At 45.0% G+C, this 66,525-nt stretch overlaps 1 protein-coding gene across 1 annotated transcript; it reads left to right on the top strand.

Moving 5' to 3' along the window:
* Positions 1-5,258: 5,258 nt before the first annotated feature.
* LOC126545878 (nose resistant to fluoxetine protein 6-like) lies at positions 5,259-52,020 on the top strand. The gene is made up of 15 exons (XM_050193906.2): positions 5,259-5,845; positions 13,920-14,131; positions 18,791-18,905; positions 20,635-20,719; positions 21,490-21,572; positions 22,785-22,967; positions 23,621-23,714; positions 32,722-32,817; positions 32,934-33,099; positions 36,525-36,607; positions 39,766-39,888; positions 40,408-40,528; positions 41,820-42,009; positions 46,461-46,603; positions 48,341-52,020. The coding sequence occupies exons 1-15, from the start codon at positions 5,593-5,595 to the stop codon at positions 48,602-48,604; spliced, it is 2,211 nt and encodes a 736-aa protein (XP_050049863.1). The 5' UTR covers positions 5,259-5,592; the 3' UTR covers positions 48,605-52,020.
* Positions 52,021-66,525: the final 14,505 nt, after the last annotated feature.

The following is a 66,525-nucleotide window of genomic DNA, read 5'->3' on the forward strand; positions in this document are numbered from 1 at the left end:
AACTGGCACACTTCCGCTCGTTATGCACGGGAAAGACAGTGGTAAGTGTGTGGACTAATGCAAACCGGTTCGCTGCTCACGTGCTCTCGCTCGTGCTATGTGACGCGACGCACGCACCAGTCGTCTTAAAGGGCTAGTTGCCGTTGGAATTTGTGGCGTATGGGTGTCAGTGTGGAATAATCATTAGATCATCGGGCTGTTGCGTTGGGAGGCCGAGGTTTGATTCCACTATCGGACACTTCAATTTTCTTCTTAAATGCGAAGCAGTTCTTTGCCTAGTCGTTGCCAAGGTCAGCGCAATGTCACGCGCAAGGACGCGCCAATTTTGTCTCCGAAATATGTCGGCCGATCCCGGAGATAGTGCAGCTCGAAAAGCCGCCGGACATGGTGCTATCATTCACCAGATATAGCGCGATTTAAGGCATCCCGATTGGTCGGTACCGGACATTATGAAAACACAGGACATACTGCGAATTAAGGTGGCCCGCGGGGGCAGGTGATGCACGCGAGCGTAGACGTAAGCTCCAACAGCAAGATGCCGTCGTAATCATTCTTTCGTTGCCATGTCATCGTCATCTTTCCGCGGTTTGTACTCTGTTGCTGCCACTGCGTTGTCATATCGTCGTCATCTCCCAGCTGTCGTCATTATTCCATCGTCATCTGCCATTGTCGACATCGTGTGCTCATCTCAAAGTCGCCGTCATACGGTCGTGGCCGTACCATCATCGTCATTTTGTCTTAGCGATTGCACTGCCGTCATATCTTTGTCGACACGCCGTCGTCGTCATAGCAATGGAATCACATTAATATTCTCATCCCATATCGGCATCACTCCAGCATCGGCATCAAACGGTCCTCGTGCAGTCATCGTCAGAACGTTGTCGTCATACCACGGTCGTCACGCCGCCTCCATCATACCATCGTCGTCATCCTATGGTCGTTATGTGGTCGTCGTCGCACCGTCGTCATCATACCGTTGTCGTCACTCTTTGCCCACAACTGCGTCGTCTATACCTTTCAGAAATATTTCGCGTGACATAGGTAATCAGGAATGGCGCCCGCCTGAACTTTTTTTTTTTTTATCAAGGAGGCCCGATACGAGGCGAGACTGGAACCTGTTAATCTATCTGCCGCAAGATATCTGCGATTAGGCAAAGAATTATTCGCATTAAAAATAAGGAGAAGGAGACAAGACATAAAGAAGTGGCCGTCGTTGGAGAAGCATGCAAAAACGAAAACGAATGTTCAGCGCTGTGTTACAAATGGCGACTAGTACGTACACGCTATCGCTATAAATTAAGGGCCTGTCGGTCACTGCGATTTCACTTTTTCGTAAGAGAGTGAACATCTTTCAAATAAAAATTATTCGGATTCCATGCACTGTGGGAATATATACTCTGTGAAGTATTCTGCAGCTAGCTTCTTATTCAGCATCGTTTCAGGTTCTGTAAAGCATTGCAAGGTCACCCAACGTCTTTGTGCCAGCAGCAGCAAGACGACGACTACGATAGTATGACGGTGATGGCATGACAAAGGATTTTTTCTACTCCAGTGAGGAACAGTTACTACCGGTTCCGCTGTGTCCTGGACCGATCGCAAAGGCGGTACAGCGGCTCAGAGCGCTAGCTGCTAGGAGGCAAGATTGAGAGAAATTGCCACGCTCTCGCTTTTATGAGCAACTTGTTGCTATGCGACGTGACACACGCAAAACCAAGTGGTAAGAATGACTACTATTCGCGCGCTTCATTCCTGAGTCTGTGGCAGAACGCAAAGTGGCGTACGCGCACGTGCTCTCACTCGTGCCGTGTCACGCGAGGCACGCTCCAATCGTCTCAAAGAGCTAGTTGCCGTGGGCATTAGAAACGCATGCGCGCGAGAGTGACCTAATGGTTAGAGCCTCGGTCTGTTGTGCTAGGGGGCAAAGTCCAAGCCCACCGGGGCAAGCATGAATTTCCTTTTTATTGAGCAGGGCCCGAAACAATGTGAGACAGGAACCTACCTATACCTACTTAGAGCTAAGTGTCTGGAATGAGCCGAATAATGTTTTGTACAAAAACAGTGGTGATAAATCAAGCTTGAGTATGCACCGCTACCAATCTTTTAGAAGGCTTTATTAGCACTATACTAAAGTTACCCACCGATTGGTTAATAGGAAAAATAATACCAATTCACAGATCTGGAGATGTTCATACACCTGACAACTACCGGCCCATATCTTTAACCTGCATATGTTGCAAAATGCTCAAGCACATAATCACTCCACACGTGTACAGCCACCTAGAAGCTTACAGTTTCTTTTTTTTTTTTCTAATCAGCATGGTTTTAGGAAGGGATTTTCCTGTGCCACACAATTATTTGAACTAACGACTGACTTGCGCTTTAACATGGACTGCAACCTTCAAACTGACTGTATCTTTATTGACTTTTCTAAAGCTGTTGACCGCGTACCCCACTGTCGCCTAATTTCTAAATTATCTGCCCTACGACTTGGCTCTTTAACATTATCCTGAATTCGTAATTTTCTTTCTTTTCGAGAACAGTTTACTGTTGTTAACAATTTCTCTTCCCTGCCTTCTTCTGTTAGCTCTGGTGTGCCACAAGGCAGCGTCCTCGGCCCCTTACTCTTTTTAATCTACATTAACGACTTACCCACCCAGATTACTTCCTGCATGCGCCTTTTTGCCGATGACTGCTTAATCTACCGTCCTATTCACACGACTGACGATCACTTGTCACTTCAAGCAGGTCTTAACCTTATCGCTAACTGGTGTAACAAATGGCTCATGACACTAAACTTTACAAAGTGCGAGGTGATGTGCTTCAGCCGAAAATATGTAAATTCTAAATTTTCGTATCATCTTAATAGCACTATGCTTTCGCGCACTTCATCATACAAGTACCTTGGTGTTTTTCTTACAGAGAATCTTTCATGGGTCCCACACATCACTTCTACATGCGCCAAAACATCACGTTCTCTTGGCTATCTACGACGCAACTTGCGAAATTCCCCTCCAAACATTGGAAAACTCCATTTCCAAACATTCATTTTGCCACAGTCAGAATTCGCCTCCTCAATTTGGTCCCCTCATCAAAATTACCTAATAAATATGTCGGGAATGATACAAAATAAAGCAGCCCGGTTCATATTACGTAACTACGGTATAAACTCAAGCATTACACAAATTAAACTAGACCTTCTGTTGCCGCCGTTGGATATCCGCCGCAACATCGCTCTTCTGTGCTTATTCCACAAATATATTTACACTAATAAACGAACGCGGTTACAACTGCAAATACCCCACTATTTTTCACGCAAAATGCATAATCAGTTCAGTTTCATGCGCATATACGGTAAAACAAATGCATTTAATTCATCTGCACTACCTTGTGCCATTCGTCTCTGGAATGACCTCCATGATAACATAGCCTCCATATCTAATCCCGACACGTTCTGCTCTGAGTTACTCACGCTTTTCCCATTTAATACCGTTCACGGGTGCCCAATCTAGTGTATTTGATCGCGCATTTTTGCAATATTGTATATTATTTTATATTATTTAGTTTCCTTTGTAGCAATTGCTACGAACGGGTGGATGTCTGATTTTTCCCTTTATTCATTATTTTCATAAACAGTATTCCTTTTTCTCTGTTAATAGTAACAAGTGTTCGTGTGCCTTCAGATATTGCTTTGTATTCCCTGTGCCTTCAATATTGTGTAACACGGTAATCTCTTTATAGCACTGTTCCTGCTTGAAATTTGTACTTTTTAGACCTTTACTGTTTAATATGCCCCCCTTACCTTATGCCCTGCCATAGGGCCTGTAAGGTTCTTTTGAATGAATGAATAAATAAATAAATAAATAAATAAATAAATAAATAAATAAATAAATAAATACTCAGGTTCATGAGGTCTACTGGCCTTCACGATAGACTTTAAGGTCCCCGCCTGCTACCGCTCTATAGTTTACGCGGTTACCTTGTTTGTACTCGTTCCTCTCTCTATCTACCCTTCCGCCCTCTTTTTATTTTTACACCCCATCCCCCCTTGCAGGGTAGCAAACTGGAACTACTTCTAGTTAACCTCCCTGCCTTTGCATGTATCGTTATCATTCTCTGTCTCTCTCTCCCTCCCCCCCTCTTTCTCTCTCTCGCCTGTGCAGTAATGAAGATAATAGAAACACAGAGGCGGTCTTTAACACCAGCCTTTTGCACGCACTGTACCATATAAATACACTTACCTACACTTATATTTTAATACATTTAAAAGGACATAACTTTATCCATGTTGTAGTATGAGTTATTATTGATAAAATTCATATCACGCGCATTCATTTGGTTGCCCCTAACTTCTATTTTTATTGCGAAGGGCCTCAGTATAGCTTCGTGACATGAGTTCGTGTTTTGTATCAAGGAGACGAGGTGACCTAACGCCTGAATGCAGCGACATCTTTTGTGATTGTCAGCCAGGCGACTTAAAAAACATTTCTGCGCATAGTCAAACCATGCATTCAGGCCCTATATACCAAGCAAACGTTGCTTAGTAATAACGCGTGACAATACTACCAACTGGCTTAACCGGTTGGTTAACCACTCCGGGTAATCACTCTTGTAGTTAACCAGTTGGTTGCTTAATTAGCCACCTTGATCGTCAAGCGATCCATTAGCCGACTGCTTGGCAGGTTAACCAGCTAATCATTTGGGGCTATATATGGTGGTTGATGAGCTGGTGCATTTGGTGCTGTCGCGTTAGTCCAAAGCGTAATACCAGTCATTCGTGGCGCGTCCGACGTGCCCTAGGCTGGAAGACTATCGTAAACGAACACACTCCTGCCTGTTTACCCACCCTCACGATTTCAATGGCTCTGCGTAATCGGGGCTGCACCCGCGCGTTTCAATCCACGCAGGCGCCCACGTTGAGAACGGAGGAAACAGATTAATTCTTACTAGGCGCTGACTGCGCCTAAAGCAGATACGCACTCCACGTGCTTCTCCTGGCGCTTTCACCGGCGGCGTACTCCGCGTGCCCGCTTGCGCGCCAAGGACTTTTGGGGGAAGGCGCGTTGCGAGATGACCCTTCACGTCGTCCGCCGTTTCCCCAGGCCACACTTGAAGTGCGGCGTCTCACTCCTCGCCCCTTTACGGTAAGCACGCGATGAGGCACGCGCGCGGTGGCCGATGGCCCTTTCCCTTTGACCGGGCAGCCGACGAAGGCTATATAGGACTGCTCCCAGACCACAAACCGCCTGTATAAGTTGACGCGACCCGATCATCGTCGACATTCAGCAGTTCCCAGGAACGAGTCACTTCGCTCTCGTTTCACTTACGCCGACAATGACGACGAAAATTTTGCACGTTTTCATGAAGCAACGCTCTTGGTGACACGCTTCTTTCGGATATGCATTTGCCGTTAAAGTTTCGCTCGCTACAAGCTTGGATCGAGAGATGAAACCTGGCCATTGAAGTGTTCCCTGCAGTCAAATTTTTTTCTTCAGTCAGGCTGCTGGAAGCGATTGATTCCGCGTGAAGTCCTCAACTCCCAAGGAATTTTCTTCGTGTTCCAGTAGAGGTGACAGAACGTAGTGGGTTGAAGCCATGAAGGTGCCGCGTGTACTAGTCCTGTGCGCCGCAGTGTGCTCCGTAGCCGTGCCTTGTGCGCGTGCCGTCACCGAAAACTCATCGCCAGGGTTAATAGACAAAGCGAAGGCATTCATTGGCAACATGTTGAACAGCAAAGACAGTGCTCTGACTCGGCGACTACTAGAGGCAGATATTTCGCCTTCCTGCACGGTGGGCCTCTTGAAGTTAATGCGTGGTATCCGAAACTTAGACCCATGGGTAATAAGAAGTAAGCATTGCCACTTTTGCATCCTCTTTTTATTGATTGATTGATTGATTGATTGATTGATTGATTGATTGATTGATTGATTGATTGATTGATTGATTGATTGATTGATTGATTGATTGATACCGACATGTCTGAAGATGTGTCTTTTTTGTTAAATGCTGGTAAGTGTGTTTGCGTTCAAGTGTAACAATATTTTGTGTCACAGCAATGGATGCGCTGTTCCTGCAATACGGCGGGGACAGCGCATTCAAAATGAGCTCAGAATGTTAGAAAAAAGGGACATCAGCAAAGCTCAGCCATTCTAATTTATACCTAACTTATCCGGTTTTTCAACTCTATTTTCCCGTTTGCTTTAGTTCATACTGAAGAAGAATTGAAAGATAACGTAAAGTGATGACCAAAAAGCTACGGAACATGTTTCCTGCAGTAAGACTTTAGGGCTACGTTCAATAACAACGAAAAAAAGTCCAGTATGCGCCCTTCTTCTGTTGTAGTGACTGCCAAGAAAATATTTGGAACATAGTGTTTCCTTGAGTCGCAAAGTAAGCGCCAAGAGGAAACTTTCAAGCCTCTATAGTATCGCTGAACGCTCGTTCAGCGACAGTTGAAGCTCGATAAAGCTCAAATAGACATAAACACGCTTTAACAAACATGTTCTGTGCCTAACGCGAACTTTCCTTGCAGTGGCGGCCACGCTGCCCATTACATTGAAGGATGTCCTACCGCGCAGATACGAAATGGCACATTGGTCATCAAAATTTGGCTATAAATTAAAAAAAGGAGGCTATCTTTTGTAAACATACACATAGCGTCATTGTTATTATTTCAATTACATTTCGTGCACGCTTTTATTTCTCTGGAAATGCGATATTCGACGCCACTCTACTCATTTAGTTAATGCATGGTCTTGTAGATACACAGCAGAGGCGGCCATCATTTAGCACTGAGAGCGCGTGTCTTTGTTTGGAGAAAAGCATCTGGTTGGACCAAAACAGGCTTAATTACAGTGCCTAAATGTGTCTTACAACAGGCGTTCACAACATGCTGGCTAAGTCTGAGTGATGGCTGTGTCTGTAATGAAAAAGATATAGGGATATCACCCGAATTTTTTTTTAGCTCAAGCAGATTTTAAAAAAAAAGCCTGTTTCAAACAGCACTGTTGGCGCCCTTCAGGTTGGTCACTAGAAGAGGTGGACATTCATAATAAGACGCAATAATTCGGGTAGATGACGAGAAAATCCCATAATTCGCTTTTTGTTTCTTTAAGACACATGGGGCAATTGTAGAAATGAAGCCGGCTAGTAATGAAGTCATATTACTGAGCACAAATTTTGAAACTAGCGCCACTTCTGAAAAACTGTCGCCCCCCCCCCCCTACTGTACTGGTAATTGATTTATATGATAAATGATTTATTTGTCACTCCTGCAAATTCAAACTGCCTATGTGAAGGCTATGTGAAATGTTCTGAACATGAGTGTTCGAATAATGAAATTTCTTAGTCGAATAGAATACGAGTAATCCAGAAAAACAACGTTTGAATATCGCATTGAATATCGAACATTATCGCATTACTAAAAAAAAAGTGATATAGAAGATTTGCATGGCCTCCGTTTGGTAAAAGAAAAGCCTTTTTTAGATTCTTTGATACATGCATGTAATGCCGCGTGGAACTCCGGTCAATTGAAGAGCTTTTAATTGACAAACAACTGAATTGAGTTATGTAGTTTGACATCACAATGAACGTAACGATCCAAAGAATCGAAACGTCCCCAGATGCATGGAGAGTGTTGTGTTCCTTGAAGGAGATCGATGAGCGTGATACCACAGGCACCGTACAAGGGATGCAAACGTAGTGAGACTGGCCAAGTAATAAATTATGTTGCCTAAATCCACCCAACAAACTTGTGAGCTGCCTACAGGCAAGACATCCCTATTGGACAGAGGTTCGCAGGCAGACGGAGACTTGAAGGAATCAACCGTGGTCGAACAAGGGGTGTGTGTCAGGCTCGAGCCAAGGTTTCGACAATCATTTAGAGCTGAGCCAATATTCGGGATTTCGAACGCGAAGCAAATTGTCCTCGCTATTCGGTTGGTATTGAAATGCGAAAATTCAAAAATTCGAAATTGTCAAATATTCGTTCATGTTCGAATATAAGAGAGACTGGTATTTATCGGTGGCTCGTGGTAAGTAGGTCGATGACAGTGAGGGCTGTCCACCATTGATTCTTCTGCAGCAAAGCCGCAGTTGTTGCCCAGAAGCAGCAGTCCCTGAGCGAACGAATGGTACAGATAACTTTTGCTCAAAAATGTCCATTCATTCAATAACAATGCCTCGCATTTAGTAGCTTACATACGAAGTGACGTTTCTATTTGGGCCAAAGCCGTTCATTATTTAACCAGTCTCACCTTATTTGCATCCCTTTAAAACAATGCGCGACACTCTTCTTCAGCGAGCACGACATTCTGTGTGCATGACGTGACGTAACCTTTCTTTGTTTCATTAGTTGTTGTCACGGTGCACCAGCTAACTGTAAGCAGTTGTTCCTCGTTGACAAGCTTTTCAGTTGACCTGAGTTGACTGGACGCCTAGTTTCGAACGGCATTACATGAACGTATGAAATAGGGCAAATAAACCACATTTTTTATCAGACGGAATCCACGCAAACTTTATATTGCACTTTGTTTAGAAATAAGGACATATTACATATTCGATTTGATATGTGAAGGTGATTTTTCGCGAAATATTCGTGTTACATTCGAATCGGAAATATCACTGTTCGAACAACCCTGGAGACCTATTTTCGACTGCGACAACGTCTGACGTCAGAGACGAAGACATGTCCCCTTATCGAAATGTAGGCTCAAGCCCGACACAGCCCTTGTTCAACCACTATTGATCATCCTTAATGACACCCTTAATAAGTGACTCGAAATTATGGAACCAACGTTAGCTACACCTTGCGTTTGCTCATGAAATGGTGCCTCTGCCAAGTAACCACGGGTTTTCTGCAGCAGAATCATTTGAAACTGTCCTACCCCCGTCGTTATTTGTCCCCCAAAACTTCATTAAGATTTGCTATCCCTTACAGTTGAACAGAAATTAATATTCGGCAATTTACAATGGTAAATTCCCGAATCTGATACGAATCGAATTGTCTTCGCTTTTCGATTCGTATTAGATTGGAGAATTTTCTACAGAAATTGTCGAATGCTCATTGCTGTTCGAGTATAGGTAACACAGTTTCGCGCGGCCAAATTCTTTTGAACTACATTCATCACACATTTTTCAATTGATGCCGCTAACATGGCCCTGGACTGAGGGTTTTTAATAAATTGGCAACCAGCAGCACTGAATAGTGGTTGTACAAGTGGTATATGCCCTAAAGAAAGAAGGAAAAAGCCTCCCTTAGACGTTATTGGGCTTATTTCAGTAAATTCGCTTGTGCGCTTTAGTGCATATCGCCAACCACTTAACGTCTTATAAAGCTGTGTGCTGCCAAAAAAATGGCATTTTCATTTCTGGTGCATTTTCCCAAGGATTATTTTTTGCCGTCGATCTGAACGCCCTCCAACGCATGATGTGTATATTTTTCGAAGCCAAAGAAGCACCCATACGTATTGCATGTAGCAACGCAAGTCTTCTTATATAGTTTTATTTTAGAGGCCTTTATTTATTGACGGTTGGCGGTGTACATGTAAACGTTTTTTACGATATCCGTTATCGCTATACTGAGACGATAACGTACGAAAGCCTCCAGCGTTGGCTAAAGCCACCGCCATAACTCTCGCGTTTTGACAAATGCATACGATTCAATTTCCCAGCTATTTTCATGAGTACTGGATAGCCAGAATCAACCTTTCAAGAGTGCGTCAGATATCGTTCATTGACTACTAGTCGCTATAACACATGCGATGATGTGGATGTAAACATATCTCAATGTCCGTTCCTGAAGCAGTGTTTTTGATAAGCACAACGACGTAGCTAGGCGTTTGTCCTCGCGTGGAAAAGCTGCCAAAACTGAGATTGTGGTCGGGAAGAATCAACAGTGGCAACAACATAAATTAGGAACACGTGCTCAACCTTTCGCTCATTCCTTGTTGCCCCTTCACCTTTCCTGTGACGTCGCTCACTCCTTCCGCGGAGCGACTACACAGTGACCATATCAGTTAGCTTACGTCAGGCTCCCAGTGCTGAACGGAGGTCGATACATTGCTCACTTCAAAAAGATTTTCAGCCAAATGTTGTGTGACACGTGTACTCCATTCTAGTGAAAGCTCCTAGGGAAATTAATTATCCAAGGCTGGCACTGCGATTTCTAAATTTATTTTATTTGTATTCCACTACTTTTTTCAAGTTTCACCTTTTTTATACCAGATAACACCAATGCTCATAACTAAATCAGCTCGGATACGTTGAGATTGTGGTGCCCCAGCGAACACCAAGACTGCTGGTGAAATCAATCTATTTTAAAGAAAAAAAAGCGTTTCTCCATAGCTTTCTCCGAATAATCCCATCTTCCTTGAGAAGCTTCTGAGTAATACTTATTTTTATTGTCACGACTCTTTCAAAAACTCATTAACACCCGAAGCTTCTGCAGAAACAGTGTAGTGTATGACGTGCTGTGAAACTGATCGCTTACCTCCGCCGTATGAGCACGTCAAGGTTTTCCTCAATCTACACCGGGGGCAGCGACCACTGACAGATTGCCAGGGCAGCGCAGTTAAGCCGTCGCCGTATTGTGCCCTTGGCGGAAAGGAAAACTCTTGTAGCACGTGCTAAAGAAACGGGAGCTTGTGCTGCGCACCCGCTAACGATGTCCTTCGGGCGAAGTGCCGATCCCTTAATGCATCGGGCGATGAAGGGCGCCGCGTGCTACGATGAAAAAAATGTGTAAAATGTGGCGGCGTACACAATAATACAAATTTTAAAATTTCAGATCCTGGCTTTGTCAAATGTGTCTAGCATCGTTCACAGAAGTGCACGACGCTTCAATGTCAGCAATATTAACGCGACGGCGTTAAGGGCCCCGTGTCACCGAAAATCCGGCGTCGGCGTCTCGCGTCGAACGTCGTTTCGGCAACAGATATTTCAAACCACGCATACCCAATCACGCAGGCCCTCCATGTAGCGCAAGGAAGTTACAGAACTAATTGAGTTTCCTAAGGCAAAATACGTCAGAAAAATCGTAAAGTACGTCTTACACACAACCTGCAGACATGTGGCGTCGGATTGTAATTTGAATATAGGAGAAAGCATAATTCTGTTACACGGAAACTCAAAACACCAACCCCTTTTCCAGCGTTTGTACTATTCATAGAGGGGCCAGGGCCAACGAGATTTGTGCGCGCCGGCGCGCGCGAATCTCGAAGGTCATGCAGTGGCGCGCCCGGTTCCTAGTAACACCTCCGGATGACGCTCACCTCCGCCGCGTCACGGCCCACCCAAGAGGCCGCGTTTCTACCAGGAAGCTCGCCTTTGTGCATAGCGTTCACCGCCAGCGTTTCCCGCTAAACATTACGGTTACGTAAGCTGCAGTTGTCGGGAAGCATGAGAAGCAGTCAAAGATGCTTGAATGCTGTCGTGTTGCACTCTTAAAGGCGAAGCTTAAGCGTCCTCCAAATTTTTTACCTGAAAGTGATGGCGAGATATAAATGTTAGAAACCTCCCCTTGTATTCATGGAATGCAACATTTATGCAATACCCACGATACCCACACTACACAGACAAAGTGCAGACATGACATCAATCCCTTCCTTTTCTTAAGCCTGTCTGTGCAAATGGACAGTTTCAAGAGGCGCCGCAGTGGCTAATGGTTTGTGAAAACGTGTCAAAAATTCAATCAGCGCACTTTAATGTTCGATGCTATAAATATGCAGGGGCAGAAATCGCCCCCCTCCCCTTCTATCCTTCGCTTTTGAGTGAACATTTCGGTATATATATAGTGTTCACCGTTGATTCATTTACGTACGTGTATGTTAATTGTTCTATTATTTTTATCCAATCTACCGTATATTCCAGTTAACGCTAGCCAAACTGTGCAACAAAAAAATAAATAAATAAAGACGCTGAGCAAGGGCGCTATAACGTAAAGCTATTCCAAACTTTTCTATTCCAATTCTGAAATCAGCCCTCCGTGATTGTTTTCGACCACCCCCACTTCGCTTGCCTGTCACGCGACGTCAGGAAAACTGCGATAGCTCCCCATCTGACATGACGTGTACACACTTATTATGCATGATTTGACCGAATAAAAGAAAAATAATTATTTCTTATTCGACGCCTTTTCAACATTAACCCTCGGCTATTGGCCAAGAGTTTTCAGGCTGCACCCACTCCATCTGCTTGTCATGCGACGTCACAAAACCGCGAAAACTCACCGCGTCAAAGCGGCGTGTACGCGTTAAAGATGCATTAATATGCCGAACAAAACTGAATATTCTTCTGAATAGCCGCAGGCTGCCCCGTTCCGAAAGGAATGAAAGATGGCTGCCGCCAATCATTCAGGCACTGGCTACTCGCACCTGCCGGAAAGCATGGGTTTATTTACACATAATAAAGCTTTCTGTGTGGCCGTGTAACATTTTCGAGCACTTTCAGCACGTTTACGACATCGTTATACCAACGCTTCTTTGTTGAGGATCCGTTGTAGTGTCATTCTTAAGCTTTCGTTGCATGCTGCTGCGATTTTCAACGAGCCACCGCAAGCTAAGTAAGGGAAAGCGGACCAATCGGAGACGCCGGCACCACCCTCTTCATCCGATTATCGATGTTCAATGCACTGGCTCGGCCTCATCGAATCCCTCTCCACTTGAGCGTGCTCCTCGCCTCTGTAGGCAATGTAGGCAATGTTATTCGTTGTTCAAGCAAACAAAAGTGACCTCCTATGATCGAGGAGAGCGTTAGATTGGTCTGTTCAGACAACCCTGTGGGTCACCGCCCGATGCTTGCGTCAGCGGTTACGCAAATTTGACGTCAGGAGATTGGAATAAAAACATATTGGAATAGGTTTACGTTATAGCGCCCCAAGTTACAACTATAATATAAAATATATGTCGGTGTTCGGTCGTCGGCCCTCTGACGACCGAACACCGTAGCAGCGTGTTTTTCAATCTCTCTGTTTCGTTGAACAGCTTGGCTAACGTCAGCTGGGACACCCTATGCCGGTTGTTTCAAAGAACACTTTCAATATATATGTATATTTTAAGTTTCCTGAGGCAGGTAGTGCAATTCTATTCCATGAGCTGGTCTACTCGAAGAGGCGGACATCACTTGCAAAAAAAAAAAAAACAATTGAAATGCATAATCAAATAATTAACAAAAATCCACTAATTGAATTTTAAACTAATTATCTTATGGAACATATTGCAATTTACAACTTCTAGCCGGGGAGTTCATAAGGTGGATCCACATGCAACGAATTCTCAGGGTGACACCAGTTTTGAGATATTTATCCCCGAACTTTGCGGAGAAATGCATTGACATTCCCATCAGTTGTGTGCCTCAATGCATAAAACAACGTTTTGTCAAGAAAGTAATTGGAATGACAGTGCATTTTTAGCGAAAGTCTACGGCGCGTATGTCGTAAATGGTGTCATCCACACGATTCTTTTCATGTGGATATGCCTTGCAGTCTCACCCGCTGAAATTGTAAATTGCAACATGGGCCATAAGGTAATTAGTTAAACACTTATTAGTGAATTTATGTTAATTAGTCAATTATGCATTCGAATTTTTTGTGCAAGTAATGTCCGCCTCTTTGAGTAGACTAGCTCATGGACTAAAATTCTGCTATCTGCCACAGGGAATATATTAAAAAATTTGAAATTGTTCGCTGAAACAACCTGTATATCATTTGCTATAAAATATGTGCTTCAATTCCATTTGCACGATCGCATGCTAACACTAATGTTAAGGACTGAGGGGAGGTCCTCAATTTCCTAGGATTACATATAAAGTGAATAAAACATTCGTTCATTCATTCATTCATTTTCCTCGAGCATGAGACTACAATAAGGACACGGCTGCTCCGATACGCAGTAGCAAGTACGTTGTATTCTGATTCTCTGCCCCAGTGTTCGACGCTTCCGGCAAGTATCCTACAGGCCTCTTTCAAGGAACTCTTGCAGACCTGGGAGCGTTCGACGAGTGCGTCGAGACTCTCGTGCACGACGAATTCGGCAACGAGAAGGTTCGGGGCCAGTACTGCAACATGTACGTTCCTATGACCAACGACACGCGGCCCGTGGACTACCTAGCATCGGCTCTGCGCATGTCACATCCGCGGGTAAGCGAAGAAAGCCACCAGAGCCCTGCCGCACTTTTTTTAAGCAGGACTTGGCTCTGCGACCGCCGTTGATTGCGAGGTGGACGCTGTTGTATGTGCGCGTGCATCACTTGCTGCTCCCTTCTCTGCTCCCTTTCCTTCAGTTTCCCCTTCACCTAGCATAGGGTAGCATGTACCGGACGCAACCACGCTGCCTTTCTTTAGAACTCTTTTTTTTTCCTCTATATCTCTTTTCCGCCCCGCACGTGACTGAGAGACGCACCATAACGGCTCGATAGAACACATGTGTTCGTTATACTAATGCTGCAGTTGGACACGGACAGTAGCTTTAAGTAGACTACTCACTGACAGACTATGTCATGCGGATCTCAAAGGAAAAGACGAAAAAATAAAGTAGAATTGAGTACGTCCACAAAAGCATGAAAGCGACTACTCTACCAGACGTAGTCTGTGCCCCTTAAGGCGCGAACGTTTCCTTTAAATTCGAATCATAATAATAAAAAAAAAACTCCAGTACGTGCATTAGACTTGACATGCTTTGTCAGAAGCCTGCATGTCCCAGTGACTGATGGCGCTTCAAGGGTTATCAAATTATGGGCACTGAAGTAGGAATAAAAAAATTTTACCGAGTATTTCATTCACAGCACAGTCGTTCACTTATTTTACTGTTACTTGTAATTTTCGCCTATTTGTGTGCTTGTAACCATGCAAATAAGCCATTCAGAGTTCATTTCTCAGTAATGCACAATTATAATGAAAACATATTATAATAGTACACGCGATGAAATTCAGTAAGCAGGCTTTTCCACCTATTTCATTTACACTCAAGTGAGAGACAAAAGAAATATAGAAGGCAGCGACGTTGACCAGAAAAGTGGCTGGTTGGCTACTCTATACTGGGGTAAGGAAATAGTAAGCCTCGGCAAGTGCTATATAGAACTCTAAAGATGTCTGCGCTAAGAGTGACGGTGTTCTTTCATTGAACAGAGATAGCACCGCTGTCCGACTTGAACGCAGCTCTCGCTGCGCATACACTTCAACAAGTGCGCAGGGTCGGGCCCATATCCTGCTCTTTGTGCACCTCGGCTTTTCGTTTTCGCTGAAGCGATAGACAGCACGAAGGTCACTTAGCTCGCTGCTGCTGCCGCGCTTCCTCACACCACCGTTTTGACAGCGAGTGTCCGCGGTCATCGAGTGTGATTTGTGCATGTTTGCCTGTGCGCGCTGACCTGTGCTTGTTAATTTATTAAGTAAGCGAGTGTTTACAAGTTTATACGGCCGACTACTATGCTTACTTCGTATGGTTGTCTACTAATTTGCTATGGCAATCAATGCTTTGCCTTTCGGGCGAAACTGCGACATTCTTATTCTAATATTTGGCATGAAAACCTACATATCAATGAACAGTTAGAAAAATAGAGAGGGATCACGCTGGCAACATCCACCGGGAGTGGCACAACGCCTGCTTCCATTTATGGAGGAAGATATAGAAAAGTATATCCGTTGATCACCATGCTCGTGCTTTAAAGTGTGGTACGAACGGCCGTACTACATGTTTTTAGTGGTTCAGCGCGTAAAACCTCAGAATAGCATGTCTGGGCCTAATCCAGAAGTTCCTAGGCTTAAGCCCAGCTCGGGCCCGAGTGAACAATTGCTTACCCGGCCCGAGCCCGGCCCACTGGCTTGGCCGGGCCCTGGCGTCCGGGTGAGCCAGGGCCCCTGCAGTGTTCTAGTATTTCCCTTATCAAGATAGCCGAACTCCATATAGTAGTACTGTTGAAACTGAGCGACAAGTTTTGTATACTTTCAGAATGCAAGGAACGTAATGTAGCTGCAATTTTGCGCCAATCCGCACACTGACACCTTAGTTCAGATTCTAGCCGATAAATAGCCGCTCTGCCATCTTGGTTACGTCAGGCGAGATTCGGGGAGGAACGCACTTGCAGATTTGATGTGAGAGTGTGAGAAGTCGTATTAGACAGACCAATTTTGGCTCCCTGTTTCTCAGTGCGCATCTAATTAACAGTGCATAGGTGCCTTTGATTTCATCTCTCCCGAAATGCTGCTACCCCTTGAATACATGAGCTTGTGCTCAATAGCGGCGCTACCATGGCCAATGAGCAGAAATGCAAAATTCTCGGAAGTCTTGAGTGACGTAAGAGAAGTGCGCTTTTTTATCTGTTTTTTTTTCTTAACAGTTGTAAATATATAAACCACTGAAAAACATGGCAAATATTCATGCACATCGTACTTATATTACTTGCTCAATTATATTAAAAAATAGCGTCTGTGCCTCAGATGAAGATGCCGAAATCGTCAAAGTGTTTACTCTATTGCACTAAAAGTAACAAATTTCAAAACAGTAGGCAAGAAGTCACTTCGTATCTGAGTGGCTGCCACAGGATGCAGAAGCACGTGACCACTGATCGATCGCATCGATTGAAGTTGTCTCGATACCCGCCGTGGTGGCTTAGTGGCTATGGCGTTGTATTCATGGGGTTGCGCATTCGATTCTCGGTGGAGGAGGCTGCGTATGGAACGCGCAAACATGCTAGCGCACCGAGAATCGGATGCACGCTAAGGGACACCCGGTGGTCTAAATTCATTCCTGCACTTGGGCGTCTGTCTTATAGCCCTTGCGTTACTTGGAGACAGCAAACTCGATCAATAAATAATAAGGCAGTCTCCGCATTCAGTTCGTGCCACATATTGACACGTGTACTTGTTTACTATTCTTCTTTGACCGCTTTTCACCGGCTAACAAATGATAAACGTTATCGCTCGGCGCATGACTTGGCTGCATGCATCGGAAGTTTCTCGAATGCTATCGATAGTACTATCCGTTGTCTGCTGTCATCGAACTTTGTATAATCTGGTTGTATGACCGACGCGAATTGTGTAGTACTTTCTGGAAGGCATGTGGGCAAGAGGGGTTACTTAGGCTCGAACCTTTGACGAGTCATGTATAAAAACCAACCCACACTTGAACCGCTGATCAGATTTTTGATGTCGCTGCCTGTGCTCGCCGCTATCGTGCTTTGAATGCCACTCGCTTTTAGGGGCCCCAGTTCGCCCAATAAAGAGTTAGTCTTGTGATACACAGTTTTACAGTGAAGCTGTCTATGGCTAGGATCTGGAAAAATAATGTGTCCGAGATGTCGACAAAAACAAATCATAATTTGGGCCGATCCTGGTGATGTGCAGAAAGGGTCCAAGCCCAATGGCACTTACCCCTGTGGGCTCGAAGACCTGTAACGTGCCCTTGAACTACGCTTGTCACACGTGGGATTCAAAGAGGTCCCAGGCAGAAGGGCAAGAAGAGATGTTGTACAGCGAAGCTGCCTATGGCTAGGATCTGGAAAAAAATGTCTCCGAGATGTTGACAAAAACAATGTGCCGGTGTGATGAACTCCGTTGCCCGAACGCTAGTCTATGGCGATGCGTGTCGAAACGTCAGTGTATATGTGTAAAGTAAAAAGAAAAATTTAGAGAATAAAGAAAATCAAAGAAAACATTAAACAAACAACAAGGTTAAGTGTTTGTGTCTTTATTCAACCAATATAGCCTAATCGCCACATAGAACTTGACATAGTTATTGAGCAATACAGCTTGGCTGGTCTTCCATCTTCACAGAGTGAAAGGGCTTTTAATTTTTTGCTACTGTATTCTTCTCCTTCACTACTACGTCACAATACATACAAGCTTTCGACCTTGTTCACCTGAGAGCCTATTACGTAGCTTTGTACGCAGATTCTCGAACTGAGACATCTGCCGTCAGCTGGCAGATAACGGTGGTATTTCCAGCAACCGACATGTTAACGGGCGAGTGTTTTCTCGATGTATAGGTATTGCCGCTATTTCACTGCATTCGCTTACTTCGTTAACTTCCATATCTCAGTCCTGGACAGAGTGCTATGAAATTAGACATGAATACTGGAACTAAACATAAACTTATAGACGGATTTTTAAATTAATTTGTTTTCCACTGTTTTATGCTACATGCCACTGGTTTCTATCTTGTTAGGAAGCTGTTTCTTTGATTATGACATTTGCACACCAGCTATTTATAATGCCTAGAGGTTCTTGCAGAAAATTCTGTTTTTTTTTTTTCTCTCTTGGTTTGGAGGCGTGAGTTTGGAAAGATGAAAAATAAAGCAGTTTCCTTTCCCTTTTTTTCTCCAATCCTTCGTGTTTACCCTGTCTTTACAACTCTAGCGAGAAGTCGACGTATGTCGGTTTGCGTATTGGAGGAAAATTCCGAGCACTGGTATTGCAACTCCTCTATCAGCAGCTGTGTTTTATCACCCCGCGCATTTCTGTCGAGGGTAGAAGTAAGTATTTATTATGCCATCGGTCAACCCTTAGTCTTTTGTCATTGTTTGCGTCGGTTTTGTATAAGTGTAGCTGCGCACCTGAATGGTTACAAAGTATTTGTTACGTTGCGCCATGAATCTGGGACAGAATCTACGAACTTTTTTGTTCCTAAGTGCTGTTTGCCATTAGCCGGCCCCCTTTGCTAATACATGTCAACATCACAGTCGGCTGGTATCTGCTGTTACGAGCGATTCCAGCTTAAAGTCTGCTTCTTTTTCCCCTTCTTGGAATACACGGGCCCTGATGTCCGGTGCGATTCAGGTCTTTCTTTCCCCTTTTATTTAGACAGTGGAATTCGCTATCGGCAGCTCACACGCATCAATGGTTGAAGGTGCCCGTCTAGGCATCTGCTTCATCAATGACTGCAACGAGGAAGATACTGAGACTGTCATCAATGCGAGTGAGTGTATGCACCCTGTTCTTTGTAAACCACTGCATGGAGCCTCGATTTTTGAGCGAGAATGTGTTTACAGGACGCCGAGCTTCCTATGCGCGACTATTGTGCCTTCTTGTTTTGCCTTTCCTCTAGTCTTACAAGCAGCTTCTCATGTGGTAGTGCCAAGGCGGCCACATTTCGATGGGGGTAATATTCAGGAACACCCATGTACCGTCCATTAGGTGCGCGTTAAAGCGATCCAGACCGATCCTATGGACTTGGAGAAAAAAAGAGAAAGACAGTCTGCGGATATCACGCGCTGCTGTAAACATCTCAGCCAAATTTTGCAGTCATGCGCGGCGCGTGGAGCTCGCACGCGGAGTGCCCAGTCACCTTCTTTCTCAAACACTGTCTTTTCAACGGAAGCCTGTTCCTCAATCTTTTCTTGACGTTTTATTTCGCAATATAGCGGATAGCCATACGCGATTGCTATTGGGCAGGAGCTGACATCAGACAAGAAAGGCGTCTGGATCAGTGCGCTTCTTCCTAGTGTTACTGTGTATATTTTCGGACGCAGTTTAATAAACAGGCTGAAATAAACGAGTTTGCTTTCGAATTTGGATAATAATTACGTACTTCCTACGCTCGGCTGCGGCCGCCGGCGTAGGAATTAAACTTTGGCCACTTTGCTTATCGGTGTCGTAGCCGCCGGGCCTCGCTAATTTCGACTAGTTTTGAGCACCTCAGCTAGTCTCAAAGCCCGCGAAACTTAGTCAATCAACCTGCATGCTTGCCAGCGCGCGCTCACTCCTGGCCAATCCTGGTTAGACGCCTTGGCAGGTTTCGCTTCGTATTGAGCTATTTATAGCGCATCAAAATGCGTTAGTTGGATGTGGCTACTGTACTTCGGTCAAGCTGGTGCAGGACGAAGCTGCTGCGCACCATGTAGCATGGCCAGACTGGAGCATATGAGCGCGAGCGAGCACTGAGGCCCTGTCGTGCACAAAGTTGCATGTCGCTGCGGTCCGCTACGTAGCGTGGAACCCTGCGGGCGCCGCGGGGTGCAGCGAGGGCTATGCTGGCTGAGCGCAGTGCGGCTCACTCAGGACGACCGCGTTTGGCGCGTTGTAGGCGCCAAATTCAAAAGTATAGAACGACAGAAAGCTGAGCTAGTTGGTAAGGATTCATTATGCAAAAAAGAGGTGAGGCGTGCAGACAGGGCACAAGAGAAGAGAAGTGGACAACACGTGTCGTGTTGTCCACTTCTCTTCTCTTGTGTCCTGTCTGCACGCCGCACCTCTTTTTTGCATAATGATTCAAAAGTAGTGGCGTCTACGTGAACATCCAAAATCAAATTCGGACGGCGCGCCACGGTGACGTTATGTAGGCGGAGCGTTGTTGGCCCGCCCCGTTCCGCCGTAACATTCGCCGTTCAAGCCATTGAAGGAGCGGAGCAGATGTTTGATTGCCAATAACTCCGCTCCTGCTGAACGCATAGAAGCGGCAAAATATTTCTGAATAAGTCTATCTTTACTTCAAATGCATTTTTCGAGTTCGATAAGAAGTGATTCAGGGCCCCTTTAAAGAACCCCAGGTGGTGAAAATTAATCCCAAGTCTCCCACTAAAGCGTGCCCCGTAATGAGATCGTGGTTTTGGCACGTACGTAAGACCCCGGAATTGAATTTAACTGCGAGAAAGTGAAAATGGTGGCATGACAACTCACCTAATTCGTTTTTTTTTTCTCCCCGTCAGTTCTCGGAGGTTTGGTCGACGTAAAGGTCAGAGATTGCATCACCAACGAGCCAAAGCCATGGACAATCACACAGATCTCAATTGTGTAAGCCTTGTTGTTTCATTCAGAACGCGATGGAATACGCTCTCCCCATGAGGATGAAGGAGGTTTTGCTTACTGCTAGACGTGCACTGCACTGTAACAATCACTGGGCAAAATCGTATGTGATAGCACGGAAGAACAGTTCTTGATCTCGCATGTCGCTGGGCGTTACTTCCCTGTTCGATGCCTCCATGGTAGCCACTGAGTAAGGGAACAGTCACTATAACCAATAGTTTCAGGCGACAGTAGTAAATGGATACAGAGAGCGATGTCCAAATGATAACGGTAACTATAACCAATCAATACAACAACGGTAGCTAGTCAGTTCAGGTACAAAAAGACAACCAGTAGTAGCAATATTAACAAATGCCGTCAGGTTACAAGAGCCAGGTAGAACACACAATGATGGACAACCAATATGGGTGGCGGCAAACAACCAGTAAAGAAAATAACAGCCAAAATCAATTAATGCATTCATAGCCAACTACTACAGGTAGTGAAAAAACGACAATATGCAACCAGTGAAGGCAATGCCAAGGTGCCTGCCTATTGTGAACTGTCCTCAGCTGCGATTTCCTGAATTCAGCCCATCGCCAGCCGAAGCAAGTTCAAGCTTTCTTACAAAGCTGCGCGGTGTTTGTGAGGCAGTGTCTGCTAACCTAAGAAAAACAACTGTTCTTCAATATGGCAGTTAGCTAATAATAGTGCAAGAAAAATTTATCCCGACGATATCAAAGAAAAGTTGCAATTATTACGTTCCTATTCTCTCTCAGGGCTTTCTTGGGCACCCTTGCAATAGTGATCGCCGCTAGTAGCACCTTTGACTACTACTTAACAAACCAACAAATCAAGAAAGGTAAGATTTTCTTTGAAGAGTTTCACGCAAAAATATCCGAATGTTATTTCTTCGTCAATGCTTTCAATAAGAGCAATTGACGCCTTTAGGGATAGATGTTGTAATGTGTATTCGTATATAGGGCACTGAAAATTGTACGCGATAACTAGACGCAGCATAATGGCACCGTAAGAATACCCAGAGCTTGCGTGGGGCTGCAACCTCTTTAGGCTCAAAGCTCCTGAAGCCTCCTAAGTACTCCCTACCTCAGTTCATCGTAAGTGATTTTCTAAATATCTCAGAGCGTGCGCATAATTACTAGGGGGATGTTGTATGCTGTGTAGTGACTATATCTGCACATTCCTGTGGTGCATTGTTATATCTGCAGGAAGTGAATCTCAAATATAGTTCAACGTGTTGTAGCTCGTTGTGGATCACACGCGTGCACAGTGCGGGACCGCGTTCCAGTTTCTTATATTTTTTTCCTTTAATATAATTTAAAATGAATGTGGGCACAATGGCTTTGTAAATTGTTCGCATTGTGCTGTACAATGTGCTTGTTCGAACTATGTGTGAACGTATTAGACTTTCCTTCTTAACTTTAAAAGTATCTTTTAAAAGGCCACCTGTGTTCGCTTTACATTGTAAGATTTAGGAAAATAATGGTTGGCATCATATCTGATGCCAGTGTCGCCTACATTGTTAAGTAATGTTAAATTTCATGTTAAAGGAAAGGTGCTATTAGTGAGAGGTCGAATAAGTTTAACCAACATCCTAACCCATATGTGCCAATATTCGACGCGTAAAGTTTCTTGAACAGCTTTTAACTTTCAAGCAAAAGCATCTGTTTCAAGCAAAGGTCTTCCAAACAGGCATTTCATTTCGTCAAAGGACAGTTTGCGGATATCAGTACAAGGAAACAGCTTCGTGGAGAGTGCTACCAATCGGCCAGTTTCGCACATCAGCCAATGTGTGTGAGGTGGCGATAACGAGATGTTAAAAATAAAAGTAGACGCTGCATCTAGGTACTGGAGTCTCATTATTACAGCTGGTTTGACACCACCATCATAAGGAAATATATATGCGGCAGCAATTTCGTGTAACTCTTCAGCAAGCTCCTTTCAGGCACATGTTTTGTTGAAAGGTCAGGACAATATGCTTACAATAATGTCGTACAAGTGTAAGCAAAATACTGTTTCTGAAAACACTGACTCTAAATATATTTTTCTTCAGGACCTTTACAGAGAGCACTGTGTGCTTTTTCATTAGAAGCCAATATACAACTGCTGTTGAACATAGAAAATTCAAAGGAATCGGAAGCCAGCTCCTACAGGTTTCTTCATGGCATACGTATCTTGGCCATATTCTCAATTGTTTTTGGTCATTCGTACAGCTTCTTCGACCACTTAGCTTTAGGTAAGTGCAAAGTAATGTCTCTGAACTCGGACTTTGTTAGAATTCTACGAATAATTTCTTTCAGGTATCTAAAATAAACTTCTGTTACATTCTTCAGAATAAATTTCACATAATTCGCATTAAATAGTTGTGTATTTAAGACGTTACGATTCCCCATTTGCTTGAGTGGAACGGAAAGTAAGCGAGCATCACCATTAGCCTTTGCGCTTATAAGTGACTCCCCATATCAAGGCAAATGTATAGTATTGAGCCTATTCTTGATTCTGTACAGCCTCAAGAAAAGTAAGCTTGAGACGTTGTAGAATATACCGAAGGTAAACAACAGAGTTCGGGCAGGATTTCATTATACATGCTGCAAAATGTGCTTCAGCAGTGCGAAATAGGGATGCTTTTTCCGTTAAATTTTGCTTTCTTCTTTTTTACTGCGCGATGAAGCTAGCGTGAAGCAAAGTACGTTTTCAGCAGGGCAGAAAATACTTATACCCGAAACTGACACCACGAGGCTGTGTAACAAGATGTTGTTCTATTAGATATTGTCGAGAAAGTTGAACAACTTCAAAACTCTAATTGTTGCGAGGTGCTTCAATAGAATGGTATAGAAAATGCTGCTGCATGTTAATGCCTGTCATCCGAACTAAACCTCCTTTTTTCAGCCAGAACAATCAACATTCTTCGTTTTGCCGACACACTGGGATTCAGTTTTGTTATAACGGGCTACTGGAGCGTGGACGTCTTCTTCTTCCTCAGGTACGAATCCCCCGCCAAACGATGCTTGCCGCAAACTTCGCGGAGATAGAGCATTAACAACGCAAAGGTTGTCGAATTCGCATTTTCGAAAGGCCAGAGCAAATTCTTTCAGAACAGTGTTTCACAACAAAGTCAGGCAGACTTATATCATGCAAAACACGCAACGCTGCTGTGAGTGGATGCACGCTCGCTCGCTCGCTCGCTCACTCACTCACTCACTCACTCACTCACTCACTGTCACATCAACAGAACACAAACACAGGGACACTATAAAATAAAACAGCGTGCTAGTAAAGATATCATGATCAAGCTATATTGTAGTGCTGCCGCAAGCCTTTGGCTTGCATGTAGTGCCGTTTCTTGCTGTGTTACTCAACACGGAAAACTCAGAGGGAGGTGATGGTGTTGCAGCAGGCGGGGTTAGCCTGGCCTACATCATCATCATCATCATCATCATCATCATCATCATCATCAGCCTGGTTACGCCCATTGCAGGGCAAAGGCCTCTCCCATACTTCTCCAACAACCCAGGTCATGTACTAATTGTGGCCATGCCGTCCCTGCAAACTTCTTAATCTCATCTGCCCACCTAACTTTCTGCCGCCCCCTGCTATGCTTCCCTTCCCTTGGGATCCAGTTCGTAACCTTTAATGACCATCGGTTATCTTCCCTCCTCATTACATGTCCTGCCCATGCCCATTTCTTTTTCTGATTTCAACTAAGATGTCATTAACTCGCGTTTGTTCCCTCACCCAATCTGCTCTTTTCTTATCCCTTAACGTTACACCTATCATTCTTCTTTCCATAGCTCGTTGCGTCGTCCTCAATTTGAGTAGAACTCTTTTCGTAAGCCTCCAGGTTTCTGCCCCATAGGTGAGTACTGGTAAGACACAGCTATTATATACTTTTCCCTTGAGGGATAATGGCAACCTGCTGTTCATGATCTGAGAATGCCTGCCAAACGCACCCCAGCCCATTCTTATTCTTCTGATTATTTCCGTCTCATGATCCGGATCCGCCGTCACTACCTGCCCTAAGTAGGTGTATTCCCTTACGACTTCCAGTGTCTCGCTGCCTATTGTGAATTGCTGTTCTCTTCCGAGACTGTTAAAATTACTTTAGTTTTCTGCAGATTAATTTTTAGACCCACTCTTCTGCTTTGCCTCTCCAGGTCAGTGAGCATGCATTGCAATTGGTCCCCTGAGTTACTAAGCAAGGCAATATCATCAGCGAATCGCAAGTTACTAAGGTATTCTCCATGAACTCTTATCCCCAATTCTTCCCACTCCAGGTCTCTGAATAACACATGTAAACACGCTGTGAATAGCATTGGAGAGATCGTCTCTCCCTGCCTGACGCCATTGTTTATTGAGATTTTGTTGCTTTCTTTATGGAGGACTACGGTGGCTGTGGAGCCGCTATAGATATCTTTCAGTATTTTTACATATGACTCGTCTACACCCTGATTCCGTAGTGCCTCCATGACTGCTGAGGTTTCGACCGAATCAAACGCTTTCTCGTAATCAATGAAAGCTATATATAAAGGTTGGTTATATTCCGCACATTTTTCTATCACTTGATTGATAGTGTGAATATGGTCTATTGTTGAGTAGCCTTTACGGAATCCTGCCTGGTCCTTTGCTTGACAGAAGTCTAAGGTGTTCCTGATTCTATTTGCGATTACCTTAGTATTAAGTTTGTAGGCAACGGACAGTAAGCTGATCGGTCTATAATTTTTCAAATCTTTGGCGTCTCCTTTCTTATGAATTAGGATTATGTTAGCGTTCTTCCAAGATTCCGGTACGCTCGAGGTCATGAGGCATTGCGTATACAGGGTGGCCAGTTTCTCTAGAACAATCTGCCCACCATCCTTCAACAAATCTGCTGTTACCTGATCCTCCCCAGCTGCCTTCCCCCTTTGCATATCTCTCAAGGCTTTCTTTACTTCTTCCAGGCTTTACCTTTGGGATCTCGAATTCCTCTAGACTATTTTCTCTTCCATTATCGTCGTGGGTGCCACTGGTACTGTATAAATCTCTATAGAACTCCTCAGCCACTTGAACTATCTCATCCATATTAGTAATGATATTGCCGGCTTTGTCTCTTAACGCATACATCTGATTCTTGCCAATTCCTAGTTTCTTCTTCACTGTTTTTAGGCTTCCTCCGTTCCTGAGAGCATGTTCAATTCTATCCATAATATACTTCCTTATGTCAGCTGTCTTACGTTTGTTGATTAACTTCGAAAGTTCTGCCAGTTCTATTCTAGCTGTAGGGTTAGAGGCTTTCATACATTGGCGCTTCTTGATCAGATCTTTCGTCTCCTGCGATAGTTTGCTGGTATCCTGCCTAATGGAGTTACCACCGACTTCCATTGCACACTCCTTAATGATGCCCACAAGATTGTTGTTCATTGCTTCAACACTAAGGTCCTCTTCCTGAGTTAAAGCCGAATACCTGTTCTGTTGCTTGATCTGGAATTCCTCTATTTTCCCTCTTACCGCTAACTCATTAATCGGCTTCTTATGTACCAGTTTCTTCCGTTCCCTCCTCAGGTCTAGGCTAATTCGAGTTCTTACCATCCTGGCCTACATAGCCGGCAATTGTTCTGCCTGAGCCTCCTGTGAGTGTCACCGTGTACGACATCAGGTGTCGAAGAACCCCGTGTCTCGCATGAAGGCAAGCATCAGTCGTTGTGCACTCTTCCTGATTGCCGCACGCCCTCCGGGGAAAACAACGTCTTCAAAGGTCCTGTGCGAAAGACCATTCTTTTGCAGGTTGTCGACCATCGCTTTCCTTTTTGTGTCGAACTGCGGGCATATCCAACTAAAATGTTCGATGTCGGCGCTCTCATCACAGAGGGCACAGAACGGGGAAGCGCATCGTCCAGTCTTGAATAACCAAGCCGGGGTGTACGCGGAGTCGGTTCGGATGCGGTATGACAGCGTTGCTTCTTCCCGAGTAAGTCTGGGTCACACAGGCTGGGTATAGAGTCTGGTGTATCACCCTAAAGTGAATGCGGATTGAATTCTTAGGGTTCTGAAAAATCTTTGGCGCTCTTGCTCTTACTTTTGGGACACGTCAGTGCCCGGCGTGCAAGAGCGTCAGCTTTTTCATTTCCTTCAATTCCTACGTGAGATGGGATCCATTGAAATTTTACGTTAAATCCCTTGTTCATTAAAACTCTGATCAGTGCCAGAGATTGCCTTGTAAACTTGTCTCGAGGTAGCCCATGGTGCAATCGTTGTAACGGTGATTTTGAGTCCATCAGCACCACGACGTCACGTGCGGAATAAGTGCGTAGTTTTCGCAAGGTCACGGTGATGGCGGCACTTTCTATTGTTGTAGACGACACTACGCGATCCAGGCGGCCAGACCAAGACACATTAAGGGAGGATGTGCAGAATGCCGCGCGCAGCTGTCTCTGTGCACACACTGACCCATCTGTGTACACTTGAAGGTGGCGTTTAAACGCTGTGCTCAAGTGGTCTAGCACAATAAATTTTGCTTCGCCAGTTGAAATGGTGTGTTTCGCCGGCAGGTGGGGTACACTGAGGCTGCACGTAACGTCCGATAAAGACCATGGCGGGTCGAGGCGAGTCCGTTTAGGCCGCTGCAATCCTATAAATCGAAAGGTGTTCAGTGCCGCATGGAAATGGGAGCGAGTTCTTGCTCTTAGCCGCCGGAGAAGCGCCGCGCCTGCGGGGGACTCGCCCAGCCTTGAAAGCTGCATCAGCAATGCCTGAGATGCCAAAATGTGGAGTGGAACAAACTCCGCTTCATTATTAAGTTTCTTGTTTGAAGCCGCCTGAGGAACTCCCATCGCCAAGCGAAGTCTATTTCCGTGCACTTCCTCCAAGCGCTCGAACTGGCTCGGTGATGGTGATATCAGCGGCAGATGAAAAGAATGCGGCTTGTTATCAGTACAGCGTTCAATTTAAGCATAGACATAGCATTGTTTCCCTAACGTACACCTGCCATGCGACGAAGTGCGTTGACTCTTTGCACTGATGCAGACACAACATTTTCAACTGCGCGTCGCCATAGTAACTTGCTGTCGATGTTGATGCCCAGGAATTGAACAGTAGTTCAATTCCTGGGCAAGTTCAAGCGTAGTTGAAGTAGTTCAAGCGAACTTTATGGCCTCTAATATTCAGCGACAGGTGAGACAACTTGCGTCTCACTCCCGGGAAAAGCATGAAGGCAGATTTTTCCGCTGATAAAGATAGGCCAAGCGTCGATAAATCACGATCGATGACTGAGATTGCGCCCTGGGTTATCCGGGCCGAACGTTTGCGCTGGTACCCCGAGATCCAAATGCAGATGTCATCTGCGTAGATGGACATTTTACCAGCCGTACAGCCTACCTTCAGTGCGTCTGGAAGGGTGGCCATGGCAACGTTAAAAGCAAGGGAGATAGGACACTTCCTTGTAGGACGCCGAGGGAAATGCGTCGTTTTTCACTCATTATATTTCCGAGCTTAACCTGAGCATGTCGCTCTCTAAGAAATTCATGGACGAATCGAAGAGTATTTCCAGAGACACCCAGGGCTTGGAGTCCGTTGATGATGCTAGTGTGAAGCACACAGACATATGCTCTGGCAACGTCCATAAATATGGCGAGTGTTGAAAGGCCGTCGACGCGAAGGTGCTCGATGTGGCTTAGTAAATCCAAGCACTGTCCTGAGCACTCAACCGTGGGCGAAATACGGTCATACACAATGGCAGTCTATTTCCTTACTCAAGATACCAAGTTAACCTCGTATATATTAGTCTTTCCATCAACTTTGACACGCATGATGTTAGCGATACTGGCCGACATGAGGCAAGGTTCGCAGGATCCTTTCCAGACTTGAGCACTGGCACCACCCATGCTGTCCTTCCATGTTTCGGGGATCTCTCCTGTTCTCCAGACGGGATTAAATATGTCCAGAAGGGCTCGCCTTCGCTCGTATGGTAGAAGTGTCAGCATTTGATTGCTGATCAAATCGGAACCTACAGCACACCGTCTTTTTATTCTGCTAAGCGCCAAATCCAACTCACGAAAGGTGAATGGTGTATCCATCGCATGGAATGATTGAGATGACAGAGGGTTCGGAATTCCTGCTGATTTGCCAGATGTGTTTACATCTGCAAAATCTTCTGCAAGGGTTCGTAAATATTTTTCTTGCTTTAAAGCAAGTGCTTCGAATGACTTGTGTGGACGAATCTTTCCGGATAGCTGAGTACTCCCCATATCCTGGTGATGGGAGTAAATGCCGACAAGCTCTCACAGAAAGCAGCCCATTGAACTCTTAACCTTTTTGTGTGACGACGGATGACAGCGTTTATCCTTCAGTTTTCGGAGAGGGATTTCTCTTCTTTCTCAACAGTTTCCGCTCTGCTTTCCTACGTGCTGCGCAGAGATTCCTTAGTTTCAAGTCAGGAGTAGGGAAATCACCGGGAAGTTTCAACACTGTAGTAACCACTCTCTCCGCAACATATGTACGAACAGCTCACCAGGGGATTCATCCAACGTTTCTCTGTATGTATCCCAGCTAGTCACAGTGCAGAATTGTCGACCAGCAGTCTGAAATCCAGTGATGATGGTGAAGATTGGGAAATGGTCGCTGCCCATCCTGTCTGCGGCCATTGTTGATGATACCAAAAGGTATGTAGAATGGAACACGAGGTCTATGGCACTCCATGAACCTGGTAGCCTGAAGGAAGTCGGTTTGCCATCGTTCGTCACACATAAGTCTGCAACATCCCTCTGGTGCGGGAATTTCCTTGCCTCGAAAATCTATAATATTTTCTCCCCAAAGAGAATGAGGTACGTTAAAGACTCCACAGATTATTCTGGGCGAGGGACAACGAATGCAAAGATTCTTTAGAAACGCCTCCATGGTACAGCAAAGGTCTTGCAGCAGGAGGTACAGCAAAGGTCTTGCACTGGTAAGGTGATGTGAGGTATTTAGCACCTGATGTATATCATTGCACTTCCGTTTGCAAGTGAAGGTATACTCGCAATGTAATGTCTGATGTAGCCTGGCATCGTCCTTCCATTTGGGAGACCAGCCTCTGAAAGGGCTAGCATTGGTATAGGCATGTCTCGAAGGAAAAGACTAAATTTGCACCGACGCTGTAGAATACCACCGCAGTTCCATTACATTATTAAGGACACTTTTGAACGGCAGAATGGGCCAGCTGGGCGAGAAATTGCCATTATGCTACTCAGGGTATGCGGAAGTAGAGCAGAGTATTACTGACTCAAGAGCCAGCACTGCTTCTTGCATATCCTTCGTTGAACTCGCAGGCATTTTCGTGACATGTTAGCGTAGTTCCGTGAACAAAGCGCGTATCACGTGTTGGAAGTTTTTCTGCTGAGTGCTTCCAACTGGTACTTGAGGTCGGTTCACTGCGGCTGCATAGGTGCGCTTTTGGGACTCTTTTGGAACATGTTCTCCAGCGGCGTTGACTAGTTGCGTTGGCTCGATAACTTCTTTTGACGGTGTGAGACGCGAGAAATTAGATGCGTAATCGGCTTCCAAACCACTTAGTTGTGGCGCGCTGGACGTCTTCTTCTTGTTCAATGGTGCGGTTGAATTCTTTGGACCCAAGACAGACATCTTATTTCTTCGCTGAGCAGGCTGTCCTTGCAGGGCATCGGCCGTCGCTAGCTGGGTGATTGCCGCGGCAGTTCGCACCCACAAAATTGCCTTACTTGCACACGTCTTAAAATCATGAGGTTGCCCACAGCGCTTCTATCTCTGCTCCCCACGACAGTACTTAGCTACATGTCCGAAGCATTGGCGCTTAAAACAGTGTGGTGGTGTCTCCACGTAGTCGACAAGCTCGTGTCTCGTAAAACCGAGGTTAATCTTCTCCGGGCGCTCAGAATTTGGAGCAAATGTGTGAACGACAGAGTCAGGGCGCCTTGACTTCCATTCAGATGACGAGGGTTGAACCCGACGGATGATTCTTCTCCCATGAAATACTCCCTGAGGTCTCAGATAGGAGAGCAGCTCTTCATACGAGTACCATTTTGGGACTCCCCTAACAATGCACGCACGAGTTTTTCATGTAACTGTGTGCAACACGAGAAGGCATGGGCATGCCACCGATACTCTTGGTCTCTAAAACGACGTTAGCTTGTCCTTTTGTCTCTACATCCAAGAGCAATGCTCGCTGCGTTGTGAAATGGCTCTTGACTGGGGCTCCACCGAGAATCGTTTCAGTCTCAGAATATAGTATAATAGGGTTTACTTGCCTTAAATCAGGTCTTTCTGATTAAAACTTCTTTCTGGGCGAGTTGGTGCATACTTGATTTGAAAATTATAACAGTGCTAACACATGCAACCACAAAGGAACACGGACGGGGCAAAAACACTGCGTCCCGTCTTTATTCCTTTGTGGTTGCATGTGTAAGCGCTGTTATAATTTTCAAATCAGCTCTTTCTGACGTGCAGTGATTACCAAAAGAATGTCCACCGTCCTGTCTTTACGATGGCGCACGATTCGGTTGCCAACGTCGCCCCTATCTACGTCTGAAAGGTTCGCCTCGTCGTGGTCCCCGATGATTGATGACTCGCCCTCAGATACCCCTGTGTATTGTCGTTTGTAGTCAGGCAGGCTTGTACAATCAAGCTGGCGTGTTTCATCCGGTGTCACCCCTTGAGAGGTCATGGCGGAGTATTCGTCGGTGCAAGCTTGGGTCCTTCTAGAACCTTGTGAGGCGACGGGTGGCGCAGCACCCCTCGGTCTCCGGTACTGAAGGTATCTTTTCGAGTCGTCCGACGTCTTGAACAGTTCCGACCAGTTAGATGACCAGAAAATAGCAATAAGTGCAGGCAGAGCTACTTACACAGGCTGCAGCAGCTTTGTAGTCTTCTTCCTCCCCTCAGAGGGAAGCAGCACGTCCCTATAATAGAGTGTTTTAGTTAAGCGTCTTTACGGTACGCTCCGCTCCGAGCTGCCCCGCTAAGCCACAGCGGAGCGGCGGGCGATTTTCACGTTTTAGTTATACGTTTAGCATAGCGGAGCGGACCTTTCCAAAGCCCCTTAAACTTCGTAATGTAGCGACACTCTCCTTCTCCGCCTTCACTCCTCCTTGTTTCTCCTTTCTTTCACGCTCCCTCCTCGACCGTGGCGCTGCCTACACTGCTCGAGCGTAGCAACGGCGCGAGCATGCGCTCCTCGCCACTCTGTAGACGCTTCTCGAGCAAAAATGGCGCTGATGCACGGCGCAAAGGCCCACGTGCTGCTATTAGGCCAATAGCGACACGGCGTCGGCCTCGGCCAGAGCGCGCGAGGAGGAGGCGGCATGCTCGAAGCGTGGCATGCACTACTTTACAAAGCTTAAGGGGCTTTAGACATTTCGTAGTTGCAGCGCCCCCTGGCCAAATTCAGGGTAATGAAAGAAAATAAATACACCTATTGATCACCCTTATACAGTAAAACGTATATATGTATGTATATAACTTATTTCTCCATGAAGTATCTAGACGTGCGCTTGTAATGCGTTACCGGTCCATTTTATCCAATAGAAAATAAAGCGCCGTCTTGGGGAACGCCACGTGATAGCCAGCGCGCTTGCTTTTTGCATCCAGTCCAATCCTTTCCGACGCCAACGCTAGCCAAAGCGCTGCGCGGCACGCTCCGCTCAGGCAGCTTCTAAGCGGGCCGTGTTCCTCGCTCCGCTAGCCCGCTTACGGCTAGGCGGACGGCGCATGCGCATTCGCGCTTCCGCTCCGCTTAGCTGCTTAGCGGAGCGTAAACACGCTCAACTAAAACACTCTAATGCCACAATGGGAAAAGTTTATTACATTACGTATCTCTGTCCACAACTCTCTTCTGAATGTAGCTATGTTTTCTTATTCGCTTTCTCCGCTTTACCCTCGCTTTTCCCCCGTCACTGCAAAGTTATATACATGGCGGCTAACTTTACCCCGCAACATCATTTCTTAATGTAACCGTTGTCTGAATATGCAACACTGGCGTTTCAGGAACCTTTTATTTTTCTTTACAGTGGATTCCTAATGGTCTACAACATCGACAAATTATCTAGGACGAACATAAACCGGTTCTACATCTGGTTAGCAGCAATAATCCGCCGACATTTAAGGTAAACACTTCCCCCTTCTTCCTCTTTTTTGTTAGTGCCCAATGAGTGAATTTTACTGTGAGCTGCGCATTAGCATAGGATGGCTGTATGGTGACTCTGACGGACCTATATTCCAGAACTACCACCCCAGTGTTTTTTGTCATCATGTGCTGCCACCTGGGACCAGTGGTTGCATCCGGTCCTAACCTAAAGCCATTGATGGAGAAAATTTATGATGAGTTCAGTAGGGAGTGGTGGCGAATTTTGCTGCAAGTTCGAAATGCCGGCGACCGTACACGACAGGTAGGAGCATTTCAGCAGCAAACGCGTGCACAATGTTGTCAATTATAAGGCGGTGTCCCAGACGAGGTCCTAGACCTCACTCGTTTACTTTTACTTTATCATAGTACTTTTTTTAAAAACAAAGAAAGAATAAAGCTAAGTCCATTTTTACGTCGTTTGTACTCACGAAAAAAATGCGGTGTTCCCCTGACTTCAAGGCATGTGCCTTAGTGCCTAGTATTGTATGAGCCTTTGGTGGAATACAGTGTAATGTTATGAAAGTTGGGGAGTTATTTCAGTATGCATGCTTATTTATGTTGTGATCTTGAGATGCGCATTTCGGACCGAATTAACACATACTACGCTGATTTAATCAATTATCTTTTGCTAATTTTCATGCGCGCATTGCGGGCACGCATTGATATCAAGCCAGCTCTTATAACCTATCATCCTCATGCGTACTGTATGAGTGCGAATTCTTATTTTTTTTTGTTTTTTTTTGTTTCTTTTGATTGCTTAGACCTTCACAGCCTCTGTATACCATTAAGCAAAAAGGAGTGGTCGGCACGACTGTAGTGCGGCTAAATCTCCTTCAACATTTTCATTTCAACAAAAAAGAAACAAAAAGGAAACAAAAAGGATAGAGCAGTAAAAATCGCACTATTCGTCCTGCCACTGCAGCATCCGCCTTCGCCTTTCCTTGGCATTTTTTTTTTTCTGCCAGTATTACACCGGAAACACCAAAGTATTCGTACGTTAAACTAAGCATAACTACAAAACAGGGTAAATATAGTCAAAGCGGTGTTGCATTTATAGGGCCAGTGACATTGTGGAGAGCGTCGATACCTTGGCTAAGCCCCGGTTACGTCTAAGGGTCCATAGTGCAGCTGCGACGTGGCTGTCCTGTCATAAGAATTCAGTATCTTTTAGAGTCATAGCGAAGCACGGCGCGCCTTTCTGTACCCAGGTGCTGAAAGAATACAGCCGAAGTTTCTCTGGTACATAGCACACAGAAAAAAAATGTATTGTTTTGCATTGTCGCGTGCCAGAGGGGCATTAGTCATAGATATCGGTAATTACGAATCACTAAATAAAACCTCCTGGTTTTGAGGTTAACAAAGAAGCTCTAGAACAAGTTAGTGACTACGCAAAGAGTGATGAAACGAAAATGGTAGGGGTAACGCTAAGAGACAAGGAATAGAGTGGCGTGGATAACAGAGCAAGCAGGGATAGCCGATATTAGTTGACATGAAGAGAACAAAAATGAAACTGGGCAAGCCATGTAGTGCGCAGGGTAGATAATCGATGAGTCATTTCAGTTAGAGAATGGGTGCCAAATGTGCTGTAAAGGTTATAAACAGGGATAAGGTGCCTCAGAAAGGCTGGCCAACGTTTCGATAGGAGGAGGTATCTTCGTCAAAGGCGGCCTCGTCATACTCGGCAGGTTAGTTTTAACGGGTCAGTAGAGTGACGTCACGTGCGGTCGTTGTCGGTGGCGGCTGGCTGTGAAGGGAGGGACTGCAAAGAAAATGAGCGCTGTCGCCTGACGTCTCCAGGCGTGGTTTTTAAGGTAAAAAAAGTGGTGCAGTCGAGGACGGCATAAAACTAGGTGGGGTGATGAAATTAGGAAATTTATAGGCGCAAGTTGGAAATCATCTAGCGCAAGACAGCGGTAATTGGAGATCGCAGAAAGAGGCATTCGTCCTGCAGTGGAGTTAAAGAAACTAGGGTGACGATGATGATGATGAAATAAAGAATTAGGTGATACGCGCGAAGTTGCGGCTGCAGCTCGTAAGAGGAAGTGAAAGAGAGAAAGAGAACAACTTGGCGTATGCCCGGTTTGCGACTCTACTCAATGGAAACCGGCTTAAAGGATGGAAAGAGAGAAAGGCAGGAGAGCTGACAACAATTGGCTTGCGTCCGGATCGGCACATGAAGTGCACAAGCAGTCACTAGGGTTATTCGACTTCAGGAACCACAGAAATGTAGGCCCCGCCTTTGAGCTAGCGACACATGTGGCCAGAAGTGGCTGCTAACAATATACAACTGGCTGAAAGGCCTCCGCAGTTCTTGAAACTTGGTGCGCATTAGCCGAGCGCCTCCACACACTGCTCGTGTTGTGGGAATTCCCTTCATTGCAGCACGTCGAGACCTATAAACGATGCCCCCCCACCCCCCCACCTCCCATCTGGCTCTCATCAGCATAATAAACATTTTCAGTCGCTTTGTAGGAATTATTGGCCACAAAATGGGTGCTATAAGGTAAAGCTATTCCAAACTTTTCTGTTCCAATTCTGAAATCAGCCCTCCACAATTGGTCAAAGCATTTTCGAGTCCCCACCCTCTGCATGTGTCTGGCACGCTGCGTCGCGAAAACCGCGAAAACACCCCATCTGAGATGATATATGCACGCTGATTATGCGTGATTAGACTGAACGAAAGAAAAGTAATTATTTCTCATTAGACGCCTTTTTCGCCATTAGCGAAAAAACGTGTCGTTTGATCAATTGCTACTTGTCAAAATTTTTCAAGAATTGCGCCCACTTTGCCTGCGTTTCACATGACGTCACAAATCCGCAAAATCTCAGCGCGTCAAAGTGACCTGTACGTGTTAAAGACGCATGAATATGCCAAACAAAAGCGAAACATTTTCTGAGCAGCCGGAGACTACCCATTCCGAGAGGAATAGAATATGGCTGCCTGTCGGTCGCTGGGGCACTGGCTGCTCGGAGCTGCCGTGGAGCATGGATTTATTTGCGCATAATCAAAGAGCTTGTGTGGCAGTATAACGTTATCGAGACCTTTCGGCGCGCAATAAGCATTCCTCTGCCGACTCTATTTTGCTGAGGATTCGTTTTCGCGGCATTTTTCACCTTCCGTTGCACACCGCCGCGATTTTTGAGCAGCCGTCGGAAGCTAAGTAAGGGGAAGCGGCCCAATCGCAATCGCCAGCACCACCCTCCTCATACGGTTATCTACATTTCCTGGGCTTGTTCGGCCCCACAGAAACTATCTCCACGTAAGCATGCTCCTCGCCTCTTCTCAGCCAATTAGATAAGAAAAACCTGTGAATTAAGCAGTGCTATTCGCTTTGAATGCAAAAGAAAGTGACATCCTATAAACGAGAAGCATGTTTAATTGGGTTTTTAAACACTGCTAGTTACGACCCAATGATTGCGTCGGCGGTTACGTAAATTTGAGGCTAGGAGATTGGAATAAAAACAGATTGGAATAGTTTTACATTATAGGGCCCAATGTGCAACATTCCTACTGTTTTTGGGCGTAAACCTTTCCCAGAAAAGCAGCACAGCTGTCAAATTAGGAACAAATTCAACATTGTGATATCAATAATTTGAATTTCGTGTATTTTATTTGCACTGCCGGTAAGTTCTCATATATATATATATATATATATATCGTAGCCGAACTGTCTTTTCATTTTCTAGGAATTTCTAGGCTTGCTATGGTTCATATCAGCAGACTTCCAACTCTTCATGGTCGGAATGCCGTTGGTGTTGATTCTTAAACGGTAAGTATCTTCCACAAAGGTTGCAATTACATTATTTTAGGAAAGAAATGAGTCTTCATAATTTATTGTGGATGTTATGTCTCGTAATTTAGCCCTTATCATGGTAGCCCTTCCGCAGCCATTGAGAGAGAAGCGTTTAGACGCGCAATGAGTGCTGAATGGATTGAGATTTCACGCCCTTAAGGCTGATGAAGGAGGAACAACCACCTTTTTTAGGAATGCAGGCATTTAGCAGGCAAAGCTTGTCAGGTTGCAAAAGGGACTCGAAGGCACCAAATCGACCGGTCAGAGCAATGCTTCATTCGGTCAAAACGTGCTGTATACGAGTAACTTAGTTCAGCAATTCAACTGAGCCCATAGATTCCCCTCACGGACTTATGCAATTCGAACACGCTTATGGCTGACTGAAGCACATCAACATTTCGTAGAGTAGGAGGCAGGCAAATTAAGAAGAAATAAAAAAATGAACAGTTACTTTCGCATAAATGCACGTATAATAAGAATGCAAAGACGCATAGCGCGCATGATATGCATAAGAGTGTAATAGGATTGCAAGAGCGGTGATTATGCAGAACAGAAGAAGCTTTTAAGGTGAACAGTATAAAGCGCTATGCATGCAACATATCCATGATGAAGAATTGTTAGGGTTTCTTAGGGCGCAAGCAAGGTTCTGACTTAGTTTGTCGCAAGCGGAATTCAGTTTTATATATTAGTTCCAATATATTCTTTGCGCGTTCACTGGCTTCTTACGTTTGCTACGTCAGGGATGCAGCAAAAATGTCTTCAGATCGTTCTCTCAGCTCGGGGTAATTTAAACATGGATAATTAGGATAGGTGAATTTCAAAAGTTTCGTTATCCCGCTAAGATTTCATTACATTTTAAAACTGGCTAAATAAAGAAAGCTTAGAGTACTTGAACTTCCTCGGGCAGAGTTGTGCGGTAATATGATGTGATAGCTTGCATGATTAAATAAGTAAATGTGTATTCCCCAAAGTTAGGATGCAACCAAGGGCAGAAAAAAGCTTTAAGACAGGAAAGAGCGTAAATATCTTCCTGTCGTAAAGTTGTTTCCCGCCCTTGGCTGCGTCTTAACTTCGGGGATTAAGATGAACTAATTAGCCCAGCAACAAGTACTGTAAAGAAGTCGTGTCGTTGTTTAGCATTCAACAGCTGCCTATGTACACGGTTATCACTGCGAGATCGCTCCACTGGCAATTTCTACTGAAAGCAACATTTCGTGTTATTAAGTTAGTACGGTTGAAGATTAAATTTACGAAAGGGGGAGAAATTCCAGGAGACAACTATATATATTGCCGCGACGCCATCTGTGCCCAACCACGTTGACGATGAAGACGACAACCTCGTGTGTGCAAGCGAGGCGCTAGAGAAGACGAAGCCTGCACTGAGCGCTTGCCCTAATTCTCTCGATTAAGTACCGCTCTCCGCTCTTGTCTCCAGTAAGCCGTGACAATACACAGCGATCAAGACATAGGTGGACTGCAGTAAACGAGCGACGAGACGAGACAAGCAAAGAACACAATAGTTCGAAATGCTAGCGCAGTGCCTTTTTCTTCTTCTTCTTCTTTGTCCGTTCTTTTTCCTTTTTTTTGTTTTGCCCGGTTCCAGTCATGTACCTGTTGCGTTCATCGTCTGTCACACTTGATGATGAACTTACCGACACAGTGTGTCCCCTTACAGTCAACTGCGGCGCTATGTCGGCTATTGCAGTCAATTTCAGCGCAGTTTTGATATGATAGAGTTGTCAATAGACGGTGTATATGTAAACTGTAAAAGTTTGTCATGTTCTCGATACTGTCTTTTTGTATCGACGCCCGCGCCAAGCGGCTCTCCACTCACTTAGCAATCGATGCTAGAACATGGTGAATGCTAGGTGTTCGCTGAAAGAGCTCACAATGACCAGCCAAGTGCAATTCGCGAAAATACCGAGACACCGCAAATTTCCGGGTAAGGCTATCGGCTGATGCCGCAGCGCAACAAACGAATGAAGAAAATTTCTTTTTTGTTTCTACATCAAACTATTTAGGTGCCCTGTCCTATAAGAACCAACGGATAAGTTAAGTACGTGGTTTGAGCATAACTCAAGAGTTCAGATATCTTTCATACATTGATTCGTTTTTTAAAATAAACCTTTGCTTACTTTAAGCAGAAGCCCAGAAGCATTTGTTAACTGCTTGCGCCCAGGTGACGCTTATGCGAGACACATATATATATATATATATATATATATATATATATATATATATATATATATATATATATATACGACTGCCAGAAACTTCTGTTAAATATAAAATTGGCAGCGCAGAAACATGACAATATATGTTTTTGGTCAGGATGATCGAGACACGAGATGTCGTCCTCTTGAACGCCTCTGTCGTGGCAGACCAAGCCACCTAGATATCTGCACTAAACACCCACCAGTAGCAAAACTGCCCATACTGTCGCAGTTTGATTGCATGTCTTTCAGCCTTGAAAGCTTATTTGGCATGTAGTCAATAAGCGCAGTGAAAAAACATACGTGTATTGCTCTAAGAAAATTTCTAGAAGACATAGGCATCCTTTGCCGCTATTAGAAAAGGCACTCTTACCCGCCGCTGTCTTAACTGCATTGCACATTGTTCATGCACATGTGTTTCCTGTGTACATTCCTTAGTTAAAGTTTGTAGAAAATGACGGGAGAGAAATAAATACATTTTCCTCTGGCACGGTCGTGCAGCCTGGAATTGGGACAGGCGCTGTATTGGTCAAACGCTCGCACGCCTGTGACTGTACTAGGCTGAATGTCTAGGCTGCTAAATGCTCGCGAGTGTGTTCGCATGCAATGCACTTTGTTCACACGCTGGCGAGTTTGTTCACGTGCAAAGCAGCAGCTGGTGCTTTATCATCTTTAACACCAACATTTATTGTTTATCACTAAATTTTATCTAACGTCACTAAAGCAGTAAGAGAAAATATTGGCGTTTAATGTAGCCCTTTGAGTGTGCTAGTAAATCAGTGAACCATATATCTTCAGAGAAAAAAAAAGAAAAATGAACAAAAACAATTCACGAAGACGTTTTTGCATTGCCGATTTTGCAAGAAAGCCCTAGGTGACTGGTCACCTTGCCTTATCCCAACGCTCTGAATTATTTTTCAGGTACTACTGGGGCAAAATCACAGCCTTCGGCATAGTGGGGGCCGTATGTTCGGTCATAGCCGCATGGCAGTTGCATGGAACTAAGTATCCACCCTTTATGATGCCCATCATCAGCGACATTAGGTGAGCGGGAGCCTCAATTTTTAATCCACCGACGTATGATACCATATTATTTTCTTAATAAAACGGACTGCTAGGCTAGTTCGTGCATGTTCATCGCTAAACCCATAACACGAAAACAAGACACGACGGGAGAGAAAAAAGAGGGCAGTTGCCTCTCTTGTCCCGTCTTGTTTTCTTGCTTGGGTTTTAGCTATGAAGCAAGATATAGTCGTATATGTTGCTACCCAGCCCACACCAAATGCTCCACAGATACCCGAGAGATGCTTCAACCGCCATTTGAATGCACCCTGTGGGTGTCTATACTGCTCTACGTTAGAAAGGAAAAGGCGGGCGCCTACTGTTGAGCTGTTTTTATCGCGAGGCCTAACTACGTCAGTCAGAAACTGCCACACTAAGCGATTCGAGGGTACTTATAAGAAAGTATTTCTACTGTGGTCAAAAAGGCATGGAGACATGTAGACGATCGTTGCTTCAGAGATCCTCGCATTCACTTGATACTTAATTTATCTTCTTTTTCAGCATAGCGAACAGCTACTACTACGACGTTTATGTGTGGCCTTTCCACCACGGAATGTGCTATTTCGCAGGCTGCATGGTTTGCTTGCTCGTCCAGAGATACCGGCACGTAAAGATTTCAAAGGTGATTGCCCACATTCCAGATAGTGTACCCCTCACGGCTCAGACAACTACAGCTGGGCAGCACAGGGCGAGAATTCTATCGCTGTAATGGCTTAAATTCAACGGATAAGCAAACATTCATACGCGCGAAACGCAGACTACTGCTCTTTCGTTCGTCCATCTTTGTACTTTTGAAGTATGTGATATTACTTCCCTAAACAAGCGAATTCATATTTTTGCCACTCCGACACCTAAGGGTGGCTTCACAGAGCTTTTCGTTCGTAAGTGCTCTCTGTCATTGGCCAATCAATTCGCTAATACGTCCAAGATCGCGATTGGCTAGCAGCTGCCTTTACAAACAGCTTAGCTTAGTATTTCCGTAAATACACAAAAAAAAAAAGCGTCTTACGCGAGAATTCTTCGGAAGAAAAATTTCCAGGCATTCACGACGCTGGACACATTAGTACAGAAGGTGCGGCCAGCCAATGGGTAATATCACTTTCGAACGAAAATCTTTTTGAATGCGGCCCTTAATTGGTTCCTGATCGTTTAATCTGAACAGCACGAAATACCAGCAACTTTTCGTCCTTCCTAAAAGCTTGGTGGGCGACTCATGCTCTTACCACCCGCCGTGGTTGTTTAGTGGCTATGGTATTAGGCTGCTGAGCACGAGGTCGCGGGATCGAATCCCGGCCACGGCGGCCGCATTTCGATGGGGGCGAAATGCGAAAACACCCGTGTACTTAGATTTAGGTGCACGTTAAAGAACCCCAGGTGGTCGAAATTTCCGGAGTCCTCCACTACGGCGTGCCTCATAATCAGAAAGTGGTTTTGGCACGTAAAACCCCATAATTTAATTTTAATGCTCTTACCGCCGCATATATTGTGCCTCCCAGCTAACGCTAGCGAAGCTGTTTAAACAGAAAATATTTAAAAAAAAACACGGTGCAAGATCTGATTATAAGACCTACGCTGCTCGCTCGTCGGAGATCTGACGACCGAGCGCCATAGAACTTATAATGGTAATTCGAACCGTGTTCTTACTGTTTTCTTTTTCTTTTATCAGCTTGACTAACGTTACGTCGGACACGTACCCTATCCCGCAGTGTTGTAGGGGCGCTTGAAACTAGTTTTTTTTTTATTCGTTGCAATAAAGGTATAGGCTCTGCAGAACGAACACTATTTTCGCGTAGGTTTGAAGCGTCTCTTTGAAATAGTCGCATCAAAGTAAATGAACAAGACAGGCAATATTCGCCATTGCGTTCCGACGTTCGAGATTTAATACAGGGCTCTTTTTTTCTGTTTTCTCACAGTTGAAACAATTTTCCATGTGGTGTCTGTGTGCAACTTGTGGGCTCACGTGCCTGTTCATCAAGTATGACTGGTGTCGAGGCCGCAACCCAACTGAGGAGTGGGTAACGCTCCTGGTGTCGATCGCCAATGGCCTCTGCTGCGCCGTATTCCTAGCCTGGCTGGTATTCGCCTGCGCTGCTGGCAGAGGAGGTGAGCCTGATCTGAAGTTCTGGCCAATGGCGCCTTCAGTTCTGATTTGTTCGCTGGGCTCGTTCGAAGTGTCAACATGCTAGCGACAACTTCGATTTGGCGGAGCAAAAGGACAATACAAAAGGCAGAAGCAACAAATTCCAGGGATAACAAATACATACACATTTTCCTTCTTCAGCACAGGCGCGCTATACAATTTCTAGGAATATAAAAATATATTCGCTATAATGCTTGTACAAAGAAAGGAAAATCGCATAGTGAACAAGGATGTTGCATAGTATAAATACAGCGGAATTAAATCCCAGTACATGTTGAAAAGAAACAAATACGTCCTAAACTAGTGAATAGTAAGAAAGTATTTGTACATTTGAAGGACACAGTGAGTTCAGAAGCGATGGCAGTATGTATTGTAACAGTAGTTAGCTCGTTTGTGAGAGATGTGCCATGTCTGATGATGACGCGTTGACTAGTTAGCAGTGTTTTTTGTTAGGCTCGACAGCTACTCAAAGAAAGGGTTCTTCTTGCGCTTTCCGAACCTATGGTGCTTCCATAAAGTATGGTTGTACAGTGAGTCAATTTTCTGCACGCCAAGTTTAGTAAACAGTGGTTCTGTATGGGCATCAAAGGGTGAGTTTGTAATAGCGCGCATGCCTTTTTTTGTGGTGCACTTGAAGTTTCTGAAGATTTGACACAGTTGCTTTTTCCTAAACGAAGAAGCAATTATTAATATGGGAAAGAAAAAGCGCATTAGGAAACAATAATTTTATATGCACCGAGAGTAATGAACGCAATCTTGTTACCACTCCGACCATACGAGCAAGCTTATTAGTAACCATGTCTACGTGTTGATTCCAAGCCATGTGCTGTTGAAAAATAAATCCTAAGCTTTTAATGGAGGGTACAACTTCAATAAGTGCATTACCACTCATAAGGTCACCGCTAACGATGTCACTCTGATTCTTTGGTTTAAACAGCACAGCTTTATTTTTGTTAGCGTTTATATGGCGTAAGTTTAGTGAACTCCCCACTCGTGCAACTAGTACAATACAGCGTTGACGTGATCAACCAGTTTGCTGATATAGGTAAAAGTGAATAACATGGTGGTGTCATCAGCATAATTTATAAACTTCGCAGTATCCACGTTAACAGTGTCATTAATGTAAATATTGAAAAGCAAAGGACCAAGGATGCTCCCTCGTGGAACTCCGCCATTAATAGCATTTAGACTGAACATTTGGTTCTGTTACGAACTGCCTGATGCGAAATTCCAGGTAAGATTTAATTAGTGATAAAGATACAGCCCTGAAGCCATAAATATCTAGCTTCCTTTATTGCGATAGCAATTATATGGAAACTCCAGCGGCATTTCTGCCATCGGCGCCGGCGTCGCTGTGAGGTTCCGCATAAAGTCCAAGGGTGATAAAATCGTGGCCGCGCGCCGTTTATGCTGTGTGTGCGAGTGAAATCTTGCGAGGATGAGCCGACGATGGCGGCTGAATCTCGCGCACGCAACGGAGGAAAGCGGGGAGGAAGTGCGCCGTCTTTCGTCGCGCGCTAGGCTCCAGGGGGAGGGGTGGGGAGGTGGGGGCGTGTTTTACAGCGGGCGGGGGGATGCGAGCGGCAGCGCGAAGGTCAGTTCGCTCTCTGCTGCTGCCGCGCTTACTCACTTCAGCGTTTTGACAGCGAGTTCCCGCGGTCATCGAGTGAGATGCGTTCATGTTTGCTTGCGCGCGCGTGACGCTATGCTTGGTAATTTAGTCAGTATGCCTATGATTACAACTTTATACGGCCAATAAAACTGCTCTCCTTATTTGTATAGCTGTCCACTAATTTGCTATCGCAATCTAAGCTTCGCCTTTCGGGCGAAACTGCGGCTTTCTTTAGTAACGTTACATGATTAATGCGGTCGAATGCCCTGGAAGAATCTACAAACACACCAAGAGGCAGCATCTTGCCTTCGCTTTCCTGTAAAATGTGTTCTTTTTGCATTAGGGGTGTGGTCTCAGTTGAGCTGCTGTTTCTAAAATGAAACTGAGAAGCCGTGGCTATACTATGTTTCCCGCAGAACGACTGCCACCCTATCATGAATTAATTTTTCTGGGGTCTTCAAAAAGACGGGCCGGACAGAAATAGGCCTGTAGTTTGATAACTTGGTTTCGTCACCACCTTTAAAGACTACGCTGACTTTTTCGATGTGCACGCATTTCGGAACTGGCCACAGTTGAAAGAAAGATTGCATGCGTGTTTAAGGACAGGACAGAATATCTAAAATGCACTTTATGGGCCGCATCTGTATGTCGTCTGCATCACAACGTTTGCTGTTTCACAGTGACAAAAACATGCTATGAATCTCATTTATAGATATTTGTTTTTAAGAACGTGCTTTCATGACCCGTCGATTGAACGTAACGTAAGCTGTGTGTATTATGACTCGCATTATTAAGATAACTACGGTAATCGCTAAAACAGCTGGCTAAATAACTTCCGAAAAGCAGTTGGTCGTCAAGTATTCACTCTTCAACGCATCGTTTCTGCTGCTTCCAACGGCTGAGCACACTATTAAGCCTTCGCCATATACGATCACTCATTTTCATTACTTCTTCATAAAATAAGTTATGCAGGTAATTCCTTTTAGTTTGTGTAAGATACCTAGGGCTCTATAACGTAAAACTATTCTAATGTGTTTCTATTCCAATCTTCTGACGTCAAATTTACGTAACCACCGACGCAAGCATCAGGCGGTGACCCGCAGCGTTGTCTGAAGAGAACGCTCTTCTAAATTATAGGTCGCTTTTGTTTGCTTTAAAAAGGAATAACATCGCCTACACTGAGCTGCTTGTCTTATCTAATTGGCTGACAAGAGGCCAGGAGCACGCTCAAGTGGAGAGATTCGATGAGGCCGAGCCAGTACATTGAACATCGATAATCGGATGAAGAGGGTGGTGCCGGCGTCTGCGATTGGTCCGCTTTCCCTTACTTAGCTTGCGGTGGCTGGTCGAAAATGGCGGCGGCATGCAACGGAAGGTTAAGAATGCTGCATAAAACTGATCCTCAGCAAAGAAGAGTTGGCAGAGCGAGGTCGTCAACGTGTCAAAAGTGCTCAAAAACGTTACACGGCCACGCAAGAAGCTTTATCGTACGCAAATAAACACATGCTCTCCGGCAGGTGCGAGTAGCCAGTGCCTGAGCGATCGGCGGCAGCCATCTGTTATTCCTTTCGGAACGGGGCAGCCTGCGGCTGTTCAGAAAAGTAGTTAAGTTTTGTTCGGCATATTAATGTATGTTTAACGCGTACACGTCACTCGGACGCGATGAGTTTTCGCGATTTGTGACGTCGCGTGACAGGCAGATGAAGTTAGTGCAGCCCTCAATCTTTTGGCCAATAGGCGAGGTGTAATGGCAAAAAGGCATCGAATCAGAAATAACTATTTTTCTTTTTTTTTTCGGTCCAATCATGCATAATCAGTGTGTAAACGTCGTATCAGATGTGAGCTATCGTGGTTTTCGTGACGTCGCGGGACAGATAGGTGAAGTGGGAGTGGTCCAAAAAAGTGTTTGACCAATCGCGGAGGGCTGATTGCAGAATTGGAATAGAAAAGTTTGGAATAGCTTTACGTTGTAGCGCTCCTAGTTACCCTTTGCGAAAAACCCTAAATGCCTTCAGTTCTTCAATAGCTGTAGCCACTAAGCGCATTCGTGTATTCTGGTGTGATGTAAGAAACTGTATCACTACAAGAAACATCACTGCGTTCTACAGTAATGTACAGTCGACGGCACAATTTTACGGACCCACGCCGAGCCCGTGCCTCTGTGTATTCTGCTTCTACTTCCATGCCACACTGCCACCTAGCCGTGCGACAGGTGCCTTCGAGAGTAGCGTTAGGCCGGAAATGAGTGCTCTTCTTTTTCGCCGGCGTATCGATTTTCTGGCGCCTCATGACGTTTTTCCATTTCCTGATTCTCACGCAAAGCGCGCAGCCCAGCGGCCCACCCGGCTAGTATCAGTGATATCAGCTCCAATATGACTCGAGCCGGAAGTGACGGAAGCGCGTCGCCACGGCTGCCGAGGAACGCGACGCGTGAGAAAGCGAAAGCTAGAGAAGCCTCGCGCCGAGCAATACAAAAAAAAAATAGAAAAGAAAGACACGCCGGCGAACAACAAAAGCCCACATTTCCAGCCTAGCGCTACTCTCGACGGCTGCTGACATAACGGAAGTGTTGCGGAGAGGCCGTTTTGCACACGCTCGCATAATCCGTAAACTTTTGTGGTCGGCTACATTAACCTAACAACCCTGTGTGTCTCTTTACTCACTTCGTTGCGTGTCCTTCTTCGCGCCAATTTTCTCGTTATAAGTTGTCCTTGTTGAGAAGTATGTGTTGTGTCCGGTGAAGATGTTACGATTACTGCTTCAATTTAATGAGTGCTGTATTTGCTTGACATTCCGCAAAAGGCCTGGTGTCGAGATTTCTGTCCTGGAAGGCGCTGGTTCCTCTGAGTCGTCTCTCGTTCGGCATCTACTGCATCCACGTGCCCCTCTACTATTTCATCTTCGCCCTGGCCCGTGAGAGGACATTCGTAGGGAACTTTACAATGGTTAGTTCGCTTTTGTACACCCTGTGTAATTACCTGAGGATGTTTCTCAAAATATAAACACACTGCAAGCACGTTCGCTGCACAGCGTGACAGCACTTCGCAGCAGTAAAATATTCGGGCCCCCTTAGAGCTGTGCTAGTGCTCATTGGATGGACAGAAATGTTGCTAGCCTAGGTATAGCGCATAGCAGCGTTCTGGTCATGGACTTCGCTTAGTACACACCCCTATAGTGCCATTTTTAGGCGTGTTTGCGCTTTGCGCGTTGGTTGTTTTAGTGCACGCTTTCCTTATAGTATTTGCGCTAGCTAACAGTGTGATTTGCTTCACCTTCCCAAAGGATTTTAATGTGCAAACAAATGGCGTTAGCTGAATATTTGTCTGAATATACTTATCAGGGTGCCAGCGATGGCCTCAGCCGACCCCTCATTACGGCTGAATTTCCCCCTCGGCTTGAGGCCTCAGCCGCGGCTCGACCACAATGCTAGCATCGTGATAGAGCATCCAACTCGTATGCTGGAAGTACGTATGCGCCCGGAATGCCGAAAGCGTACCGGTTTTTCTAATGAGATGACATGTGTGATGTTTGTTTGCTTGTGGGCGTTCTCGCATAGCAAGCTTTCGTTTGTAAATATTTCGTGGTGTGTTGCTGACCATTTAGAAACAAATACGGCCTTATAGTAAAGCATTAGCAGCAGGAGACAGTCCGGAGCTGCTGGCTAGAACATATTGTTAAATTAACTACGAGCGCACACCTGGCCGGTGCACAACTGTTTCAGAACCTCAACGTTTAATCAGCTGTTAAGGGAAAAAATGAGACATCCACCAAATCGTAGCAATTGTTACAAAGGAAGCCCGTACGGGTTCCTCGAAAGAAAAGACTCGTAGTTGAAGAAAAATTCGTCCTGGTCCGGGACGAATTAGCCATCTTAACGCAAGAAAAGTTAATAGGAACAGGAGCTGCCGGAACATTGTGATAATCGATATGAACAGATAAATCTCACGAAACTGGCTCATGGACCCCCTTGTTGATGCCACTGGAATGGCTGACAGAGAACGTGAATGTAAGACGGTCCTCGCTAAATAAGAACGCTTATTTCCGTAAACTACGCATATGTGCTACACTTTGATTGAAGTGTATGAGAGAGTATATGACCCAATTTGTGGCCTAATAAAATTACGTGCATACGCATTAAACGGCTGTGGCAGATAAAGCACTACCACCAGTTAGGCTGTCCAATATGGGGAGATAGACCATATTTGCTCGACAAACTAGAGTGTACAGTTAGCTAATAGAAAATCTTCAGTAATTGAAACTGTATTAATTTTGTTTACGGCACATGTTTCAATAACGGTATCGAAGTCGGTCAGTGCTCTAGGCATTTCTATTTAGTAGGAATCCCGATAATGGCATCACTTTCTAATGATAATGTCTGGAAGCAATCAGGCATAAGCAGTGCTATTCTTCCTGCTGCTACAAGTGGTTCTTAAGAATTCTTACAGTACCGGAAAAGAAGGCACTTGGCGTACACATTTTTCCACGACCAGACTGCCTGCGACGTCGTTGGATTTGTCAGTCGTTATACAGCGGTCTGCTTGCCAATCAATTCACTCCTTCTTCTATAGTTTTGGCTATGTTGCATGTATTTTGCACCTGTTTGTTTCTGTCGGCTTACAATATTTACGAAAGTATAGATCTTGCTGTTTAGGAAAATGACAAACGGGTCGCGCGCTGTTCAGGTGCTGCTGTCGCTTGGAGCCTTCGTGCTGAGCGGCATGCTCAGCTTCATCGTGTTCGTGGCCTGCGAAGCTCCGGTGGGTCGACTGGAAAAGATGGTGCTGATGCCCTCCAGTCCGCAACAGAAGGATCTCAAAGAACGCAAAGCCGCGCCGGCGAAGGGCGCAGCACAGAACGGCGCTCCGTCCGAAATGGTTTCTACGTGGATAGGGGATGACCAAAAGCGCCTGGAAGAGGTTGTAGCCATTGTTAACAGCCGCTTGTGAAATATTTATCCAGTTTTCTTTTATGCTACGACCGCGTGTTCCTGCATTTTGCGCAATGTTTATGTAGCGTAGTAACATCGGCGCCCCACTTTTTCAGAAACGTCAATGCTCAGCAGCTTAACGCCTGAATAAATATTCTCACTTTGCCTTAACAATCCCGACAGACACCACTCAGACCTATCGAAATTCTAAAACACAGAAGCAACGGTTATGAGAATCGAGTTCCTATCTTTTGTTTCACATTTTACTACCCTCTACTCGATCAAACTGTCCGGTCGCCATTTATCACCACACTGTAAACTAACCACCACTGTGCTACCTTATTAGAAAAAAGGCGATATGACTTACCGTTTTTCGCGCTACAAAAAGTTGTACAGTGTTATCACAGTACCTAGTGCCTTAAAGTGATACTTAGTCATCCCTTTGTGGAAGTACATTTTATGTTGTTACACAGCATTGCAACTGACAAATATATGCTGGTACAGATACACGAAGAAGTTCGCACAGCATGATACATGCAACTTGTTGTGGTCATAGTTTATACAACATACGTTAAAGTGCTAATCAATACTTCTCTTGACAACATGTAACGCGGGTACTATGCCTGTTATTCAGGTACAGCTCTTCAGCAGACGGCAACACATCAGGAAGTAGCAGCGCTAAACTTATGTGTCTAATCAAGTTCCTGGACAATACGTGTATGCATGAGTTTATTAGGCAACCTGTAATATTTGCCTCTGACATAACCGGAAAACAAAACAAAACAAACACTCAAACAAACAATCAACCAAATAAATAAGCAATAGTATCCGTGTACTATAGAAGTATTCAATCAAGTTTATTGTCGTTCTTTCTGACTGATTCAACTGACCGCTTTACATAATGTTAAAACGAGGGTATTTATAGCCTGGAGAACATAGTGCATTGGGACTGGTTCATTAACATTCCTATTCATCGATGTAACTTTAATCTCAGTTCTTTCTTGACATACTACTAGGATGACGTTGCCTGTTGCCTGGATACACTTCCACAGAATGAAGTGTACCCTGTTAACTTTCTGCGTGTATCATCCATGCTGAAATAGTCCGCCCACTATAACAATGCGCACCATACCAAGTGCAGTTATCACCTTCGCCTGACGGCAGCTCTCTAGTACAGAATGCTTATGAAAACAATAAGCTTTAAGTGCTATAGGAAAATAAATACGAGAAAATATCATAATGCACTTTCGGGCCCGTTGGTGGGTCATGCTAAGTGTATACAGCCTGAAGGACATGAAGCGTGCGATTTTCATTCCGTCCGTCTTTCCCTCTCGCGCTGTGGATTCAGGACCACAACATCCTTCTTGAACAGCTCATCGCTACCGATTAAATGGCAATAATAACAGATATATATATATTTTTTAAATACTGTTTTTGTGTTCTTTTATGTGTTCAAACAATTTAAAACATCGGGTTGATAAATCTATGAACTTGTAGGCTGGCAATTATTCGAATTAAGCTATTTTAGTATAACAACTTAACAATTCGCCCAACTGACAATCCTTCTGCGCTGAGATTCCTTCCTTTTATCTTTTTATTTTTCTTTTATTTTTGTTTAACCTGCGTCTAGCCCTAAACGGTGGTGTAATAATTGTGCATTAGTGCTGGATGTTGTGCATGTAAAACAACTTTCGTAAAGCAAAACACGACGCTGTAGTCTACAATCGTGTTATTACGCAAGGTTAGTCAAACAGACTGTTGATAACCTTATTTACTAATATTTATTATTTAGGATTCTCTGTTTGCTATGTCGTATGTAAGGTTACGGCAGACGTAAAAATTCTAGAAACAATTGCTTGTGCAGATGTGTAGAAAATGAATGGAAATTAGAAGGTGGGAGAAAATATTTATGTACTGATGCAATGTATTAGTAAATGTTTCAGGGAAGACTTTCATAGATCATATTAAAACACTGAACTGCTAAGACGAGGACAAGATGTTAGAGATTATATATTAACTAAATTTTGTAATTGCGGCCCAAATAAATCGCATTTGCCAGAAATCCTTTAAATATAACAGTTAAGAAAGAGACTTTCGGAAAGATGCTGTTCCATTACATTTTACGGCAATATATGTACCTGCAGCGTGCATAAATGTTAGCTGAGGCAAAGGTGTATAATTCGCCGTGCATTTTCGTCCGTTTGTTTAACATGCTGGCTTGCTTCGGTTTGGAAATTACAACATATCGTCCAATGGTATTAAGAAATTATCTAATATGCTTTAGGTAAATATTCCATTCATTACTGATCATAACATATTGACCTTAACGTCTGCCGCCACGAATGTTGTTTTGTCCAGTCTTGAGGACAGTTCTGCTGCTGTTAATAATCACTCAAAATATATTATAGAGAGTAGATTTCAGAATACTTCCATCTCCAATCCGTAAAACAAAAACAGAAATGTGGCGCGAAATTCGCCAGGATGAATACAATAATCAAGATGCTTAAAGTAAGAGAATGAATGTTATGAGTCCTCGCGAAACATCGTTTACGCTTCTTTGATAATGATAGATGCAGTGAAATAAGTGCATCTATAAAAAACTGCACTGGAATAAGTGCAAACTGGCGCCGTCTGAATTAGAAAGCCGGCGTCTGCAGTACTAACAGGCGTTTTTGTGTGTTTACTTCCGAGAGCGCCGTCTCAACCAACATCATCGTTGTTCTCAGTGTGTGTAAACTTGATGTGTTTATTGCGAACTGCTGCGCTAGAGTAAGCAGTGCTGTTGCCGTAAAAGATAACCATGGAGTTAACCGAACGCACCGCCTCGTGGTAGTTGCCTTGTGAAGAGTGCAGTTGCCAACGTCACGGAGGGTTGGTCGTTGGAGGCCGAGCACACCGAGACAGCGTTTCGAGCGCCGCAAACTGGCATGCGACACCTGTCGAAAGTGAACATAACCACTGAGACTGCAGCACTGCTGCTGGCGAAGTGGGTAGTTACATTTGCTGTCGACAGGTGACGACGTTCTAGTGGCCAAGGCCAATGAAGTGGGCCGACGCTTCCTTGCGGAACTCGCACGTTCGGATTGTCTTCGTGACGACGGCGTACGTACATCACTCGGTAAAAGCCCAGTGAAGCTTCCAGTGTATCGTGTCTTACATGCAGGAGGCAATAAGAGTTGCTGGTTTTGTTGCCTTAACTTTCATAAAGTGGAGAGGTACTTCATGTCATCTTTCTTGATATTTAAGGAAAGATCTACGGACGATTTTGCCCCTCATGGTTCGTTGTTTACTTTTTTTTCGTTTTTTGATCATTGAACGCACCTCATGTTCGGGTCCAAAGCCTGTGGCCCCCTGCCATCATATCTCACCCCCATGATGTTGTCTTTTGTGTCGTGTGTATTCTCATAAAGATATAAACAACCATTGAAACCGTGACGCTATTGTGCCCTGGAGTTTCTGTGATGTTATCAGTGATAAGAGGAGCTGCCAGTTTCGTACCTACTGCATTTCAAGCATTTACCGTTATGGGAGTAACTCACTGGGAAAGTCGTTTGAGGGTAGGCAGTCTTTTTATGTTCCTTTACTTCTGGCATGTAATTCTGGCATGTAAAGAATCATGGCACCGGAGATAGAATGTTCGCATCTTAAAGAGGAACTTTTTTTTTTGAAAAGTTATACCTGCTAAATGGTGTAATCTTGGCATCAGAGGGAGGCTCGGCAAGCTCAAGGTGACCAAGGGTTGGCCATGTGAGTTGTCGTGGGACTTCACAATTTCTTGCTCTCAAGTGTCGAAATGGTGTGCACTAAGAAATAAAAAAAATATACTAGCTGTAATACCTTAGATGAATGACGATACCCATCTGATATATTGCAAGCAAGGCAGAAAGAATGAAAAACTAAAGCAAGACGGCAAAACAAGTATATTATGTCCAACGTGTTGGCAGCTTTGAAAATATTTTTTTAATGACAACTGCGCGATCTTCTGCGCAGAGTTCGTTAACTAAGTGGACGCAATCACATGTTGCAATCTGCTCAGTGGCCAACCGGACACCTAATCTGGTTAACTTCTCTGCCTTTCACCTCTTGTTTTCTCTCTCTCACTCTATCCGCCAGATCGTCACACCTTCTGCTCTCCCAAGACACAATTCAGAAACCAGCGTTGCTAGTAAATAGAAGAAAATAAAATCCAGAAATGCCGTGCATCTGATCATTCATTCTTTTTAATGCACCCAGGAACAACAGTGAGGTCTGGGTGCTGGTGTACAAAAAAACAAACACACAATAAACCTATAAAATATAAAGCAACTATAGGACCAAGAGTTATGGGGTAATAAATATAGAATGAGAAGAGACAAAAACGAACTGGGTAAACAGCTGCATGATGAACAACAACACAGCAATAACACACAATTGAGAGACGTAATAATAATAATAATAAGAACAACAATTGTGGGTCCGGTTTGTAGATGTCTGACCTTCGCTTTTCTGTGATGAAGAGACAACTGATCCCTTCTTAGCGGCGTTCTAGCCCCTCCCCCCCTCTTTTTTTTTAGTTTAAACGTTACTAACCGATGTAGTCACCGTGACAGTGCTAACCGCAACACTTCTGCTTCTGAAGAAACCTGGAGCACCTGTCATGTCTCTACTGCTCTCATCAAGACGCCACTACCTGTCCAAAATTGGGATACACCCAAGCCGCCCTACTGGCTGCTATCTGTGAATATATGGTAATGACCTCCGTGGCCCCCACCATATATCCCTGTTGGACTTCATTGAACATAACAAACTATACATGTAGAGCGTTCAGCGATTCAAACGCGATAATCGAGCCGCATGGCGGCCAGCGCATTTGGGGTGGGGACAGTGAACTGATGCATTGTGGTATACGATGAAGGCGAGGGCCTTTGTAACAAATTGTGGCGGCATTTGGCGCTACAGCGATCGCCCAGCACTCATCGGTGGCGCAAAGAGCGCCGGCCGCCATGAAGGTCGATTATCGCGTTTGAATCGCTGAGCTGTCTACATAATAGATGCATGCTTCACACGTTTTATGCTGCAGGGTAAACCTTAGGATGAAAGTAAACACTACCCTTCCATCGACGACGAAAGTTTTATCGTTCGCATCGCTTTGAGGCCTTTAGGTGATCGAACTTTAGCAGGGAAGAAAATCTTAGCACCGCGGTCTGGTGCGTTAGCGCTCAAAAACGGCACCAGTGCTGCAGCGTTTTTTTTTTTTCTGTTCCACAGGTCTAGTGAGCGCTTGTGACTGAGTGAAGAATCCTTGAACCTACGTGCGCGTGCGTGCACTATTTCTGCTTCTACACTCATATTTTTGTCCGCTGTCAGTGTATCGGAGTCAACCGGACTCCCTAGGCCAGCAAACTCATTCATGAGTCGACTCACGCAGACTCGGACTCGCACCTACTAGAATTCCCCTCGACTGACTCAGACTCATACCTATTAGAATTTACTTGGGCTCACCAAGACTCCGACATACACCCACTCGGACTCACTGGGGCTCTCTCAGACTCGTGACTGTGAATATGAGTCAACCTCAGTGAGTCAGAATGAGCCAGGCTGAGGTTGTTAATGGTGAGTGTGCGTTCTATTGAGCCCCGCTGAGTCTGCGTTCGGTGAACCTGCGTATGAGCGAGCCCCAAGTTAAAAAAAAAAAATTGAGGCAGAACCTATCCCACCATGGTTAATGCGATCATGATTCAAGCAATGTAGCGACACACCACATCTTTATTGCAATATGTAGTGGTCATTCTGGGATTTCCATTGCTTCGGGCACGTTGCCCAACGCATAAAGCCCACGCGAGGTAGTTAGGCATTAATATACCTTAATAAAGGTATTAAACGAGTTTTCTTTGTTGTTTACACATATGTTAATTGTGAATGTTATGCAAAAGAAAACGCTAATGACGGTAATGTTTGAACAAGATGATCCAAGTGGAATGTACTTTACGCACTTCTCTGTAGCAGACTTCTTGACTTTTCTGTTGCTGACTTGATCACTTTTCTGTAGCTCAACGCATGAATGATCAAGCAGGACAAGAGGCAAGAAGAGCCACCGTCGCTCAAGGCATCTTGAAGTCTCAGTTGGTCTACATACCCATTCTGAGGCATTGGTCAAGAATGACCAAATACCCAGTGGCTCAAGCTTTCATGCAATCGCGGTGATAGCAGCATACCACAGCGGGGCTAGCAAATGCAGAATGCTAATCGCATTCAACTTATTTTTGAGAGTGAGTCTGAGTTAGTTCTATTCAACCAGGTTGAGCCTAGCATAAGGCTGAGCCTAGTTCACTTCTCTCCTTCCTTTCCTTTGCCAGTTCTCTTTCACGCGCACAAAGGCGGCAGCTACCCCATTTCCCGTGATAGTGAGGAAAGTAATAATATGCGACTGGGAGATTCCACTCAATAAGCAGAACCAAAAAGAGTAAATGAGATGCTGATGTTGTGTGAGGTATACGCGAGGACGGAGTGAGAAGAAACGTCATATTAACGGGAGCTGAAATGAGGTCTTGATGTTGTCTGAGATGCACGGGCTCGCAGACGAGCATCCCTGTGTAAATCACTCCTGCAATTTCGTCTTCGTTTAATGGTGGTTTTGATGACAGCTCCAAACTTTATTATGCATTGGCACTGCTCACCTCCCCTGCAGCTACAGCGCCGCTCGCCTTTCCTTCAACAGCTTCACTGACGCATGTCTCAGCTGCAATATTCCTGGTTCTTTGTTTTGCAAGGAAAAATACATCGGCAGCTTTTAATCATTGCTTATTTTCTTGTGCCATCGTGTTCACTAGCTTCGTTTGTTGTTTTTCTTTTTCTGACTTTAACGTATGTTTGTAGCGTTCCGAAACTTGGCTACTTGCCAATCACTTCCTTGAGTATATGCTATTCAGTAAGGGAACAGTAACAACTCCCGCCGGGCACGCGCTCCACACACGTGATGACATAAGCTTGTAATGTTACTAATACATATAAGTTAATAACACTAATTATGCTAATGTGTTGTACCTTCCGTTTGGTGCGTACCTTTCGTTTTATGCGGCGCTACATATTGCAGGACCGATTTCTGTGTCCCCAAGGAAGTTTTTTTACGTCTGTTCGTCCTCGTAATTTTCCCGACATCACCTTTTCAGCAGGCCTGCTCATTGTCTCTTTTTGTAGGCCCCGTTTCTCGATGAGTTCACGATGTTCCAGGCTCTGGACGTCAGGAACATATTAACATATATTTAATTTCGAGCTCTCGGGAACGTTTCTAACAAGTGCACCTTGTGGCATGTATCTACCGCAGAGATTCAACAATAACGGCGTTCTGCTGCTATATAAGAAAGAGGTCACGAGTGCGATTGCCTGTAGGGTCGGACTCATTCCGATGGGGACGAAAGGCGGAAACGGTCGTGCACCGAACAGAAAGAGAGCTCGTTCAAGGGTCACAGAGTAAAAATTAATCTGGAGCCTCCCGTTGCGAGGTCGCCCAGAGTCCTTGTGTTATTTTAAGACATTAAACTCAATGAAATAATGAATGAATGAATGACTCTACGGTGGCAATACACTGTACGAAGGCTGCGTATAAACGCGCTGCTCTCGAATACGGCACTCCAGCGACTGCACAAGCTCTCCTGGCGCCGGGCTGTCGCAAGTAGGCATGACGCCATGACATGTCTCACAGAGAAGCTCTCAGGACAGGTAGTAGCTTCGGTATGAAAAGCCTCTACGTTTGCGAGCCTTTCGGGATGCATCCGCTGGTGCTTCAAACGCAAAATTTTGCATTGATGTTGCTCTCTGTCTATACTATACAGGGTGTTTCAGCGAACACTTTCAAAAATTTTTAAAGGTCGCCTGTGGCAGATATCACAATTCTAGTTTATGAGCCGGTATACTCGAAGCGGCGGAGGACACTACTTGCAAAAAAAATTGAAATGCAAAATCGGCTAATTAACGTTAGCTCACTAATTAACTTTTACCTAATTATCTTATGACCCACATTGCAATTTACAAATTCTAGTAGTGGACTTCGCAAGGCGGATCCACTTGGAACGAATTCTCAAGATGACACCAGTTTCGAGACTAAATTCCCGAACTTAGCGGAGAATTGCATTGGCGCTCCAGTTACTTGTGTGCTTCAGTGCATGAAACGGCGTTAGCTCTCTTTACGTTACAAGTTACAAGCGGTTACAAGTTACCCTCCTCCCTAGCCATGCTTTTCCTCCTCAATACGTTCGCCGAGCAATCGGCGCTAAGCTCCGCCTTCACTGGTTCTGTGTCACGATGCGACGTTACATCGTCCACTTCCGGTTGTTTTGGAGCCCGCCCGCGCGAAATCTCTCCGCTAGCCGCTTGTCCTTCGACCCCAAGTGAGAACTATCGAAGCAGCGTGCGTTGCGAGCATTCTGTCGCAGCGCCGAACGTGTCTGGTATTCCGGTAACCGCACACGTTTCGTCGGAATGGTAGAGGCATAAGCTCAAGCTGATGAAGGAACTTTAGCGTAGATGTACGTGAGCTGCCTGGTCAGTCTCCACGGTCCAGCCACCCTTGGCGCAGAGCTTAACCAGGCAAAGAAAGAGCTAATATTGCTCTAACCAAGTGCAAAAAATTTTAACCATTTACAAAAACAACGTGTTAACGATTACACTATAGCGAAAAAGTTACACCAGCAACAAATACGTTTTGTTACTGCAATATACTCTGTCTGGTTGAGCTATATGCCACCAGGTGGCTGCGCCGTGCCGACCACTCACATTTACACGTCTTTTCATCCCATGAAACGACACGCAAGGGGACACGGCCAGGCCCTGTACCCTTGCGCTAGCGTTTACCCTAATACCGGACTCGCGGAACGCTATTGCGTTAGTAATCTTCCGGTGTAAAGTGACGGCCGCAATCGCGCAAAACCTGGCGCCGATCGGATAGCGGCAGTCCGATGCGCTTCAGCCAGTCCGCTCGTCTACTGGCTTGCAGAGGGACACGATGTCGCAGCTTGACATACTGCCAGTCGCTATGTTTGCAGTCCACAACGCAACAAAGTCGAATAATAGCGCTCGCGAAAAGACAGACCGACACTGATGGCGGAGCTCTCGTAAAGGACGGAGCACATTGTAACACAAGCAGATGACACTTGCTGTGTGCCGGAAGTGCTTAAGTGTACTGAAAAATTGTCCTTGTGCATTCCCTTTATGTTACTTTCTTTTTATAAAAACAAATTAACTAACATTCCAACTATTACGAACATCATTTGTTTACCAGAAAGTTGGAAAAACTATCGATCACGCGCCCTGGTCAGCCAATAGGATAGCTCGCCCCACTGACGTCATATGGGAGATTTGCGTCATATGGGTAGGGGCGGCTTAAAATTCCGCCGCGCAGTGTGCTGCGATCGGCAGCGACGTGCGTTTTTAAAACCTTATAATAAAGTACACGCTTTACGTGGAGCACTTAGATGCGTCAATTATTGATTATAAGGACCTACTCTAACGACTCAGTACGTTTGTAGAAAATCGTCAAAATCGTTTCAGGGTCCCTTTAATCAGTCGATATTGTATCTCATTTTTTTTTTTTTTTTTGCAGGTATTGTGCGCCGCTTCGAGTAGACCAGCTCGTGAACTAGAATTGTGATATCTGCCACAGGCAACTCTTGAAGATTTTTAAAAGTGTTCGCTGAAACACCCTGTATCTAAAGACTGCTTTTCCCACAGCCGAAAATTTTGTTGTAGGTGACCTTCTAGAGGACACGGTATCGCTTCTACTCGATAATTTCAATGCATGAGATTGAGTTCACATTGTTCTGTGCAATGAGTTCACGCTAGCCGCAATAATTGAAAGAAGTAGATTAGCATGCCTGGGACAGACATCCTTGGTTACATTGTCCGCATCCTTTTAATGAGAAAAACGTTATTATTCATCTTTATTGTGTTTTTATTTTTTACTGCGAGAGCAGTTGAGAGGTAGAAGCTGGGTTTGTATAGCAACTAGCGTTCGGTGTGCTATTGTCTAAAATAATTTTTCTCACTTTCTCTCTTGCAAGTATGCAATAGTGCTTTCCGCGCGCTAAAAGTGTTCTTTTGCAATTAATATTTCATTTTTCTTCATTTTAAATTGTATTTTCTCATTAAGGAAAGTAAAGTAGCTGCCAAACTCTTCAGCTGGCTCCCAGTCAACACCTAATGGGCTTGTGTTGCTCACCCATCCACCCGTAGGCCCTTTTGGCCTTCCGTACGTTCCATTCCGTCGCGGCGTGTGCCGTAGTCGTCGTTGTCGTGCAGCCGTCATGCCATCCCCACAACCTCATCACCTCCTAACCTTTAACTTCACTGTCAGCATATGGCAAATAATTATATAACCTTGCCCATTGCCACGACTGTATGCATCACCTTCACCTGACGAGTTCAATAAACTCGTCAGGCGAACTGTTGAATGTTGAACTTCGAGAGAAACAAGGGCCGCCCGTTATTATGCATAATCGACTATATCTTTTATTTCATTTCATACCTTAGGCGAGTGCCTGTTTTATTTCGACAAATGCCGCCCCTGAAGATAGAACTGATGCCATTGCGGAAATGTGTACATAAAAGACGGGCACCTCGGAGCAGTCGTGTAACTCTCATGCTTGGCATAGTTTCTGCGAGGTTTGAAGAACGCTTGACGCTGTCCTGGAAAGTGGCGGCGTCTGTACGTCTACTTTTAGTTCAACGGTAGGCAGTATGCTAACGGCAGCGTAGTTTATGCGCGATGGAACGGCAATTGAAGGCGCTCAGCGCAGCAGCCATTGTCAGCTCTCTTATAGATGTCAGTACAGGAAGTGCCATCGTCACGCCGCCGTAGTCATCGTCGTGCCGTCATTCTTTGTGGACGTTGCACACAGTTGAGGGAGTCTAGGTGAGTCGGCGGAGTATAACTGCTGCCGCAGCAAGTGAGCTCATGCGCCAGAAGAATCGGTGAATTTCGGCTAACATTTAAACCGAAGTGTTCCTCGCTTAATAATTCAGCATATTTTACTGTAATTTGCAGACTCATCACGTACGTGAGAAACAGCGTCCGGTCAGTCTTGTGCATACGGTGCTAACACACTGTCTGGCACGGAGTCTACGATGTTGACACAGTTGATTGCGCCCATTAGGAGACGATGGTGGTGACGAATATTCACGCGTCCTGTAAACAGCGATACCGCTCTTGAAAGAGGAAATGCGGCAGGTGTTCCCTTTCCAGCGATGTGGCTGCGAGATAGTTGCATTACCGACCAGGACAAACGCGAGCGTGGCGTATTCACACTCTTCCAGGAAAAACCCGCCCGCGTATGCGGACGCTCAAGGACGTAAACCTCATAAATAGGCGGCGGTGAAACAACCTGGACACGTTCGCCAGAGGCATGGCCCCGCAAGCGCCGTCACGGTCCTCCTGCCTAACTTAGCACGCGCGTTGACCTTCGCGATACTCTCGAGTGAACTGTAAGCTGAAAATAGCGCGACACTCTGAATTTACATAGTTTTATGACGTTGAATAACCTCCGTTGCCGATTAACGGGGAGATTACAGCTGATACCGCCCTGCGCGCAGTAGAGCCATGGTAGTTGGTGACACAGTATCTGTATAACGTTGTGCGTAGAATTTGGGATCTAAGGTAATGCCATGTAATGTTTTGAATGCGACGAAATTCCGTGCCTCGGGTGTGCTTCAAGGTTTTTACTGAGAGATAAGAAAGCCAGAAGAAAACGTTAAAAAAATTAAATTATGGGGCTTTACGTGCCAAAACCACTTTCTGATTATGAGGCACGCCGTAGTGGAGGACTCCGGAAATTTTGACCACCTGGGGTTCTTTAACGTGCACCTAAATCCAAGTACACGGGCGTTTTCGCATTTCGCCTCCATCGAAATGCGGCCGCCGTGGCCGGCATTCGATCCCGCGATTTCGTGCTCAGCAGCCCAACACCAGGGCCACTGAGCAACCATGGCGGGTCCAGAAAAAAACGTACGAAGGTGAAACAAAACCGAAATGAAACTGACCCATTCCCTTTGCATGCTCTCTCCTATCCCTTCCTCTCTTCCAATCCCGGTTTGGGAAATACCAAGATGCCGAGACTGGGGCTTGATACCATACCACAGTCAAATTGGTCTGTTAAGGCCTATGACAAGGCTGAACAATAGATACAACGCAGCGCAACGGTTTCCCAGAACATGCAATTGCCCGTGTTTTTGAGTTTCTAGGAGCTGGAGAGTTTTATTGCTCTAAGCCGCTATTCGACGTCGAGAAGTAGACACGAGGAGTTACTCAAATCAAGAAGCAGCTTTCCCCCGTGTTATTTTTTTTAAATAAGTTGATGAACGCCATCAAATCAGTATGTCCATAATTTTTAAGCAGATGATAGCGCGTTTTTGGTGTCCGCGAGCAATGTACGTTGCCACTATTAAATTCTCCTGGCTTCACTTGAGTCATAAATTAGAAGACTTCATATGTCGTTAAATATTTAAAAAAAATTGTTCTCATTTGTCCAATTTTCCTTGTCTATCTTACCGTTAAAAAAAAAAACATATCTCAAGCGGAATCACTAAAATATCTAGGTGTGGTATATATCATAAAAATCTGAACTGGCGTGCTTATATTGAGCCTGTCGCGACCAAAGCATCGCGTGCTCGGCAAAGAACGCTATAGTTTTCGTAAGAACGCTCTTCGCCTTGGTAACCTGAAGAAATGTATGATAGACCCATATTAGAATTCGGTTGTGTCCTGTTTTCTGGGTGGTCGAACATGTAAAATGGTGCTAGGAAAAGGAGTTCTGCTAGTTCGCTTGAGACTTTCCACGTTAGTGGTAAATAATGTGATAAAAGGGCCCCTAAACCACCTGCGATAACTAAAGAAGAAAAAAACAATGAAGTCACGTGCTCCTCTCCAGACTTTTGCTGCCCCTTCTTCGCACGTCGTGACGCCAACACGGTTGCACAAGTGACGTCACGAGGGTAAAAGCTGCCGATTGGTCCTTATACGAGGAGCATCAGTTCCCATCCTCCTACAAGCCCGTCTCTTCTATACAGTCGCACGACCACTCTTTCTCGTCGTCTCCACTTGCCTGCAGCGCGTAATCATCTGATTTCACCTCGCATAACGTGTTTCGTACTGAACGCGACGCGGCAACCGCGTGTATCCGATAAGTGGCGTAGTCCAGCAGGGCAGCAATTTTGTAGCGATGCTTTTTCCAATGCTATACTGTTTCGTGCTTTCTGCGCTTCCTCAGTGGTAAGAGCGACGCTTTGCCTTCGTTACCAATAGGATCAACCGGCCGTGAACGCCGAATGAGTGGCATAGAATCGAGCGGGAGGCATCGCTACAAATCGCGGTCCAGATAAGCAGAAGTTCACGGTGTTTCCTAAAAAAAACGAGAAATAAAAAAAAAGAAGGATTACATGACTTCCGGTAATGACATTGTGTCGATGTGCCTTCTAGAGAAGTATGCTTCGGGGAGGAGAGCACGCCTGGTGGGAGGGTGGTGAAGACGAGAGAGAAACCACTCGCTTGCCTTTGAGCTGAGAGTCGTTCAGAAGCCCTCAATTGTGCCGTACCAGGAAGCGCGTTTAGCTACTTTGGCCTCAGGAGTCGGTCTGCTCACTGTCCGAGCGTTTTAAAAGCTGTTTGGAGCTGTTCATCGAATATTGCAATGTTTATCTATCAGCGATTATTATTATTATTATTATTATTATTATTATTATTATTATTATTATTATTATTATTATTATTATTATTATTATTATTATTATTATTTACGTTCAGTGGTCACTTTTACTCGCACCAGAGGTGTTTTTTGTGCAGGCACGATGAACTTCATTAGGCGTATGCAGGGTGTCCCACGTAACTTGGGCCAAGATTTTAACAATGAAAGTCGCGTCGGAAGGGAATCGAGCCGAACGCATACTATTCGCACTGGCCTATAGTAACTCAGGCATTTCTTTTTTTTTTCCCATAACTCGCTCATTGTTTAACTTTAATTACCCAACTTTTCAATTATTGGCCGAGGAACGCAAGTATTAAACGCGGATTTGTAGAGCACTTTCAGAAACCACCGATCGAGTTGTTTCCTGTACGATACAGCTCACGTAGTCCTTTATTCCGGGTTGCAAAGAAAGCCCGAGAAATACGAAAAAAGCCACGTGACGGGAGCGCTTGCGCAGTGCTATCGTGCTGCTCTCAAGCATGCGCTCAAGCGTGTGCCGGGCTCGCACCTTGGACCCACACCAGCAGGAGGCAGCAAAACATACTACGTGACTGCATGGACTATCAGAATAGCGCATACAAATAGCGCATACAAAAAGCTATACTTCTAAACAAAAAGGATTTAGCTGAGATGCAACACCGCAAAAAGAGAAAATAGCACAAAGAATGAAAACATGTCATCAAGAAAATCATTAAACAGTCGCGTAATAAAGGCGATCTAATGAAAAAAAAAAATCGGCGGACCGCACGCTTACGTGGGAATCGGCTAAGCAATACTTTCCTTGATGTTTACGCAAATGGTAAAGCAAATGTGCAAACGCAACGCTAATGACCAAAATGTTCGCACAAGATGACGCAAATTACGTGTTATTTACGCATATGATATGTTAATGGCGCAAATGCCACGCAACGTTTAACCAAACGTAACGCGATCAGGAAAGTAACATAACGTAAGTGTTTCGATGCAGGCGCTGCTTCTGTGGCAGGGGGACAGAAATATACCTTAAATATACACTTTTTTTTTTAGATTAAGCATCGTCAGAAATGTGACTGTTCGTAATCACCGACGCGACTAGAAATCACCTCCCAAAAATCAGCAAGATAGATGGCAGTGATAGAGCGTACGACCAAGTGTGACATATATGTATACCTTCACCGACGGCCAAGGTAATACAACGTGGGCATGACGATAGCGGTATGGCGGCATTGGGATGACAACGCTTTGATGATGACGACGGAACGATCACGATGGAACAACGACAGCCTAACAACTGTGGCATGACAATGACGCTATGCTGACGACTGTATGATTACGAAGGCGTCTCAACTGCATGAGAAAAACGGAGTGAATACAAAATAACCACGATGACGACGTGATGATGAAGTGACGGCAACGGCATGCGACGAAAAGATGCCGACAATTGAATGACGGCGGTGGAACAACGACGACGAAGTCACGTCAACAGAGGGACGACGGCAGTCGACGACGATGGAAACACGGCAGCCTGAGGGTCATGGCATGACGACAACGGAATGACAATAACGGCATGCCGAAGACTGCATGATTACGACAGCGTGGCAGCTCCACGACGACGTGAAGACGACAAAATGACCACGATGGCGGGACGACGACGAAGTTACGAAAACGGCGTGCGACGAAGGAATGACGGCAAAGAAGTGACGACAACAGACGGGCGATGAGAGAACGACCAAGAGGAAGGCCGACGAAACATGTCGATGACAACAAAATGACGATGGTACTAATGAAGGCGACGAATTGACGACGAAGGAATTAAGGACGGTGACGACGTGACGACGAAAGTGTGTTTCGGAGCTCACGTCTGCGCTTGCGCAGATCATGTGGCGCCCTGGACCGTCTCGCTTTGCCCTGCATGCGGTAATGGTCTGCACTACGTATACCCGGGCCGGCAACAGTGCAAGGCAGCAGCCATCACCGGGCGCATACCCAGCGGCACATATGCAGTGGCTCAAGACGGGGTTAGAGGCAAATAAAGAACTTGAATATGGCTCATTTATCTGGGAATCCTGTTCTACAATATATATTGCTTCATTTTTTGACGCTATTCAGAATAGATCCGGTCGTATTATTGCATGCAACTACTCGCGCAGTACAAGCGTCCCAGCAATTAAACTTTCTCTGGAACTTAGCGTTTAGACAAAAAGAAGCTCGACTGTGCCTTTTCCGCAAAACATTCTTCCACATTCTAGAGCTAAAGCGTGAGGTTGTCTCTGAACAGTCATACATTTCCTCCCGTAGTGATCACACTCTGAAGGTTATTGTGCCCTGCTGCCGTACAATCCAGTATGCGAACTACCAACGACTGGAACCACCTCTCCGCTTTCATCACTTGCAATCCTGATGGTTCTTTATTCAAGACCTCCATTACTGCATTGTATAATTGTTAAACTACTCCTCTCTGCAACGGCATAGAGGCCCTGAAGTATTCTAATAAATGAATAAATAAATAAATAAATAAATAAAAGCTTCCCTCAGAAAAATAAGCAAGAAAGAACTGTGTGCAGTAAGCAGGTCGAGCAAGAACAGACAAACCAGGGGACATACACCGTAAAACCATTCCAAACTGTTCTTATTTCAATCTCCTGGCGTCAAATTTACGTTACCACCGACGCAAGCATCAGGCGGTGACACTCAGCAGCGTTTTAACCGGCGAATCAAACGCTCTCCTTATTTATAGGAGGTCACTTTTGTATGCGTTCAAAACAAATAGCATTATGTACCTTGACTTTTTTTTTTTACAGTGAAGCTATTTATGGCTAGGGCATTTTTCGAGTCCGTCCTCCTGCCTTTGCCTTATGACCTCTCTCTCTCTCTCTCTCTCTCGTGTCCGTCAACAAACCTTCGTGTGCAAAAGCTCAGCTCACGAATTTCATGCAAAATCGCTTGATTCTGTGCAAAAGCTTATACGTCTCATCACTTGCATATGCATTTCAACAGATTGGTTATCAATAGGCACCATATTCACAGAGTTGAATGGTACATGATTTTTTATCTACTTGGCTGACAAGAGGCGAAGAGCACGCAGAACTGGAGATGATTTCGGTGGGGCTGAACTAGCACAGTGAAAGTAGATAACCTGGGACAAGGAAGGTGGTGCCGGCGTCCGGGATTGGCCCGCGTCCCTGTTTAGCTTTCGGTGGCTGATCGAAAATTGTAGCGGCGTACAACGCAAGATTAAAAATCACGCTAAGGCGGATTCTCAAAGAAGAAGAGTTGGCAGAGCGATGCCGTATACATGCCGAAAAGGCTCGACAACGTTATGCTACCACGGAAAATATTTTATTAAACGCAATTAAATCCATGCTGCGCGGCAGCTCCGAGTAGCAAGTGCCAGAGCAATCGGTGAGCAGACGTTTTCTATTCCTTCCAAAACGGGGCAGTCTCCGTCTATACCGAAAAAAAAAAAAATTTGCGATGGTCGGCATATTAATGCATCTTTAATGCGTACATGTAACTTTGACGGGAAGTGCTTTCGCGGTTATGTGACGCGGCGCGACAGAAAGGCGTAGTGGGCGCAGCCGGAGAACTTTTGACCGATAGCGGAGGGCTAATGGTGAAAAACGTGTGGAATCAGAAATAAATATGCTTGTTTTTTCGGTCCAATTATTCATAATCACTGTGAACACGTCATATCGTATGGGAAGTTTTCGTGGTTTTCGTGACGTCGCGTCGCGTACAGACAGTCGAAGCGGGGGTAGCCCGAAAAATGCTCAACCAATCGTGGAGGGCTGATTGCATAAACGGAATAGAAACAGTTTGGAATAGCTTTACGTTGTACCGGCTCTGCTACGCTAAGCTTTTCGTTGTTACAAACAAAAGGCTTAGTGAATTCGGCCCCTGGTTGCTATGCATTAGCTCTGCGCCCCGCTCCTGCGTATACCCTCACTCGTTAAGACAGCGTTGTGCCCGTTGTTATCGTGTTAACTCGACAGGCTCTAGCTAAAGAAAAGGACCATTTCAATGGTCGTTTTCTCAATATATGCCTAACCATAAAGCAAATAGCATTCGTTGTGAGGACTGTTTCTCGTATTTAACTGCTATAATGCTGAATTTTCTTAGCACACTCTACCTTCGCCCCCTTCGTAAAAAATATGATAATAATCATTATTTCCTCCACATGAGCCACAACGCTCAAGGTAACCTGTCGATAGCCTACAGCTACCTTTTTTCCGCAAGACGAAGCACCAAGAAC

The sequence above is a fragment of the Dermacentor andersoni genome, chromosome 1 (genome assembly GCF_023375885.2).
Source record: "Dermacentor andersoni chromosome 1, qqDerAnde1_hic_scaffold, whole genome shotgun sequence".
Classification (NCBI taxonomy): Eukaryota; Metazoa; Arthropoda; class Arachnida; order Ixodida; family Ixodidae; genus Dermacentor; species Dermacentor andersoni.

What these genes read in the sequence shown, in the direction of transcription:
- LOC126545878 (XM_050193906.2), top strand. Translation starts at nt 5,593, where the DNA reads ATGAAGGTGCCGCGTGTACTAGTCCTGTGCGCCGCAGTGTGCTCCGTA. An exon ending in GACGTCTTCTTCTTCCTCAG is followed by an intron (nt 23,715 to 32,721) that starts GTACGAATCCCC and finishes TTTTCTTTACAG; the next exon opens with TGGATTCCTAATGGTCTACA. An exon ending in TCGTAGGGAACTTTACAATG is followed by an intron (nt 46,604 to 48,340) that starts GTTAGTTCGCTT and finishes CGCGCTGTTCAG; the next exon opens with GTGCTGCTGTCGCTTGGAGC.